Genomic DNA, 72,089 nt, shown 5'->3' with positions numbered 1-72,089 from the left:
TTAACGTTATATATTAATGATCTGGATGAAGGGACTGGTGGCATTCAGCGAAGTTTGCCGATGATACGAAGATAGGTGGACAGGCAGGTAATACTGAGGAAGTGGAAAGGCTGCAGAAGGATCTAGACAGTTTGGGAGAGTGGTCCAGGAAATGGCTAATGAAGTTCAATGTGAGCAAATGCAAGGTCTTGCACTTTGGAAAAAATATTACAAGTATGGACTACTTTCTAAGCGGTGAGAAAATTCATAAAGCCAAAGTACAAAGGGATCTGGGAGTGCTAGTTGAGGATTCTCTAAAGGTAAACATGTAGGTTGAATCCATGATTAAGAAAGCGAATGCAATGTTGTCATTTATCTCAAGTGGGTTGGAATATAAAAGCAGCGATGTGCTACTGAGACTTTATAAAGTTCTGGTTAGGCCCCATTTGGAGTACTGTGTCCAGTTTTGGGCCCCACACCTCAGGAGGGACATACTGGCACTGGAGCGTGTCCAGCAGAGATTCACATGGATGATCCCTGGAATGGTAGGTCTAACATATGAGGAATGGTTGAGGATCCTGGGATTGTATTCATTGGAGTTTAGAAGGTTAAGGGGAGATCTAATAGAAACTTACAAGATAATACATGGCTTGGAAAGGGTGCATGCTAAGAAATTGTTTCCGTTAGGCGGGGAGACTAGGACCCTTGGGCACAGCCTTAAAATTAGAGGGGGGCAATTCAGAACTGAAATGCGGAGACATTTCTTCAGCCAGAGAGTGGTGGGCCTGTGGAATTCATTGCCGTGGAGTGCAGTGGAGGCCGGGACACTAAGTGTCTTCAAGGCAGAGATTGATAAATTCTTGATGTCACAAGGAATTAAGGGCTACGGGGAGAATGTGGGTAAGTGGAGTTGAAATGCCCATCAGCCATGATTAAATGATGGAGTGGACTCGATGGGCCGAATGGCCTTCCTTCCGCTCCTATGTCTTATGGTCTTATGGTCTTATCACAAACCCCATGTTGGGTCAGCCAATATTAAGGTGTGGTTGGCAGCTAGCCATAAAACTTACATTAACTTCCTTGCATATGTCACGGAGGGGTCAATACCCTGCTTCTGAACCCAAACCAGAATTCTGACAATGCTGGATAGAACGATCTGATTGTCTTAAGTATACTGAGTGGCAGCTACCAGAAAAATTAAAGTTTAAATTTAAGCTCTTTTTACCATCAAACACTGTTGTGGACAACTGATGGTTTATACTCACACCTCCTCATCTCCTTGCCACTGCTTTTAGGTATACCTAAAAATTACTGCTGGTAAGATTGTAGCTGCCCTGAATTGCCTACAATCTACTGCTGTTTTGCAAGGGCTAATTTTGTTGAGACTCTGACATCTCAATTTTTGTGCATACTTTCAGCAAGATGACTATTCCTATCCAATCTGAAAATAATTAACAGGCCATTCACTGTTGATTTATGAGTTTGTGAGAACAGTTACTGAATATCAGCAATGAATGGTTTGTATATTGTCTGATGGTCTATTGAGTTTGTTGAGAAGCAGTGATTTAGATGTGATACATTTGTTAATTCGATCAAGAAAGTATACAACTTTGGCAATTGGGGATGGTTCCCCAATACAAGAGGACAAACAGGCTCTTGGCACGGTATGCTTCGGTCTTGTTAAAGTGTTTGGAGCAGGATCCTGCTCTCTACCTGAGGTGTTAAGGAACTCTTCCCTGGGTCTTCCTCCTTTTCTGGTCTATCTTTCATCTGCCTGATGAAGACTGCTCAACAAAGACTATTCTCTGGGGACTACCTGATGGGATTTGCTACCTATGGGATCTACTTGAAGACAACTGATAGAACTCCCTTCTGCTTCTGGCACTTGTTGTTATCTCCTATTTCTATGAGCAGATTATTTTCTGTGTCAATCAATTATCTAAAACCTTTTGGCCAATGGCCAAGGGTCAACTACTCATGACATTGGATGACCATTGTCCCTGGCCCACCTTCGTCTGGGGGTTTGTTTGCCATTCTTTCCAGGATTAAATACTTCTTATTTTCAAAAACCACACACTGATAATACACACTGCATTTGGTATCAAACAAATGGCTGAAACTTGTTCAATGGGCTTTGAGACTTCTGCATTTTTCGTAATTCTTTCCTTTGTTTTCACATTCGAATTTTGGAAAGTTAAGTGCTGCTGTAATAGCTGTTAAATAAAGTCTCATAATACACAGTAAATACCAGGGAAATTCAAAATTTAAGGGACCCCAATATCCAATAATCTGATTCCTGATCTAAATGTGTATCTGAACTTGGCTGCTTGAGTTCAACCCTCCTGATCATTATCTATGCAGGAGGCTGAAATCTAACAGATACCAAGCTATGAAGCTGTCATCTGCTGGTGTGTCGTGAAACTACAGACACAAGTAAATTTCATTTTTCATGTGTTTCGACTGTTGATGAGTGGAGGGAAAGTAGGACTCTAAATTTGCCAGATTTTCATTGTTTTCGCATTTTGTCAGTCATAAACACTTCCAATTTCCATGCTGCAGTCCCTTTAATTATTTTAAAGCATTCTTGCCATTTTGCTCCACTGTAACAGAAGGTTAAACAATAGCATCAAATGCTAGAATTTGTTTTGTGTGTTAAAAGACAGGTCACCACCACAAGTGTTTCTATCTTGCACCTCAGGGTAGCTGAGGGAAAGTAGATTTTTGCACTTTATTATGATAGCCACAACCATAGCCTATTAGGATATCTTAATGACAATTGCAATTAATTTCACAAGATGGCTAGAGAAGAAAATAAATCAACCTGAATTTGTATAATGCCTTTCATGATTTTGGGATGGCCTGACGCATTTTACATTAATTTTAATTTACTAATTGAAGTGTAATTAACGTATTGCAGGAAACAGAGGAGCCAGTTTATACACAGGAAGATCACACAAACAGCCATGCATTTAAGACGAGATAATTGGTTTTTGGTGTTCACTGAATATCGACCAAAATGATAAGGATATTATGGAATCCTTTCAGTTTACACGAGAGACCAGACAGGAGCCTCCATTTCACATCTCATTGAAAGAGGGGATCTCTGCCTAAGCAGCACACCCTCAATACTGCACTGTTAATTTAGATTAAGTCTCTGGTCTGACATTTGAACTGATGACCTTTTGATCCAGAAGCAAGAATGCTGACTACAAGTCATGTTCACTTTTGTCACTCAGGCGATGCTGTAATCCTGATTATTCTCCCTTCCCATCAATAGCTCCACCTTGAATGTATTTAAGCTTGTCAAAACTGCTTCATGCCCAGATATAAGAACATAAGAAGCAGCAGGACAGGAATGAAAGCAAATTGAACCTTCATATTTAGTCACCTTCTGTCTGTAAGCAGAGATATTTTGATTTTTTTCCCCTCTCTCTCTTTTCAAACAAACAAAGATATTTGACCTGTTTGGTCTCCTTACTTAAGAAAGGTCGCAATTATGTTAGAAACATTTCATAGGAGGTTCTTCCAACTGAATAATGAGAGGTGATCTTATTCAAACATATAAGGTCCAGAGGGAGTTGACAATGTGTTGCTGAAAAGGTGTTTCCCCTTGTGGGAAAACCTAGAAAATAGGGGGTACCGGTTAAAAATTAAGGGTCACCCATTTAATTGGAAATGAGAATTTGTTTTTATTGTCAGAGTATTATGAGTCTATGGAACTCTTTTCTCCAAAGGCTGGTGGAGACATTATCAATGAATATGTTTAAAGCAGAGGTAGGTAGGCTCTTGACTAACAAGGGGTCAAAGTATATTGACAGTAAGCAAAAAGGTGGAGCTTGAGGCCACAGTCAGATCAGCCATTCTCTTATCATAATCTTAGCATGCTCAAGGGGCTGAATGGCCTATTCTTGTTCCTAATCTCCATTTTTGTTACCTTGTGTCTTTGCCCAATCTCCATATCCTCTCTTTAGAGTCCAAAAATCCATTAATCTCAGATTTGAATGTACACAACACCTGGAAATACTGAAAGCTGTGTTGCAGACCACTCCAAGTGATAAGTAGTCTGCGTGACAATATTTCAGATTGATCTTCCACCAGTTATCCTTTTTGATGCCTTGTTTTGGTGTATGAATTGGTGCTTCAATGTACAGTCTCAGTTTCATGGAGCAACTAATGAATATTTAGAAAAAAAGTCTGTTGCTTTCCCTTTTCTGGGTTATTGATTTCTCAATCCAAATTCCTGATTATGACTGTTGTGGCCATAGTACAATAATTGGATCATGGATACCAGAAACATGCCTTCAGATTTATTTTCCCTCTCTTGTATCTAATGTTGCCTTGTCAAACTTCTAATGGGCCACATACATCATTGGGCAAAATATACTGATTGGCTCAGTTAACCACTATTTGTTTTGTTAAGTATGTTAATTCCCTCAATGGCAGGAAAATGAACCAATAAAGAAGAAGAAATCAGTCACAAAATGATGGACTTAAATTGCATGCAAATTATTTTTCCAAGATTGATTTCCAAGTTTGCTTTTACATTCACAAATGTCTTCAAAAATCTTACCCCATGTCTCACTGATTCTACCATCGACAAAAACAGTCTTCAGCTAATTTTGGTATTGAACCTCTGTTGCTACTTTAACTCATCATCCAGCATTGTGCCCTGCTTCTATTCCCAACTTGGAGCCAACTCTCCTCATTTCCCAGCTTCTGAATCCTAAATTAATTGTGTTGCCATTTGATTTTAGTGTCATGGGGTTTCAGGACTTAATGTTATGGGCCAAATTTAAAATTGTTCAATAGGTAGAGTATGACAGTGGAGTGTCTCGAGTTGTGTCAAATATTTTTCTCTGCATGACAGAAGAGTGCAGATTGGTTGCCAAGTGGACTCTGACTGTGAGAGGCATTACCACAGAGAATGAACCATAGAGACAACCTAGACCCATCATCATTGCATGAATCAGCATTCCTTGAATTTATTAACTCAGCAACTCATGCAGTTGAGTTGAATTTCAATGAAAACATGAATATCCAAATAAATTGTGTTGCTATGGGGTTCCTACTAGGCCAAGATCTTTGTTGGATTCCTTGTGAAATATATCTTTGATTGAATGATGCCTAACCTTGCATACTTCTGGGTAGTAGATGATACATTTGTAATGTTTGAAACTGCAGCTGCACTTAAGACTTTCTTCACATGTCTTAATGGACTCTATCCTGTACTCAAATTGATGTTTGAAATTGATCAATAACATGTGCTCCCTTTCCTCATTGTCTGCGTGGAGAAATAAGCCTGAGGGTTCTCTCCTTCTGTCCACTGCAAGCCTATCTTCAGTTTAAATAAATAATGTGGTCTACGAAATTCACTGTTGGCGTGATGCCAGACATATAGACCATACATGCCAAAGACTGCGGATTGTATGAAACTGCATATCCCCTTGACTATGCTAAACATGTAAGGTATTGACGTATCCAACCCACCCACATTTGCAAAACTCAACACTGTGTCCAACATTTGATGAAATTGGACAGCATTTCTGAATGTGCAAAGCATTACACTGACATTTAATTTAGTGTCAAAAACATTAATTGTTGGAAAAGCTCAGCAGATCTGGCAGCATCTATGGAGAGAAATCAGAGTTAACGTTTCAGGTCTAGTGACCCTTCCTCAGAATTAGTTTAGCTTTCTCAGTTAGCTTCTAGTGTGGCTCACTTGTATGTCATGGAAGCTATATACAGGGCCCTGTTAATTTGCAAAAAGAAAAACATGTACCTGCACCTGTTCAACTCAATAAAGTAGACGTCTGATCCATTTCTCAGGGAATTACCTTGAACAATCAGTCATTCTGCCTGACTTAAAATTTAAACAAAGCCTGGTAGTCAACTGTCAATGAAGTGGCTCCATGGTAAATTCACTACCAATCAAAGTCTACTCGCTAACTAGTCAGCACTCTCCTCTAATATACTACAAACGTTGAGTTTTCCTTTGAATTGATATCCTTGAGAGTTGTCCCGATGAGTGCAAGATGAAAAACTTTGGAAAAATGTATATTTTCTATCGCAATACTCAAGTTCTGTACTACCAAGGTGACCATTCTCAACATCTCTGGAATCATATTATCCAAGCTCATTGCTGATTTTACAATGACTCCCATGTGCTTGGTAGCCATGAGTCCCTTCGCTGTTACTTCTCGCATTGGCATTATTAATCCTTGCTGAGTTGATCTACATGCTAGACATTACGTTCACTCAAATATCACCAAGTTATTTTTACATTAAGTAATGTGAAACATTTGCTACTTGTACTGGAAGTTAAAAATAAGAAAACAAATTATCAATGATTTAAATATTCTGCCACGTTGACCAAAAACTGACACCAGTGGAGTTCAATAAATCTTTCCTGTCTCTAAGGAACATCGAAACAAGAGTGGGTGATTCAACCCATCAAACCTGCTCTGTCATTCAGTTGGATCATGGCTGTACCTCATATTCCTACACTATCTCCATATTCCTTGATGTAATTTCTCTCCAGAAATCAATTGATTTCTATTTTGGACATACTCAATATTTAAGCTTCCACAGCCCTCTGGTGTAGGAAATTTTAAATATTTGCCACTCTCTATGCATATAAATTCCTCCTTATTTCAGTCTTAAATGGCCAAAACGCTGTGCCTGCAGCAGTGTTAGAGGGATAATTAATATGTTTGTCAGATCATTAAAGGCAGAAACAATCATCAATAAAAGATAATGAACAGTAGCGGAGCTGTTTAAATTATCTACTCTATCCTCTGAATGACAAATCAAATACACCGGAGATTCAAACCAATTCATAAAGCTCCATATTATAATTCAGTCATAAAAAGCATGTTTAGTAAGTCACATTTTGAAGAGCTCTACATGTTAGTACATATGGGAACAATGGTTCTTTCTTTATGTGATTGACTGGATACTTGAGAAGATCATTAGTCTAACCTTTATAGCACAGAAACATAAGAACATAAGAAATAGGAGCAGGAGTAAACTATATAACCCACCCATACGGCTCTGCCATTCAATATAATCACAGAGGATATTGGGTTTCAATCATTTGTCTTACCTCTCACCTTTGCACAAATATATGATTTTTCCTTTAGTTTGAAGCTTTCTCTAAATTCTCAAGCTACTCACAGATAATGAGTCCTCTCTTTAAAATAATGGGCTCAAACCTATTTAATGGCAAATCATTATTTGAATGTAGATGTGACCCAGGATCTAGTACTAAGAAAATCTAGAATAAGTTTATTTTTCATGCTATATAAAGATGATCATTAGTGTGACACTTGTCACTGCACATTATTGGTCATTTGGATTCAGATTTGGATCTCTGGTATATTTGATTTGTCATTCAGAGGGTAATATGGATAATTTAAACAGCTCCTCTACTGTTTGTTATCTTTCACTGACGTTTTGTTTCTGCCTTTAATGCTCTGACAAACATGTTAATTATCCCACCAACACTGCTGAAGGCACAGCGTTTTGAATTCATAATATCTCGCATCTAAACTTCAAGTCAAACTCCAGAGACTTGAGTACACTTTCCAGGTGGAGATTGTTGTATGGAACTGAGGAAATGTTGCACTGTTGAAGGTGCCATGTTTTGGATGAGACCTTGAACTTGGCTGACATCTGTCTTCTCATTTGGGACTAAATGTTCTGAGAATCTGAGGAGTCATGAATAGTACTGAACACTGGAGATCACCATCAGACATCCCATTTTTGACTTTATGATAGATAGAGTCCATTGATGAAGCAGCTGAAGACGGTCTGACCTCGGGCACTACCCAAGAAATTCCTGCAGTGATGTCTTGGAGTCGAAATCATTGGCCTGCAACAACAACTTTGTGCTTAGCATGATTCACACCAGATAGGTTTTTCCTCTGATTTCTGCTGCTTCCAGTTTTGCTAATGCTCCTTGATCCCACACTTGGTCAAATCCTGCCTTGTTGTCAAGGCAATCAGCTTCACCTCACTTCAGGAATTCATCTCTTTTGTATATGTTTAAATCAAGACTGTAATGAAGTCTGAAGCTGAGTGGCCCTGGTAGAAATTAAACTGGGCATCACTGGGTGCACTGTTGGTGAATAAATACCATTGATAGCGTTGTCAAAGATACATTCTATCACTTTGCTGACAATTGACAGAGATTGATGGAGTGGAAATTGGCTGGTTTGGATTTGTCCTGCTGTTTGTGGACAAGACATGCCGAGCAATTTTTCACATTTCCAGATGGATGCCACTGTAGTAGTCCTATTGGAATCACTTGGTCATGGGCTTATTCTGGAGCACAAATCTTCATTGTTGTGCATGAGATGCTGTCAGGGCCCATACACTTTATTATTTATAGTGGATTCAGTCATTTCTTGATATTGCATGGAGTACATCAAATCATCTGAAGCCTAGCATTGGTGATGATGGAGACCTCAGGAGGAAGGTGAAATGGGTCATACACTTGACTCGTCTGGCTGAAATTGATGGAAGATGCAATGGTCTAATGCAGTCATATGATATATGGATGGCACTGTCTTTGAATCCTACCTCTGGCTGATATTTATTTAATTGTCCATCATTACTCAGGTTACCATGTCGCTGAGTTCTCACTGGACCCAAAGATGCAAGATGCAGGAAATACTCAACAGCTTTTGGAACTATTAATATTAAGTTTCTCAGCCTCTAAATGATGTGGATGTTTTTGAGTTCAATTGGAAAAATTGCGAGTTCAGAAAAATGAGTAAGGAAAGTCCAATCCTGCAGCTTTGAATGATGAAATGAGATCTTGTTAGTGAGCAGCAAGAAGCCTATTTACATGCATTTATGTGTCATTAGTATTAAAGCTCACATAATTGAAATGCAGTTTCCTATTCTCCCATACATGGCTATAAAATAGACATTGGCAATTCTCAACATAAATGTCAGAGCGGGCATCTGGTAGCTCCAGATGACCACTGCTCCTCCAGGTCTCCATCCTGAACATAAGTTCTTAACATCTCAGGGTACTCTTCATTGGCAGTGACTGCCTGCATCCCCCATCCGTGAAGGTTAGTATTAGATATGTACCAGCATTACCATTCCCTCATGGTGTGTCTTGATCCACTTAGACTACAATTTGCTCCTTCAATGCTGGACCATGGAGCACATTGGAATCTCTCATTGTAATGCTGCTGTCAGAATCATTTGTGTGCAGGGACAAGCATTTATACACTCATAGAGTATAGAGATGTACAGCAAGGAAACAGATACTTCAGTCCAACTCATCCATACTGACCTTATATAAATTTAGTCCCTTTTAGCCTATATCCCTCTTAACCCTTCTATTCATGTACCCATCCAAATGACTTTTAAATGTAATTGTACCAGTCCACACCACTTCCTCTGGAAGCTCATTCCATATACGCATCATCCTTTGCCTGAAAATGTGTCCCTGAGGTCCCTTTAAATCTTGCCCCTCTCACCTTAAACCTATGCCCTCTAGTTTTGGATTCCATGACTCTGGGGAAAAGGCCTTGGCTGCTCACCCTATTCATGCTCCTCATGATGTTGTAAACCTCTTTAGTGTTACCCATCAGCCTCTGACACACCAGGGAAAATAGCCTCAGCCTATTCAACATCTCCGTATAGTTCAAACCCTCCAATACTGGCAATATCTTTGTAAATCTTTCTGAATGTTTTCAAGTTTAATATCATCTTTCCTATAGCGGGGAGACCAGAATTAAATGCAGTATTCAAAAAGTGGCCGAATCAATATCCTGTCAACTGTAACATGATCTCCTAACTCCTATACTTAATCCACTAATCAATAAAGGCAAGCATATCAAACACCTTCTTCGCTATCCTGTCTACCTGTGACTCCACTTTCAAGGAAACTGCACCCAAAGTCTCTTTGTTGAGCAACTAACCCCAGAACCTGACCATTAAGTGATTATGTCCAGCCCTGATTTGCCTTACCAACATGGAACACCTCACATTTATTGAAATTAAACGCCATCTGCCACCCCTTGGCCCACCTGCTCATCTGATCAAGGTCCCATTGAAATCTGAGGTAACCTTCTTGGCTGTTCACTACACCACAAAATATGCTTCAGGCGACTGACTGTGTGGAGTTTGCACGTTCTCCCCGTGTCTGCGTGGGTTTCCTCCGGGTGCTCCGGTTTCCTCCCACACTCCAAAGATGTGCATGTCAGGTGAATTGGCCATGCTAAATTGCCCGTAGTGTTAGGTAAGGGGTAGATGTAGGGGTATGGGTGGGTATGCTTCGGCGGAGCGGTGTGGACTTGTTGGGCCGAAGGGCCTGTTTCCACACTGTAAGTAATCTAATCTAATCTAATCAAAGTAGCCATGTCTGCAAGTCTAAGAGGAATACTCCTCTGTCAAATCAAGGGGACTGATTTCAGTGAGATTGTCCTGCCACAGTCAGCCAAGAGCTAATCTTAGTCCATGGGCTTGGACTCAGCAAAGGGAATTCCATATAAGTGTTGTCCAAGGAGAGGGTCAAACATGCCCCAATGATACACATCTGAGGAGTTGCACAAAGATCAGTCAGAGGCTCAGTTGCCCATCAGTTGAGTCTGTATGTCCAAATTAGTAAAGGAGGTAGGCCCCAGTAAGTCCTGGAGTTCAGCTTAATGAAACTTTTGGTGGGGGTGGGTTTAAGGAACATTGATGTTGTAGTGAAAGTAGAAAGTCAATTGTGGACATTGGAGGCACTATGCTGAGATACTGAGAGGATGATAACTTTGAAGAGCAGCAACTGAACATATAAGTGGTGAGAGAATAGTGCATTGGAGTACATAGGTTACAGAGGGAAGGAGATGCCATTGACAGTCACAACCATCCTGGTTATGACAGGGGAAACGATGCAGCATGATGATTGGCAAGCCGAAGCTGTAGACTGGGAGTCAGAGTTATTGTTGGGAGTTGAAGACATAAATAAAAGGGCTGGCTGAGAATATGTGGAAGCTCAGTCCTGCCAGGGTTGACAGTGCTTGCAAGGTGGAGGTCAGGAGGTTTATCTGATTACCAGAATGAACCTATGATGCACTTTGCCAAGCAAAATATACAAATCATAAATGTGCAATGGGAATGGAAAGTGCCTGCAACCAAACCCAAAGTGGGCGGAGTAAGGGCTTCTTTTCTGTCTGAGCATGATGGCTCGACTTATAAATGATTTGGGGCCCTTCAATTACATTTGTATGAATTAGGCACTATGCAGCACAGATTGCTAACATCAGTTATCATAGTGCCCCGCATGTGAAGTGTATGCAGTGTCCATCTGTGTGAGATAAAGACTCTGGCCACAAGCAAACTTGACCATGTCATTAGTTATTGCGGATTAACGATAATCATCCCAGTCAAGCAGAAGTAATACAGGCAACTTTAAAAGTGGCATCAGATGCATATAGCATTCTGCTTCTGCTATTTGGTACTACTGTGCTATTTGGATGCTGCCTGAACTGCTGTGCTCTTCCAGCACCACTAATCCAGAAACTACTGTGCTATTGCTTCATTGGTTTAGCACCTCCTTATCATGTAGGCCTGATGCTGCTTCAGCATGTTGTCCTAAACTCTTCAAAATCACCCCCTATACAAGTTGGGAAAGTATGGCTCATCTCTCTCTCGCTGACCATTTTGTCAAATTTATTGAAATCTTCATTCTAAAGTTGGCAATGATTAATATGATGAAGCATTCAGACTATCAACTGTGTGACAGTAAAAATGGATTATCCATGGTACATTGTCTTCTGGATCTCCTCAATCAATTGTATCTTAACACTGATAAACAGAAAACACTATCAATCAAGGTGTCAACTGATTTTAAGTAAATACTTGATTGTGTAGACCATAACTGTGCAATCAACAATGTCTTTCAATTATGAATAAGATATTCATGTTTAAACTAAATCTCAGACATTCGCAACAGTCAATAACAATGTATTTAACAGGAGTTGAGTGTTTCCCGTTGGATAATGCTACATGCGAGGATCCCATAAGGATCCAAATTATTTTTAGTCATCACATATATTGCCTGTATTGATTTCGCCACACTTACTCATTGCTACAAATATGGGGGTGACATGATCTTCTTAGAAAATCATAATCAAGGCAATGCAATTCACATGGAAGGGTTGATCACTTTGTTAGATGAACAGGCAAAGGTGAATTGTGAGACTAAACCCCCAAATATGAAACAATACTGTATTGTGTTCCATGTACTACTCTCCTGATTTCTCTGTCATTAACTTAGGTGACACTTACGTTGCACAACAAATACTCGCTAAACTATTAATAATCAACATTCAACATGACTTGGGATTATCAAGTGCATGAAATGCTGAAAGGAACAAATGAAAGATTTCACACACCATGACTTTTCAACTGGCATCAAACACTGACATATTCACTGTGTTTAATAGTTACATAAGTCCTTTGTTGAATGTGCAGCACTGTTTTGGAATGCTGGACTTATGAGAAAGCAATTGAACCAGTTCAAAAGCATTCCAAAATGAGCATTGAAAATAATCCTAGGTAATGTGTACCAAAGCTATGCTGACACAAAAAAATAAATGAATGTGTGTTCTCATGCAGAAAGACAAATGAAAAGCTTGGTCTGGACTTTGCTAGAAAACTCCTGCCATCATCTCTTGCCAGAACCACACAAACGTATACGTGTGATAGAATTAAGAAGTATGGATACAATTCTGCAAATAAGGTACAGACTGAATAGATCACAAGACAGACCAATCTCCTACTTGATAAAACTATTCAATAGATGTAAATAGTTGAGAATTTAATGACACCAACCTGATGAAACATGATCAGTGAACAAAGAACAAAGAATAAAGAAAATTTACAGCCCAGGAACATGCCCTTCGGCCCTCCAAGCCTGAACCAATCCAAATCTACTGTTTAAACCTGTCGCCCAGTTCCTAAGCATCTGTATCCCTCTGCTCCCCACCTACTCATGCATTGGTTCAGACGCATCTTAAATGAATCTACCATGCCTGCCTCTGCTACCTCTGCTGGCAACGTATTCCAGGCACCGACCACCCACTGTGCAAAGTACTTGCCGCGTGTATCCCCCTTAAGCTTTTCACCTCTCACCTTGAAAGCGTGACCTCTCATTATTGAATCCTTCACCCTGGAAAAAATGGTTACCGCTATCTTATCTGTCTATACTCTTCATGATTTCGTAGACCTCAATCAGGTCCCCCCTCAATCTCCTTTTTTCAAATGAGAACAAAAACCAAAATGCAGGTTATAGGAGACCTATTAATTTTACACTGTAAATTAATGAGATCTGCATTTTATGATGAATATGTTGTACAATTCTTTTATTATTTCATACTTAAGTTTAATTTTAATGGTAGTTGATAGCTATGTCAGTCACTGATGTCACTAAATTACAAGTACTTGTTTTATTCATATGGCCATCACAATTTGACACATGCTCTCACGATAATATTTATATAAAACAATTATCTATTTATCTAAGTTGAATTGATTCTCCAGCTTGATGACAATGTGAGAGTGAGAAATATGCTTGGTCAAGAGGTTGCAGCTTATTATCGAATAGATTTTGGCAACTATTGCCTGCCTGCTGTGTCACTTTGCAGTTTGGTGATAATACTGAAATCAACATCTTGCCTGCCACATAACTTGGACCGATTCACTATCACTTGTTAGCTTCCAGGGCGGATTATTTGAAGGGGGAGATATAAGACTGACATCTAAATATAATTTCATAATTTGATTGCGAAACTAAACTTGATTAGATGAATTGATGAGTTGCTTTGAAAGGATCAAGCAGTGGAAATTATCAGAGATGTAAGTGGGCAATCAGATTTTACTTTTGAAACAGTCCAGTCTTAATTGATTTCTGTCCAACAGCACATATTATAAAAGAAAACTTTTTCTGGAGTATAAAGTTGAAGAAATGTTGTCAGCCTGACATTATCTGTCCATTTTGTACTTATTTCCAGTGTCAAAGCAGGAAAGCCGTTGTAACATCACTCATTTTGCAAAGTGAGTTGTTCTGTAAAGTTGGGAGAATTTGAAATGATAGAACAGATGTTTCCTGACTCGCAAAATTCAACCCTGGAAAATGTGGCTCATTGGCTTGAGTACCTGATGGACCAAAAAGAGTTATGGAAATTTGACATATCCATTATTCCAGTGTGATGTTGTACATGTAGTGGGAAAGAGGACAATGTTCTGAGGGCAGTATATCTGTCTCTGACAATGGTGCCAACAATGATTTGTCCAGGATTGCGGAGAAAGTGGCATGCTGTGTTAGAAGAAGGTAAGTGATAAGCCTGTACGTTGCCATCAGAAGCTCAGTCATCCCCATGTTATCACTGGCACTGAGACCAGTGGTGATGATCCTGAACTTAATGTGGTGTGCCTGGAGCTTATGAGTCACATCTACAGAGCATTCAATTTCTTTCAAGACAATGCAGCCTCATTTCAGCAAAGTGTAAGTGGATTCCAATTGAATGTACCTCAGTCAATCTGAATCCTACGTGAACAATTGAAGCATAGCTAGAACATCAAGATCAACTTCTGATTCAGAAACTAGAACAGAACTTTGAACTTCAGAGGCAGGAACTGCAGCTTGGTCAGCAATAGAATCTGACTGGGATTGCAGAGCTTGGACCTTCTGACCAGGAGCTGCCCCTTGCAGTGACCACCTGAAGCCCACTGCTGCCTGGCTTGAATCCAGGACTGAGGAGGTCCCATCACAGAGAGGGAGAAACATACAAGGAAATTTTCTTACCCCCTTATAACCTTTTGGTCCCCTATTCATTTATCATGGCAGGGCAAATATTTTCTCTGTATTCCTTCACCTTGACGTGCTTGTCTCACATTTGACTGCACATTTTGTTCTGTAATTTTTAACTTATGGTTCACTTTCTTGAAGACACTATTTATTAATAAATGCTTTCATGATTTTACTTGCTTTGTTGTACCTTGTTTTGTTAGTTGTTAAAATTATCGGTCATTCATTCAAATGTAATCACTGTTCTAATGTTAATGACGCACACTTGCATTCGTTTCTTTCGTACAAAGATTAATTTTATCCCACATAAATAATGCCAAAGAAGTATAAAAACAATAGTATACAGGAAATAACACTGTTCTTTTACAGGTGAAGGTTGACATATAAATTAGCTATCTCTGAAATTGTTTCTTTTTCTAAATAAATTTATTTTGTTTATATCTTTAACAACAGTTTCCTTATTATTCAGGAGGAAGAGAGAGACAACAGTCACTAAGTTTTGATGGGTAAAAGTTGGATCAGTCAGGTGATCTGATGGTGGTTCGTGCTTAGCTACTTCACCTTCTTTAGAAGCATATCCAGCTGCTGTTAATGTTGATCCATTTCATCCACTTATGCTGCTAGTTCATCTCCAGGATTAAGGGTCAGTCCTTCTTGGATAACATGTTGTCCAGTGCACAACATGGCATGACAATTTTGAACAATATTGAGTGTTAACTGCGATGTTTCTCCTAACATATTCAAGCAATGTAATCATGATTTGAATACTCCACTTGCCCCCTCCATCACCTGATCACTGCTTTGTGTGCAATGTTAGATTTTTTGTAAACCGCAGTGAGGTTCAGTCAAATGGTGTCATAGTATTTTTAATGGATACTCTTTATCACCCATAGAATATCGACTGTAGAATTCAAGATTGTTACATCTATGTGTTTGCCAGGATGAATGAATCATGCACACTCCCTCTGTTATTGCATTCATATTTAAAATTTTCACATCTGCAATCATGATATTTAAAGAATGGAACCCCTTCCTGTAGATAAAGGAATAGTTGCCTATAATGGTGCCTTCAATGTAATATGTGTTCTATCAATAGGCTGATCACTTTCAAGTAGCCAGAAATCCTGTACAATGCAAAAGACCTCTCCTTCATCTTCACGTGAGACATGTCAAAGTTACTGGGTTCTGAACCCCTCCAACAGTTGACTCAAACACTTGCAGCAAACTATGAATTATGAGTATCCTATCACATTCCTAACTTGTGCCTTGTAGAAAGTCATCTGGCTTTGCAGAGACAGGAGTGAGCTGCTTGCTGCAGGATTCCAAGTCTCTGACCTGATCTTGTAGCCACTGTATACAGAGGTCTACTACAGTTTAGTTTTTCGTCAATGTTAACTACAGGATTTTGGTAATGGGTAATTCAGTGATGCTAATGCCATTGAATGTTGAGGGGTGGTGGTTAGATTCTCTCTTGTTGGAGATGTTCATTGCCTGGCACATGTGTGATGCAAATGTTACTTGCTGCTTTTCAGTTGAAGCTTAGATACTGTCCAGGTTTATTGCATTTGCACATGGATCGCTTCAGTATTTGAGGAGTCATGTATGGTGGTGAATGTTATATAATCACCAGCAAATATTTCCATTTTTGAAGTTTTTTTTGCAGCAGAGAGCAGCGGGAGCTGGGAGGAAGTGAAGTTGGAGCGCAAAGACAGTCGGGAAGGTAAGTGATTGTTATTTGAGTGGGTGTGTTCTAGACCCCAGGTCCTACAAAGTAGGGCCTCCCTCCCACTCTCCTCCTCTAACCTACCTTTAAAGAGAGTCCAGGGAAGTTCCTGTTGAGAGAAGAGAGAGTCTTTAGCTCAGGAATCTTCGACAAGGAGGTTGAGTGAAGTGATTAGGCCACCGTTGAACAGGTGCCCAGCTGGTTCAGTGTGCTACTTGCATGATGTGGGAGGTCAACAACTCTGGTGTATCTGGCTCGTATATCTGTGGAAAGTGTGTACATGTTCAGCTACTGACAGAGCATATTGCAGTGCTGATGAAAGATCTCGAGGACCTTAGGCTCATCCAAGAGAACGAGATCTTTCTGGACAGGACCTTCAGCGAGGTTACTACACCGACCATACCAAAAGAGAGCAGATGATGAGGAAGGCAGAGAGGAGACAGGTGCAAGAGACCACGGGGGAAGTACCTGTCAGGAACAAGTTGAATCTTTTGGAAACAGTAGAGACAGATGACACTGCCAGTCCGCGAGGCGGCCAGGTCTGTCAATCAAAAGTTGGCATGGAGGCAGAGCCGAGGAGTCAGGCATTGCACAGAGCCGTGGTGATAGGGGACTCCATAGTGAGAGGAACTGAACGGGGTTTCTGTGGCAACAGGCGGGATTTAAGGAAGGTGTGTTGCCTTCCTGGTGCCAGGATTAAGGACATCGCAGTCAGAGTGCAAGAAATCCTCAAGGGCGAAGGTGAAGAGCCAGAGGTGGTGGTACATGTCGGCACAAATGATGTCGGGAAGAAGAGGAGGAACATACTACAGCGGGACTTCGGAGAACTAGGAAGATGGCTGAAAAGCAGGACATCCAGGGTGGTTATCTCCGGTTTGCTTCCAGTTCCTCGGGCTGGAGAGGCCAGGAACAGGGAGATAATGGACTTGAATGTGTGACTGGGGAACTGGTGCAGGAAGCAAGGATTTAAATTCTTGGATCACTGGCGTATGTTTTGTGGTAAGCATAAATTATACAAAAGAGACGGTTTGCACCTTAATAGGTTGGGGACCAGCATTCTGGCAGGCAGGTTTGCTACTGCAACACAGCTGCGTTTAAACGAAATAGCAGGGGGGGAGAGGGGACAAACTGGAAGTTTAAGAAGGAAATTGAAGGGAAAGTTAGAACAAGGCAAGTCAAGAAAAACAACGGTATCAATGAAGCAGAAAACTCAAAAAGGGATCATGCCATAAGGTTGAGTGAAATAGGGGTTGATAGGAAGGGTGAGGGCAGTAAAAAATTAAAAATACTATATATGAATGCACAAAGTATTAGAAATAAGATGGATGAGCTTGAGGCTCTTTTGGAAATTGGCAGCTACAATATTGTGAGGATAACTGAGACGTGGCTTTAAGTGGACAGGGCCTGGGAAATGAATATTCAAGGCTATATGTGCTATCGTAAGGACAGACTGATGGACAGAGGGGGTGGGGTGGCCCTGTTGGTAAGGGATGATATTCAGTCCGTTGCGCGGGGGGACCTAGAATCAAGGGATGTAGAGTCAGTGGATAGAGCTGAGAAATACTAAGGGTAGAATGACCCTCTTGGGAGTTATCTACAGGCCCCAAAACAGTAGCATGGATGTAGGGTGTAAGTTGAATAAGGAGCTGAAATTGGCCTGTCGCAAAGATATTACTACAGTTGTTATGGAGGATTTCAACATGCAGGTAGACTGGGAGAATCAGGATGGTTTTGGACCTCAAGAAAGAGACTTTGTGGACTGCCTAGGAGATGGATTCTTAGAACAGCTGGTGCTGGAGCATACCAGGGAGAAGGCAATTCTGGATCTGGTATTGTGCAACGAAACAGAATTGATCAGGGACCTCGAAGTGAAGGAGCCATTAGGAGGTAGTGACCATAATACAATAAGCTTTAATCTGCAATTTGAAATGGAGAGGGTACAATCGGTAGTGACAATATTTCTGTTGAATAAAGGGAACTATGGAGCTATGAGGGAGGAGCTGGCCAAAGTTCAATGGTGCAATACCTTAGCAGGGATGACCGTGGAGGAACAATGGCAGATATTTCTGGGTATAATGCAGAAGATGCAGGATCAGTTCATTCCAAAAAGGAAGAAAGATCCTATGAGGAGGCAGGGGTGGCCGTGGCTGATGAGGGAAGTTAAGAAACATATAAAGTCAAAAGAGAAAAAGTATAACATAGCAAAGATGAGTGGGAAAATGGAGGACTGGGAAGCTTTTAAAGAACAACAGAGGATTACTAAGAAGGAAATAAGCAGAGAAAAAATTAGGTACAAAGGCAAACTGGCCAAAAATATAAAGGTGGATAGTAAAAGATTTTTTAGGTATGTGAAAGGGAAAAAAATGGTTAAGACTAAAATTGGGCCCTTGAAGACAGAAACAGGGGAATATATTACGGGGAGCAAAGAAATGGCAGAAGGGTTAAATTGATACTTCAGATCTGTGTTCACTGGGGAAGACACAAGCAATCTCCCAGAGGTAACAATGGCTGAAGGACCTGAACTGGAGGGAATTTATATTTGCCAGGAATTGGTGTTGGAGAGACTGTTAGGTCTGAAGGCTGATAAGTCCCTGGGGCCTGATGGTCTACATCCCAGGGTACTGAAGGAGGTCGGTCTAGAAATCGTGGATGCGTTGGTGATTATTTTCCAGAGTTCAATAGATTCAGGATCAGTTCCTGCAGATTGGAGGGTGGCTAATGTTGTACCCCTTTTTAAGAAAGGAGCGAGAGAGAAAGCAGGAAATTATAGACCAGTTAGTCTGACCTCAGTGGTGGGAAAGATGCCGGAGTCAATTATAAAGGATGAAATTACGACACATCTGGATAGCAGTAACAGGATAGGTCAGAGTCAGCATGGATTTATGAAGGGAAAATCATCTGGAATTTTTTGAATATGTAACTCTGAAGATGGACAAGGGAGATCCAGTGGATGTAGTATACATGGACTTGCAGAAAGCCTTTGAAAAAGTCCCACATAGGAGGTTAGTGAGCAAAATTAGGACGCATGGTATTGGGGGCAAAGTACTAACTTGGATTGAAAATTGGTTGACTGATAGGAAACAAAGAGTAGTGATAAACAGCTCCCTTTCAGAATGGCAGGCGGTGACCAGTGGGGTACCGCAGGGATCAGTGCTGGGACCGCAGCTTTTTACAATGTATATTAATGATATAGAAGATGGTATTAATAGTAACATTAGCAAATTTGTTGATGATACAAAGCTGGGTGGCAGGGTGAAATGTGAGGAGGATGTTAGGAGATTACAGGGTGACCTGGACAGGTTAGGTGAGTGGACAGATGCATGGCAGATATAGTTTAATGTGGATAAATGTATGGTTATCCACTTTGGTGGCAAGAACAGAAAGGCAGATTACTACCTAAATGGAGCCAACTTAGGTAAAGGGGCAGTACAAAGATCTGGGTGTTCTTGTACACCAGTCAATGAAGGCAAGCATGCAGGTACAGCAGGTAGTGAAGAAAGCTAATAGCATGCTGGCCTTCATAACAAGAGGGATTGAGTATAGAAGCAAAGAGGTTCTTCTGCAGCTATAAACCCTGGTGAGACTGCACCTGGAATATTGTATACAGTTCTGGTCTCCAAATTTGAGGAAAGACATTCTGGCTATTGAGGGAGTGCAGCGTAGGTTCACGAGGTCAATTCCTGGAATAGCGGGACTATCTTATGTTGAAAAATTGGAGCGACTGGGCTTGTATACCCTTGAGTTTAAAGGAGAAAGTGAGGACTGCAGATGCTGGAGATCAGAGCTGAAAATGTGTTGCTGGAAAAGCGCAGCAGGTCAGGCAGCATCCAAGGAACAGGAGAATCGATGTTTCGAGCATAGGCCCTTCTTCCTGAAGAAGGGCTTATGCCCGAAACACCGATTCTCCTGTTCCTTGGATGCTGTCTGACGTGCTGTACTTTTCCAGCAACACATTTTCTACCCTTGAGTTTAGAAAACTGAGAGGGGATCTGATTGAGACGTATAAGATTATTAAAGGATTGGACACTCTGGAGGCAGGAAACATGTTTCCGCTGATGGGTGAGTCCTGAACCAGAGGACACAGCTTAAAAATAAGGGGTAGGCCATTTAGGACAGAAATGAGGAGAAACTTCTTCACCCAGAGAGTGGTGGCTGTGTGGAATGCTCTGCCCCAGAAGGCAGTGGAGGCCCAGTCTCTGGATTCATTTAAGAAAGAGTTGGATAGAGCTCTCAAGGATAGTGGAATCAAGGGTTATAGAAATAAGGCAGGAACAGGATACTGATTGAGGATGATCAGCCATGATCATATTGAATGGTCGTGCAGGCTTGAAGGGCAGAATGGCCTACTCCTGCACCTATTGTCTATTGTCTATTGAAGATCATTGCAGAAAAGTCCTAGAGCAGAGATGCCTTACCAACAACCACAACCAACAGAGTTTTTGTATTGATTTCCATTGGCTCCAGTTTTACAAGGGATCCTTGAATTCTCTCTAATTCAAATGTGGCCTTGATGTCAAAGTCAAATACTCTCACCTTGTTTTTGGAGTTAAGTATTTTTCTTCATATTTGAACCTAAGCTGGAATGAGGTCAAAAGTTCAGCAGCCCTCATGGAACCCAAACTGGACATCAGTAAGCAATTATTGCTAAGCAATAGCTACTTGATAACACTTTTGATGGCCATTTCCACTGCTTTAGTGATGATCAAGAGGAGACTGATAGATGGTTATTGAACAGTTTGGGTTTATCTTGCTCTTTGTATTTAGGACGTACACAATTGCTATGGGCAATTTTCCATGTGATTGGATAAGGGCCATTGTTATAATTCTGTTAAGTCTTACTCATAGATTTTAATTTATTTATCAATTTAATTGAATTGAAAAGCCAATCTTTTTTAAAAGCCAGTTCTGGAAATACTTCCTTTCTATTTTAGTCTTTCCTGGTAATGACAAAACTAAAGCAATACATTGCTTCCTTTTTGTGTAATGAGGTGACCTGATTTCACATTTCCACCTAATTTTTCCAGTGGTCCCACGGAATGGACTCTGGAAATATTAAAAGGTAATCAAGTCTCAAGAATTTGGATCAAGACTCAACCATTTCAGACTTATGACTACCAGGAGCAGTATTTCAGTTAGAAGAGAAAAAAAATCCTTATTCAGCTGACAACCTGCACACACTAATATCTTTTCTCTGCCAACTTGTTAATCTGGTAAATCTACATCTGCGAAACAAAGAACCAAGAGTCAGTCATTCTATCTTCCACATAGATTTATTCGCAACACCCAATACATGATAAGTGTGGAGTATTTTTCCCTCCTACAAACCAAACTTCTTCCCGTGTGGAAGCTATCTACTCTATAAAGGAATGAGGGTGGAATTGGATGGAATAAAACAGGGAAGGGTTTTTGGAAGAAGAGATTTATAAACAAAGGCACACATTTAAGAAAATAGCTCATGACTGTAAATAGAGATTTCTTCCTCCAGGTAGGAAACAAAAACAAACACACAATGTGGCAAAAGATTAGCGGTAAGACAGAGGATTGGGAAAGTTTCAAAAGCCAACAAAAGATGTCCAAAAATATCAATGAGAGAGAAAATAAACCTTAAGGGTAAATGGTGAGACAATAGAAGCTTCATGAGATGTATAAAAAAAAGAGAAATGCCAATATGAATATAACGCCCTCAAAGAAAAAGGCTGGGAAATATAACGAGGAACCAAGAAATGGCAGAGGAGCTTAATAAATACTTTGATTCAGTCTGCACAATAGAAGACACAAATAAGTTTCCAAAAACATTAAGTAAATACTGTAAATGGCAAAAGTTTGGAAGGAAATTAATACAAATCTATCATTGGAGTAATAAATTACTAGAGCAGCAAGAGAGCTAAAAGCCTACATTTGATGGGTTGCATCCCAGAATTTTAAAGAAGTAGTTACAAAAATAATGATAATGGATTGACTAGTCATAATCTTTTAAGAATCCACAGATTCTGGAAAAAGCCCCAGAGTATTGGAAAATTGCCAATGTAAAACCCTATTCAAAATACTGGAAGACAAAAACACAGACTATTTAGCTTAACATCTGTCATTGGGAAAATGTTACACTCTATTGTAAAGGATATAACAGCACATCATTAGAAATGAATAATACAAGCAAGCAGAGCCATCATGAAGGGAAAAAAAATTAAGTTTATTTGAGGAAGTAACAAGCAGGGTAGTTAAATAAAAAGCAATAGATGTAATATGTTTTGACTTCCAGAAGGTTTTTGATGAGGTACCATAAAATAGACTACTTAATAAGGTAAGACTCCATGGTGTTGTGGGTAGTATATTCATATGGTTAGCAAGTTGACCAGAAGACAGAGTACGGGGGTCAGTGGGTATTTTGAGGATTTGGGTATTTGAGCGTTCGCTGCTCGTTGGATGCTGCCTGAACTGCTGTGCTCTTCCAGCTCCACTAATCCAGTATTTGGTTTCCAGCATCTGCAGTTATTGTTTTTACCTCGGTATTTTGAGGATGGCAACCTTGAACAAGTGGTGTGACAACAATACGAGGTACAGAGAAAAATGTACCAAGTCACTATTCATCTTAGCTGCAAAGGTACTTAGGTAAAAAGTATAAAGTGGAAAAATACAGAATTAAAGTCAAAAGATAAACATTACAATCTTTCTTAAATTCATTGCTATGGGCCTGGATCTGGGCTCACCCACCCCAACACTGAGACCACCACCAGCATAAAGGAGTTGGCCAGCCTCGAATCCCATTGCCGCGCTGCCACTGCAGAACCACATTGCCATTCTTTGGTGCCATCTTGTCTTGACTAATGCTGCCGCCACCTTGAGACTGCACTGGATCATTTGCAGCAATGCAGCTGCTTCTGAAACTTCCAGATCCCACACCAGATACTGGGCTCAAACTCACTTCCCTCTGCCATCACCTGGAGCACATACGCACCTCCGTCTGCTGCTGCAGCCACCAGGAAATAAACCTTGCCCCCGACCCACTGGTCACCTTGATACCATCTGAGCTCTCCACGGAAGGTTAATAAGGTTAAAGTAAAATAAAAAGCAGGGAAAGAAAAAAATGGAGGAATATAAAACGGGATATTTTGCTGAAACAATACAAGTCACGATTTCAACCATTATGAACAGATTTGGTGCCTTGAGCTACAGAAAGATGCTTTAGCACTGGATGCAGTCCAGACCAGAGGGCACAGAGGGATCAATAAGAGGTTGAGTAGTTTGGGCCCGTACTCACTGGAGTTTAGAAGAATGAGAGGCAACCTTTTGAAAATTGCAAGAGGCATAACATGGTAGATGAAATGGATGATGTGATCCTGGTACATGGACTATTATGTTGCAGGCACATTAATGTTAATGCCAACTGCTATTTTATATGATTGTTGTATGTAGACAGCATAGACAGCATTACCTGTCCTGTCCATTAACTGCATTCATCAGCAGAGGGCTTTAGAACAGTAATTATTTCCCCATGTGGCAGAGTCCAGGGCCAGAGGGTATGGGCTCAGAGTAAGGAGTTTCCCACCACAGATGGCTATAGAGCCCGGGTTGTTATGTATGAGATTGACAGATGAGATATTTAATCAGTAAAGGGAATCTAGAGTAAAGGGGCAAAGGCAGGAAAATGGAGTTGAGGGTTATCAGATCAGCCACAATCTGACTGAATGGTGGAACAGATTTGATGGGCCAAATGGCCTACTTCTCCTTCCATGGCCTGTGCTGACAATCTTCATGCTGCAAACAATCCTTCTGCAATTGCAGAGTGTGAAACGACTATGGTTATCATAATTTTAGCAGGAGTTATTTGGTTTAGAACTCAATTGATTTTAATAAGGAAAAGCCTGGTATCATGGTCCAAGATTACAAATGCACCAAAACATTTCACTGAGGCTTATCATATTCTCTTTGTCTATTGAAGCCCCATTTGAGAATTAGAAAAAATGTAGACAACGAGTGGAACCCAAACAATGAAATGCTGCAAGAATGTGATAACAGTTAACTGGAAACCTGATCAGTTGTCAGCAGGCTCATGTATAGAGTTCATAAGAATCATCATACAATAGAGATATTCAGGTGTACAAGACAACATTTGCTGTCCATACTGCATTCATCTGGACTTCTGACTTTATAGGCCTCTGCTAAATTTCACAAAGAGTATTTTAAACCACAAGGGTATGTTTGAATATGATATTTTACATTTCTTCAATACATTATGCCATATCAGGCCCAGCTGAAGATGAAGTGGGTCCATTCCCGGGATTCCAATGGCCCAGGTTTTCCTTGCGGCTTCTGCAATGTCTTCTCAGCTGTATGGCTGGTTTGGTCCAATCTAGGTTGCTTTGGTGGCTTTTTTGTTGACGTCAATCTGGGTCTCCTTGCGGTGGCTTCAGTCAGTCTATAATTCCACGTGATGCTTTCTTCGGCATCATGGTGGGTCCAGTCTGGAGTTTCAGTGGGGGTGGGGGTGGTTTCAGGCCCTCAAGCCTGGATTAAGTGGACATTGTCCTAAATTCTCTTTTATAATTTTTTTTTGTTTTCCATTATTATATTATTGTGAAAAGACTCTTATTCTGAATTTTTTATTGCATTCTTTTTCTAATTCATGCTATGATTCTGTACTTTTGAAGGGCTGTAATGTGTACCCAAGAGTCTGTACCTAGGTACCTTTGTACCTAAGAGAGCGTCGTAAGAGGCAACTTTTAAACTTTTCACAGTCCTCATGTGACAATAAAGCTAATTCTAATTGTTCATTATCTGAATCTGTTTGATTTCTATTTGGGTTTTCTACTTACTATTCCAAAAAATATAGCCTTTATGATGGGGCGAATTGTGGAATCCATGCACTATTATTCCTTCAATGTCACATAGCTCTGGAAGATGGGGTGCTTGCTTACTCCCTGGATTCGCCATGAACAGCTTCCTTAGCTTGGCTGTACTATCAAATTGAGGTACAGAGACCAAGAGCATTAAATTGGATAACCCTGAAATGCATGATGTGATCCCATTACAAAGTTAATTGTGTTGCAGGCACATTAACATTAATGTTATCTGCTATTTTATGTGGTTCTTGCATGCAGATGGCATTATCTGTCCTGTTCATCGGCTGCATCCATCAGCAGGGAGCTTGAGAAAAGTGATTTTCAACTGGTGTGTGGTGAAATTTCCAGAAAACAGTGCCACATTATCTGGAGGAGTACAGAAGCTCAGAGTCCCAGTGTCTATTATTGAAGGCAGTATCTGCTGGGAGGCACCCCTATTGACTCCTCATGTGCAAGCCTCCAGAGCTGTACATGTGACAACTTCTGAAAACAACGTCGCCAGAGTTAGTTAACATCATCAGTCTTAGAGAAAACTGTGAAAATTATGAATTATATAAAATCACGTCCATTGAAGTGAGGTTTATTCACTATTTTAGGATGGGGACCAAATGTCAGAGGTTGCTGTTACACACCGCGGTGTAATGGTTATCACCAGGGAAGAGTTCACTACTGTGTTCATGAGCTCTGGATAGAACTGGCAGAATGCTTTAACCACCTTGAGAGGAGTTACTATCTGATAATTCCTGGTGGATGAAACTGACTTATCTCTCAGACATTTTCAACCATCTGAATACTAAATGAAGGGGATGAACAAGATGATCCTGAACATTGTAGACAAATTTCAAGGTTTCTGGAAAAAACTGGGCCTTTGGCAGGAGATAGTGGCAGAGGGTTCACTTGAAACATTTCCATGAACATCATCAGCAGTAGATATAGCTGTCAAGATCACAGCCTTGTACTCAAACATCTCAGGTAGACAGGGTGATGAAGAAGGCATTTGGCAAACTTGCCTTCATTGGTCATAATATCGGGATGTCATATTATAGCTGTGCAGGACATTAATGAGGCAACCTTTGAAATAATGCACACAATTCTGGTTGCGCTTCGATAGCAATCCTGCCAGACAGCTTACTTACAGTGTCAAGGAGCAAGGAGGGGTCTAGCACCAATATGGTACAGAGTACTGTCCAGAACACGGAGCTTATCTTCTTCAATATGAAATGAACATTTCAAACAGCTCACTGGTAGGACCTCAAAGTGTCCAGTGACTGAAGCCAGTAACTCCATTCCAGAACAAACAATTCTGACGCAGGAATACAGCAGTGAAAGTTCAGATTGATGCCATACCGATCTGGATATCATAGACTGAAGGGACAACAGAGTATCACAGATATCCATCAATCCCTTCTCCAACAGATTATGTGGATACCAGCACACCACCTTTGGGAATTTCTCTATTTGAATAGGAACTTGCTGGTCTTCTCTCAGGATGAAAATATTCTTGTTCCCACTATTAGTATTCTGTCAGCCAGACAGTCATAGAGTCATAGAGAAATACAGCACAGGAACAGACCCTTCAGTCCAACTCGTCCATGCCGACCAGCTATCTGAACCTAATCTAGTTCCATTTGCAAGCACTTGGCCCAAATCCCTCTACACTTCCTATTCATATGCCCATCCAGATGTCTTTAAATGTTGCAACTGTACTAGCCTCTACCTCTTCCTCTGGCACCTCATTCTATACACATACCACCCTCTGTGTGAAAAAGTTGCCCCTTAGGTCTCTTTTATATCTTTCCCCTCTCACCCTAAACCTATGCCCTCTAGTTCTGGACTTTCCACCCCAGGGAAAATATCTTGTCTATTTATGCAATCCATGCCCCTGATAATTTTCTAAACCTCTATGAGATCACACCTCAGCCTCTGACATTCCAGGGAAAACAGCCCCAGCCTGTTCAGCCTCTCCTGATAGCTCAAATTCTCCAACCATAGTAACATCCTTGTAAATAATTTCTGAACCCTTTCAAGTTTTACAGGATTCTTCCAATAGGAAGGAAACCAGAATTGCATGCAATATTCCAAGTGGCCTAACCAATGTCCTGTATAACATGACCTCCCAACTCCTACACTCAATACTCTGACCAATAAAGGAAAGCATACCAAATGCCTTCTTCACTATCCTATCTATCTGCGACTCTATTTTCAAGGAACTATGAACCTGCACTCCAAGGTTTCTTTGTTCAACAACATTCCCCAGGACCTTACCATTACGCATATAAGTCCTGCTCTGATTTGCATTTCCAAAACGCAGCACCTTACATTCATCTAAATTAAACTCCATCTGCCACTCCCCAGCCCATTACTCCATCTGATCAAGATCCCATTGTAATCTAAGGTAATTTTCTTCGCTATCCACTACATCTTCAATTTTAGTGTCATCTGCAAACTTACTAACTATACCTCCTAAGTTCACATCTAAATCATTTATAGTGAACTCAGCACCGATCCTTGTGGCACTCCACTGGTCACAGGCCTCTAGTCTGAAAAGCAACCCTCTACCATCACCCTCTGTCTTCTACCTTCGAGCCAGTTCTGTACCCAAATGGCAAGTTCTCCTGTATTCCATGAGATTTAACCTTGCTAATCAACCTTTCATGGGGAATCTTGTTGCATGCCTTACTGAAGTCCACATAGATCACATCTATCACTCTGCCCTCATCAATCCTTTTTGTTACTTCTTCAAAAAAACTCAATCAAGTTCATGAGACATGATTTCCCACGCACAAAGCCATGTTGACAATTCCTAATCAGTCCTTGCCTTTCCAAATACATGTAAATCCTATCTCTCAGGATTCTCTCCAACAACTTGCCCACCACCATCATGCTCACCGGTCTACAGTTCTCTGGCATTTCCTTACCACTTAAAATTGCTGCAGCCCACAAGAAGATGGTTCAGTCTGCAACCAGACTTTTTTAGGGCCAGAGCTATTCAAGGTCATTCTGTATCACCATCATCAGACTCCTCTTGAAATCAGCAGCCTACCATCAGATATCCTATACCACAGTGATAGGTAAAGTACACGATAGACAAGTGGATTGGAAAAGATTAATTTCATGATTGAATTGTTAAAATTGGATTTGATTTTCTGGTGATCTGAGCAAAGAATCAATAAGTTATCAGAAAGAGGACGTGATATTTAGTAAGAGACCAAAGTTGAAAGGTGTCGGAGGACTTTTAGCAAATGGAGTGGTACAGTTCAAGTAATTGGGATCACTCATTAATAACCTAATCATGTTAAAGCCTGGCAGAACCGAAGAGTCTGCTTTGTAACCAGCCTTCCTATATACTTCTCCAAAACTGTTGATCTCTAGTCAGATGCTGACAATGTCTGTTTCCACATATTGGGCAGGTTGTGTAGCATTCAGTATATCACCATAAATCATGATGCTTGCTCAACGTGACTCCTCCATAGTGGTCCAGGCAGCAGACACCTTTCTTGAAGACACTGATGGGGTGCTTTATAATGTTACTTTGTGGAGCATATTGCACATTACAGAAAACATAGCAGGTGGAGGCAGTGATGGAGCATAAACCTACTGAGTGATATCAAGCTCATGTCCTTCCTCAGTCATAACACTTTAAGTGGGTATACATTTTAAAATAAGCAAGCTTTTCCAGCTCCACATTTTGTTGACTCTGCCTTCCAGTATCTGCAGTCCTTACTATCTGCAAGCTGTCTGATCATTGTTGTTTTCCCTCATCATTACAGGGTGAAGCAAGAATGTTAGAACGCTGGAATTAATCAACAACCCTAATTAAATTCTGAGTTTTTGACAGTTAATTTATGTCTAAATATCAAAACAAACAAGCTACATATCTGCTATAAATGAATTCACCTCAAACGCTCATGTACAAAGTAAAGGGATTCATAATATGCGGAAATTTCACCTAATGACTAGTTCCATCTCAAAGGGGCCACCTAATGCAAACGTTCCAGTATATGAAGTCCTCAGGCCAATGGGAATCTCTAGAATGAATGCTCTTGAGACTCATAGTACAATTCCAAGAGATAAAAGTAAAATGTTGTGGATGCTGGAAATCTGAAACAAACACAGAAAATTATGGAGAAACTCGGCAGGTCTGGCAGCATCTGGGCAGACAGAAACAGGGTTAACATTTCAAGTCTGAAATGACTCTTTTTAATTTTCTGTCTTTGTTTCACAACTTAAGGAATTGTATTGTCTGGTTGCAAAATGCTGTGTGATTGTATGGAGAAAGCTACTGTACAAGATTTTTTGCTCATACTGATATTTAGAAGTCTGCTCTAATTCAGATCTATAAGTGTTTTGAGAATGTGCAATTGCAGGATGTTATAGGCATGAATAAGGCTGATACTTGTCTAAGATTTATAGACTTCCATCACTAGTGTAATTCTTTACATTGTCCCTAAGTCTAAAAATGTCAAAGAACCTCAAATTAAGAAAAATAAGCACAATCCTTTGCCAAGTAAAATGCTGGAGTTAATCAACAACTTTAATAAAACTAACAGCTAAAACCCAGAACTGCTGTCAAATGTTAAAACTAGCAAACTTCAAAATCTGCTATAAATGAATTCACCTCAACCTCTCATATAAAATGAAAAGGGATTTATAATACGAGAAAATTTCACCTATGATTTCAGCCAGAAAATATGCAAGTGTCCAAAACATACCAGAAAATAACAGGAAACTGGATGATAAAAAGAGACACATCAAAAGTTGAATTAAAATCTAAATGAGACAGGCCAGTAATCCTATCTGAGTAACAAGCTCTAATGCTGCTAATGAGGAATCAAAAATGAGGGTAGCTACTAACTAAAAGGGAAATAAAGGAGTATGAAGCAGTTACATTAAGTACACAACTTTCAAAAAACAGGAATGTACTCACAAAAGTCATTCAAAGGACATAGTACACTGTATCTTGTATCCTTAGTTGGAAGTTCAACATTTTCTTTGGTCAGAAAGATTAAAGAAATTAAAGAAGCCTTTCAGCATTTTGTTGTTGACCACTGTTCAGCACTGACAAGCACAGCACACAGCCTTGAAGCGACAGCCTTCCCATAATGTTTTCATCTGCTATCAAGTCTATTACAGTTAGTAATGATTGCCTTTTACTGAAGCTGCTGAAATAGAGGCAGCAGCTTAAATACTAACAGTGAAATCAAATGTCAGAAACCCTAAACGAACAGCTTAACATGGTTATAAATTTATGAATGTCACTGACTACAAGACTCTTTTAAATGTCGGATCATTAATTGATATAAAATGGTGCAAGTAGTTTTGTGAAACTTCTCCACTCCTGGTTAGCACTGCTGCCTCACAGCGCCAGAGACCCGGGTTCAATTCCCGCCTCAGGCAACTGACTGTGTGGAGTTTGCACGTTCTCCCCGTGTCTGCGTGGGTTTCCTCCGGGTGCTCCGGTTTCCTCCCACAGTCCAAAGATGTGCAGGTCAGGTGAATTGGCCATGCTAAATTGCCCATAGTGTTAGGGAAGGGGTAGATGTAGATGTAGGGGTATGGGTGGGTTATGCTTCGGCGGGGCGGTGTGGACTTGTTGGGCCGAAGGGCCTGTTTCCACACTGTAAGTAATCTAATCTAATCTAATCCTCAGCACAGGTGAATAGTACAAAAATAAAAGGATTTTTGTTTATTTAGCATCTTTTTGTGATTTTGACTGTTCTGTCATTGTACAATGTTCATCATCAACAACATTGTTAGCTGTACCTTGATTTAAACTTGACTTTGCCTCAGGGTTACAAATTTCCAAGCTGGGATCTGAACCTTAGCCTTTGATGTACCTTATCCCACTTGACTTGCTCCCTCCCAGGTCCTTGGCTTCTTGTACTTTCAAGTATCTGATAGAACCACAGAATCATTCAGCAAGGAAACCGATCCTTTAGTCCAACCTGCCTGCACTGACCAGATATCCTAAATTAATCTAGTCCCATTTGCCAGCATTTGGCCCATATCCCTCTAAACCCTTCCTATTCATATAGATGCCTTTTAATTGTTGTAATTTTACCATCATCCACCACTTCCTCTGGCAACTCCAACCACACATGCAACTCTGTGTGAAAAAGTTGCCCGTCATGTTTCTTTTCAATCTTTCCCCTCCCACCATAAACCTGTACCCTCTAGTTTGGACTCCTCTGCCCCAGGGAAAAGACTTTGTCTATTTACTCTGTCCATGCCCCTCATGATTTTATAAACCTCTATAAGGTGACCTTTCAGCCTTTGATGTTCCAGGGAAGAAAACCTATTCAGCTTCTTCCTACAGTTCAAACTCTCTGATCCTGGCAAAATCCTTGTAAATCTTTTCCAATAAGGGAAGTAAATTTAAGATATGGCAGTGCAGCTGGGCTGAATAAAATGTGTGGCCTCCAATAAATGGGAAGTCATGAATGCTACCGATGTCCGAGATGATCAGACATGCAGGAAGTGCTGTCAGTTGCAGAAACTTGGGTTCTGGGTTTCAGAACTTGAATAGTGTTGGAGTCACATCCATGAGGCTGAGAGCTACATAGATAGCTCAGATAGGTGGTCTGGAGGCAGAAAGGGAATGGCTGACCGCCAAGCAATCCAAAAGGAGCAGACAGGTAGTGCAGGAATCCCATGGGTTCCTGCTCACAAATTGGTTTCCTGTTTCAGAAACTGGTGAGAAAGCTAGTTCCTCAGGGAAATGCAGTCAGAGCTAAGTTTGTGGCACCTTGGAAGTTCAGGAAGGAAAGACAAAGATAGGAGTGGGTGGTGGTTGGTTAAGGAGAGCATTGTAAAGCTGGAGGAAGAGGATGTTTGGAAGGTTCAAAGAGTCAACTTGGCCATAGGTAAGGAATAAAAAAAAATTACATTTGTCAGTGTGATCTGTAGCTAGTCAGAAAGATGTTGAGGAACAAATCTGCATGGAAGTTATAGACAGATGCCAATATGATAGAATAGTTATGATAATGGACTTAACTATCCAAATATAGACTATGACAGTGGTTGCATAAAGGACAGAGAGAGGCAAAAGCGCCTATGTTCAGGAAAAGTTCCTATGACAAAATGAGTCCAGTCCACCAAGAAATGGTGTAATGTTGGAACAGGATGTAGAGTTGGATGTACCAGTTCTTGGAAATAACTTGGCTCAAGAGGATCAAGTGTCAGATTGCAAAAACATAGCTAGAAACACCATTAGTTGTGAAGGTAGCAACATCTATGCCTTAAAATGGTTAGCTGCAACATCATAAGCTCCCTAAGCCTGTTCATTTCAAGACTACCAGGACAGAAAACTGTCCCCCTAATAATAAAACTACAGAATTCACTCTGTGACCTTTGAAAAATCCACCTCCTGAAGGGAATCTGCAAAAACTTTACGATACAACTTTGGTTATTGAATTCAACTAACCACATTTCAATTGTAGAAAAGAACCATTACCTCATTAGCACAAGTCAACTATGTGACTTATGAACTGTTAATTTTGTAACATGCAGAAGAGCGCAATGCTGTTTAACTATATTTTCTTTTAGTGTGTGTCTGTCATGGGAGAGAGACTTGGCATTAGATTTTTAGGCTGAGTATATGAACTCATAGGAGAAAGTGAGGACTGCAGATGCTGGAGATCAGAGCTGAAAATGTGTTGCTGGAAAAGCGCAGCAGGTCAGGCAGCATCCAAGGAACAGGAGAATGGACGTTTCGGGCATCAGCCCTTCTTCAGGAATGAAGAAGGGCTGATGCCCGAAACGTCGATTCTCCTGTTCCTTGGATGCTGCCTGACCTGCTGCGCTTTTCCAGCAACACATTTTCAGTATATGAACTCATAGTCCTTTTTATTGAAATCCATGTAAATCTTGTTGTTGGTTAAATTGATGATAGACACAGAGGTTTAGAAATACATACATCTTACTTTTCAAAAACACATTGATTATAAACAGTGAAGAAAGAGAAAAAGGAGTTTTAGTTCTCTTTCATTCTTGTCCAAAGTTGAATACCACATGAGAAAGGACACAATCATTGTCAAGTCAATTCTGTTGATTGAGGCATTGTCACATTTTTGAGGTTCTGTGTCATAATGCCTTGACCAATTGTAGCCAACTTTCCAACTAATCATCATCCTTTCTTCATGTAATATAAATTGTAGCTCCTTTTGAAATTTGGCATTGTTCCTATCCTGACGAGTACAAGATGAAAAATGTTTTTCATACATTAGTTCTGCACCACCAAGTGAATATATGTCCTTTATCTTGATTTTTATTTCCTTCATAGAATCCCTACAGTGTGGAAACAGGCCAACCGACCCAACAAGTCCACACCAACTCCCTGAAGAGTAACCCACCCAGGCCCATTCCCCTACCCTATATTTACCCCTGACCAATGCACCTAACCTGCGCATCCCTGAACACTATGGGCAATTTAGCATGGCCAATTCATCTAACCTGCACATCTTTGGATAGTGGGAAGAAACCGGAGCATCTGAAGGAAACTCACAGACACAGGGAGAATGTGCAAACTCCACACAGACAGTGATCCAAGGCTAGAATTGAACCTGGGTCTCTGGCACTGTGAGGCAGTAGTACTAATCAGTGAGCCTAATTTTATATCTTGCATTTTTTTGTGCGAGCATCCTTGACTCATTGATGTTCCAGTTTTGAATTAATTGCTCTTTCTTACACAATCAAAGAATTGCAACTCTCATCAGTGATTTTGTTGTACACATTTTGGAATGCTTCTATAAATTAGGTTAATTTTGTCATTTTCTCAATGCTTCTTAAAACTGCAGAGTTCTTTTTGTGTAGTTCATGACATTTGTAATGGAAATAAACAGTAACTCGAATTCAATTGTTCTGTTCGGAAACTTTGTGGTTCAATTTTTGGCATGGAGAAGCATTTCAAGCTATGCAGTTAATTTGAACAAGAATGTTAAACACCTCAGCCTGGAAGTTACTCACCATAGCGTGACGTTTCCCATTAAGATCAAGCTCTATAACAGAAACTGGGCTATGATCAACTGACTGCTCACAATTAATATAGTCTATGTTTTGTTCTGTAAAATGATGATAATGGTTATTAATTTTGCAGACTAAATTCTACTGCTCATTAAAGCAAAATGAAAGGAGATTTACCAATCTATTATTTCTTTCTTTCAAACTTGATTTCTTTCTTTGATGATGTAAAGGCAAACAGTAATTACTGCCTTTCACTATGACTGTCCATTCAGTTGATTAGTGGCAAATGCAAATGCTACTAGATCATTTTAAATTGGTGGAATTGCTGGACCTCAAGTTAGAAACATTAGCTTTCCTTTTGTCTACATTGTATGACTGTCAAAACTGTAGACTGATACATTTGTACAGAATCATCCAAATGACCTCTGAATTTTCATAATCAGTGATTAAGTTGATAGTGTTGGGAATACATATTTATGTTTGATGATTACATGAAAAAGTGAAAGATATTGAACAGTGGCCATTTTCTGGTTGAAAAGTATTTGCCATGTAGTTTTAATAAGGAAAGAAGTCAACAGTTTAATATATGCTTCAAGATCTCTGCTGTTTACCATTTTGTGTTGGTTCAGCGTCTGTGTTAGGGGTTATGGGCACATAGTTTTACTTTGGATCATATCTTAGATGCTAAATTGTGTTTGCCACATCTTTAAGTAATAAGTTTTGTTTCTCATAAATGGATTATTTTGAGTTCTTGAGAGAAGCCTACTAAAAATATTACTCAGGATAGTCAATTGCACAGTCATAGAGTTTTACAACAGCATTAAAAAAGGCTTTTAGCTCACTGTGTCCATACTGGTCTTCATGCACTTATCTACTCTAATCCCAATTTCTAGACCATAGTCTTTCATGCTACGGCATTTCAAGTGATCATCTAAATACTTCTTAAATATTGTGAGCGTTACCACCATTTCAATCAATGAGTTCCAGATACTACCCACCCTTAATTTAAGAATTTTCCTCAAGTACTCCCCTGCCCCACACCTTACACCTATGGGGAAGAGTTTCTTCTTACATACCTTATCGATGTCCCCATCGGCCACCTCAATCAGATTCCCTGCTTAGCCTTCTCTGATCTAAGAAAAATGCCAGCTTATCTAGCCATAGTGTAAATGCACCAGCCCAGGCAACATCCTTGTGAATCTCCTCTGCACCCTCTCTAGTGCAATCACATCCTTCCTATTCTACAGCAAACAAAACTGCACACAGATCTCCATCTGTGGCCTAACTGACTTTTTGCACAGCTCCATCATAACCTCCCTCCTCTGTATTCAATTCCTGGAGTAATAAAGGAAAATATCTAATTTGCCTTCATAACTACTTTATCTACCTGTTGTGTTGCTTTCAAGAATCTATACACATGCACATTGGAGGTCTCTCTGATCCTCTGCACTTCCTAGGGTATTACTATTCATTGCATTCACTAGTGCCATGTTCATCCTCTCAAAATGCATCACCCAACGCTTGTCATAATCAAAATCCATTTGCCATTGCTTAACCCATTTGACCAGCCTGTCCATATCATCCTGCAATCTAAGGTTTTCTTTCTCATTATATAGCACACTTCCAATGTTCATACCATCTGTGAATTTAATGTTCATATCTCCTACATTTATGTCTAGATCATTAACATACACACCAAGCAGCAAAGGACCCAACTCCGAATCCACAGTACGCCAGTAGGAACAGGCTTCTAGTCACAAAAAAACCATTCTCAACCATCACCCTCTGCCTCCTGCTACTAAATCAACTTTGGATCAAGTTGTCGTAGATCCTGGAGCCTCTTGCCTTCGCCCATCAACTCACATCCACTAAGTCACTCAGATTCTCCCAATCCTTTTCATTGCTGTACACACACACACACACACACACCCTACAACTTTACCTACCTATGCTTTTCTTCCTCAACCTGTCTTCTATTCTTTGTCCCAAATTGGATTTCTCCACATTGCCCAGTGGGGAAGATATGGAGCAGAGAGAAGTGGCTGTCAGTTTTGTAAAAGAAGAAATTTCATGACTGGCTTCTTTAAAAATAAAACTTGCTTGATCAATTGCACTGAAATAGCACTGAATTTACTGAATCTGACATCTGGGGCCATTTCATAGATTTCTGGCCAGTCAGATTGAAAGCACTTGGAACTGTTGAGGAACCAAACTAACTGTCTCACCAAAAGTTCTGTTTCTTTCAAACTGTCTGGCTGGAAAACCATGAAGCTGTCTGAAGCCCTGTAGCAGCTTACCAAAGTGACCATCAGTGAAATTGACAGTTTAGTCATTTCAAGTGGGGAGTTTCAGAAGTTTCCATCGTCAAAATCAAATACTGTTACAAAAGTTACCTGTAATCAACTTGAAGTAGAAACATTATCATGGCTTGTGACAAAAAATTCAACCATGAATCTTCCAAAAGCATCTCCACAAAGAGAGGTTTGCTTATGCATGGGTTATAAATTGTAAGCCATTGGTGTATAGCCTCATTTTGGGGCTTTGCTACGTGCTGCCAGGGCCTCTATAAAAGAAGAGGGAATTGGATTTGTAGGTGGGATCATGGCTTATGCAGGTTAAAAATGATTTTAGCACTCATGTTAATGGGAGAGAAATGCAGCACAGAAAAATGAACCTTGGATATCCATTGAGGTTTCTGTGTACTCCGATGAATGGGTGTTCTCAGCTTCAGCCAAGTTGAATATCTCCTCCTGTAATGACGTGAGAAGTCTCATGTCTGTCTACAAGCAGCATGAATATCACAAAATCCTGACAGCGGCGAATGCTTCTGCCTTCACAATTCCACAAAATGGATGCCAAAGAGGCCAGCTGCGTAAGTAATGAAGAGCAGAAAGTTGTGTGAAAACAATTGACATGTGCCATGGTGGACTGGCCATCATGAATCTCAGGGAGGAAACTGAGGAATGCATCAACAATCAACACCAGATGTTACAAAGATAATGATAAATCTAAATGCTGCATATCTGAATAGATGGAACAAAGTAAACAAACTGATAGCACACATTGAAGCACATAAATACAATCTGATAGCAATTATGGAGACATGTCTTCAGGCTGACACAAATTAAGTCCTGAATACGAAGTTTGCAGAGACAGTTAAGAAAAGCAGGAAGCTCAGCAAAGGTGGTGGGGACACTGTTAATCAAGATGACATTTGTTCAATAGTTATGGAGGACCTTGATCCAAGAGGTCCAGATGCAGAATTGTTTGGGTGGATATGAGCAAGGTAGGAGAAAGAAGTCACTTGAGGCAGTGATCTACAGGTTCCTGAACTGTAACCATAAAGAGAGACAAAGTGATGAAGGAAATGACAATAATCATGGGTGACTTTAATTCACATATAAGCTAGTCAAGTGATTGGATGAAGGTTCATAGAATCCTTCCAAGATAGTTTCTTAGAGCAGCACATTCTGAATCCAAGCAGAGAGCTGGTTATATTAAACTCAGTATTGTGGAATGCAGCAGGATTAATCAATGACCCTCAGAGTTAAGACACTTACTGGTAGCAGTGATATCGCTGTGATAGCACTGGTACAGCATGTGATCAAGGAGTTTAACGGGATGTTATCCATTATTACGAGAGGGATTGAACATAACAGTAAGGATGTTATGCTTCATGGGTAATTGGAGAGATTGTATCCCAAATGTGCATGCAGTTTTGGTCTCCTCATTTCAGGAAGATGTAAATGCATTGAAAGCTGTTCAGATGAGATTTATGAGCTTGATACTTGGATGAGTGCGTTTGCTTATGAGGACAAGCTGGGCTTGTTATCACTGGAGTTTAGAGGAATGAGGCTTGACATTATTGAAGTGTATATGATTCCGAATGGCTTAATAATACTGAAGAGTGTTATAAGGTGAATATGAAAAGGATGTCTCCTCTTGTGGCTCAGTGCAGAACTTGGGGGGAGTGGGGGATGGTGGGAGTCACTGAATTAAAATTGGAGGTTACACTTTCAGAGCAGAGATAAGGAGAAACATTTTCTTGCAGATGGTTATGACACTTTGGAACAGTGTGCCTCAGAAAGTAGTGGATGCAGGGTCAATTAATATTTACAGGCTGGATAGATTCTTGGATGGAGACAAAAGAACTGCAGATGCTGGAATTCAGAGTAGACAAACAGGGGGCTGGAAGAACACAACAAGCCAGACGGCAATAGGAGGAGGAGAAGTCAGGTCCTGACGAAGGATTAATAACCAAAATGTTGACATCTCTTCCTCCTGATGCTGCCTGGCTTGCTGTGTTCTTCTAGCCTCTTGCTTGTCTACTCTGGATAGATTCTTGCTGGACAGGGGAATTAAGGGATATTGGGGGCAGATAGGAAAGTGAATTTGAAACACAAACAGATTAGCCATGGTCTGATTGAATGGTAGGAGCAAACTGGCCTAATTTGAATGTTTGCAAACAAACATTGTCAATGAATAGGAAAATTCATCCTGTAGTTCAATTTCAAATGAAGTTTATTTATTCCACACCGGTTTTACAAATTTCCACAGTCACACATACATACAGACATGTGAGTGAGAAGATAGAGTAGGCTGCCCGGCCTTTTGAGATTGCTCCATCATTTAATAAGATCACTGCTGAGCCAATTGTAACCTCAACTCTACATTCCTTCCTATTCCCCTGACCATCTGTACCTTAAAAATATTCAAAGCCTCTGCTACCAATGTCTTTTGAAGCAAAGAGTTCCAAAGACCAAATGTTTCTCCGCCCCTCTGGCTTAAATGGGTGCCACATTATTTTTAAATTTTAGATTCTCCCAGATTAATCATCCTTTTCAGATCTATCCAGTCAAGATCTTATATATTTCAATCAAGCCACTTCTCAGTCTTCAAAATCCAGTGAACCTAGTCCAGCCTCTCCAAACTTACAGGTATTCAGCTACTAAAACTTCCCTGAACTGCTAGTGGTATAGTGGTATTATCACTGGACTAGAATTTAGAACCTCAGTCTAATGTTCAGGCATGTGGTCAGTACATTGAGTAAAGGAGTTGAGCAGTCAAGTTGTGGAGGTCAATGTAAGTTCTGCCCACTGTTGGAATATTGTGTGCAGTTCTGGTCTCCCTCCTATCGGAAAGATGTTGTGAAACTTGAAAGGGTTCAGAAAAGATTTACAAGGATATTGCCAGGGTTGGAGGATTTAAGCTATAGGGAGAGGCTGAATGGGCTGGGGTTGTTTTCCCTGGAGCATCGGAGGCTGAGGGGTGACCCTGTAGAGGTTTATAAAATCATGAGGGGCATGGATAGGGTAAATAAATGAGGTCTTTTCTCTGAGGTGGGGGAATTCAGAACTAGAGGTCATAGGTTTAGGGTGAGAGGGGTAAAATTTAAAAGGTACCTCAGGGGCAACTTTTTCACACAGAGGGAGATGTATGCATGGAATGTGTTGCCAGAGGAAGTGGTGGAGGTTGCTACAATTACAACATTTAAAAGACATCTGGCTGGCTATATGAATAGGAAGGGTTGAGAGGGATATGAGCCAAATACTGGCAAATAGGATTAGGTTAGTTTAGGATCTGGTTGGCATGGATGAGTTGGACTGAAGGGTCTGTTTCCGTGCTGTACATCTCTATGGCTCTATGTATTCAAATCCCATCATGACAGTTTGGTGACTTTTGAACTCAAGAGAAAGAGAGGACTGCAGATACTGGAGATCAGAGTCAAAAAGTGTGGTGCTGGAAAGGCACAGCATGTCCTTGGTGGAGTGGGAAGGGGAGGGGGAGTTGAAGTGGTCAGCCACAGGGTGGTGGGGTTGTTTGGAGCGTGTGTCCCAGAGATGTTCCATGAGTTGGCATCCGGTCTTCCCAATGCTCTCCACATCGAGAGCAATATACACAGTAGATGAGGTGTTTGGATGTGCAGGAAAATATTTGCTAGGTGTGGAAGCATCCTTTGAGGCCTTGGACAAAGGTGAGGAGGGAGGTGTGGGTGCAGGCTTTATACCTCTTGCGGTAGCAAGGGAAGATGCCAGGAGTGGAGAGTGGATTGTCGTGGTTGTGGATCTAACAAGGGAGTCACGGAAGGAATCTCTGTGGAATGCTGATAGGGGTGGGGAAGGAATGTATCTCTGGTGGTGGGGTTTGATTGTAGGTGGTGGAAATGGCAGAGGATAGTGCACTGTTTCCGGAGATTAGTGGGGTGGTAAGGACCAGAAGGGTTCTATTCGTGTTGTGGTTGGAGGGCTGGGGTTGTGGGCAGAGATGCGGAAAGTGGAGGAGATGTGCTGGAGGGCATTGTTGACCATGTGGGAGGTGAAATTGCGATTCTTGAAATAGGAAGCCATTCTGGGATGTACTGGAGTGGAATTGCTCCTCCTGGGAGCAGATACAGCAGAGTTAGAGGACATGGACGCCCTGGGCCTTCTCAACTGCCAAATCCAAACCACCCGATGCCTGGAGGAAGAACACCTCATCTCCCACCTTGGGATCCTTTAACTACATGGTATCAATGTTGATTTCACCAGTTTCCTCATCTCCCCTCAGCCCACCTCATCCCAGATCCAACCCTCCAACTTGGCACTTCCCTGTTGACTTGTCCTACCTGTCCATCTTCCTTCCCATCTATCTGCTCCATCCTATCACCATCATACCTCAGCAGCATCTACCTAATGCCTTCCTAGCCACCTTTCCCCTAGCCCCATACCTACCCTCCTATTTATCTCTCAGCCCACACCCCCCATCCCTGAAATGTAGATTCTCCTGCTCTTTGGATACTGCCAGACCTGCTATGCTTTTCCAGTGCCACACTATTCAAAATTTGAACTCAGTAAAAATCTGAAATTGAGAGCTAGCCCACTGTAAAAACAAAAACCTAGCTCATTTATGTTATTTAGGGAAGGAAATCTGCTGGCCTACATGTGAATCCAGACCCACAGCAATGTGACTGACTCTTAACTCTGTTCTCTGGGCAATTGGAGATGGGAAGTACAGTCAGTTCTGCTATAATGTGATATTTCCATTCTCGTCCAATCCTGTGTCATAAGAACATCATGTAATACCATCCCCATTTAAACAAATGGGGCTGGATTTGTATTATAAACATACATGCTTTAAAAGCTCGCGCTAAAGGAAGTGCCCCCAATTCGTTAATCGCATTATAGCAAATTCGCATTAACAAAACACCTGCTTTAGCGGAATAACCTGTAAGTATTAGTTTAGATGGCGATGTACACATTGCCTGACTGACTTTTTACAAAAAATCAAATGCCTTTTTGAGATTTAAGTACAAAGCACCCAATGGTTCCCCTTTTTTCACTGCACACTATTTCTATAAAGATCTCCAATGATCTATGTGTTTGTTTATAGCGTTGTGGTTGGAGTGCCAGACCTCTAGGAATTCTCTGGCATGTCTTTGCTTAGCCTGTCCCAGGATAGATGTGTTGTCCCAGTCGAAACACATCTATTCTGGGACAGGCTAAGCAAAGGCATGCCAGAGAATTCCTAGAGGCCTGGCACTCCAACCACAATGCTATAAACAAACACATAGACCTAGATGCCATCTATCAACCCCTCAGAAAATGAACAGGAAATGATATCACCACAAACCCCAGGAACTCCATCCAGGAGAAAGATATAAATAGAAAGCAGGAGACAACAGCTTCGCTTCACTTGGAGGTCACCACTGATGATGTTACCTAGCCAGGTAATGAAACATCTGGATATCAAACCTACAGCTCAGCGAGCAAACCTACACCCTAAACCTCAACCTGAGCTACAAACCTTCACAAACCTTGCAATCTCTAATGAATTGCTCCAACACAACCATGTTGACTCTGCCTGATTACATTGAGTTTATCCAGGTGATCAGCTGTAATATCTTTCGTAACTTCTTTCATTTCCTCCCTGACAGATGTTAAGCATACAATTTTGTAATTTCCTGCTGTATGTCTCCTTGCAGTCAACGTCTTCCAATCAAATGGTACCTTACTGAAATCTAGAGAATGGTGGAAAATTTGAATCATGGCATCAGCTATCTGAATAGCTACCTCTTTTCAGACCCACGGACTTATAGAGTCATAGAGTTGTATAGCATGGAAACAGACCCTTCGGTCCAACCCGTCCATGCCGACCAGATTATCCCAACCCAATCCAGTCCCACCTGCCAGCACCCAGCCCATATCCCTCCAAACACTTCCTATTCATATACCCATCCAAATTCCTCTGAAATGTTGCAATTGTACCAGCCTCCACTACTTCCTCTGGCAGCTCATTCCATACACGTACCACCCTCTGTGTGAAAAAGTTTCCCCTTAGGTCTCTTTTATATCTTTCCCCTCTCACCCTAAATCTATGCCCTCTAGTTCTGGACTCCCGAACCCCAGGGAAAGACTTTGTCTATTTACCCTATCCATGTCCCTCATAATTTTGTAAACCTCTATAAGATCACCCCTCAGTCTCCGACGCTCTAGGGAAAACAGCTCCAGCCTGTTCAGCCTCTCCCTATAGCTCAAATCCTCCAACCCTGGCAACATCCTTGTAAATATTTTCTGAACCCTTTCAAGTTTCACAACATCTTTCCTATAGGAAGGAGAACAGAATTGCACACAATATTCCAACAGTGGCCTAACCAATTTCCTATACAGCTGCAACATAACCTCCCAACTCCTGTACTCAATACTCTGACCAATAAAGGAAATCATACCAAACACCTTCTTCACCATCCTATCTACCTGCGACTCCACTTTCAAGGAGCTATGAACCTGGACTCCAGGTCTCTTTGCTCAGCAACACTCCCTCAGACCTTACCATTAAGTGTATAAGTCCTGCTGATTTGCTTTCCCAAAATGTAGCACCTCACATTTATCTGAATTAAACTCCACCTGCCACCTCTCAGCCCATTGGCCCATCTGGTCAAGATCCTGTTGTAACCCTTTTCACTGTCCACTACACCTCCAATTTTGTTGCATGTCGGTTCAACAATTTGTTCACTAAGACTTCCCTAAAGGTTGTAATGGTCTTAATTGTTCTCACACTTTGATTTCCTTTTTTCAGCTATCTCTGGGAACTGACTTCTATCCTCTGCACTGAAGAACAATCCAAAAAACTGTTTAATTGAACTGCATCTCCTTACTTCCCATCATTTATTCCCCAGACTCATTTTCCCAATGACCAATATCGACTTAGTTAATTCTTTTTCCTTCTAAGTATCTGGAGAAACTCTAACTATGTATTTTATACTTTCTTCACATACGTTATAGTTTTTCCTCCTGATTAATCTTTTAGTCATACTTTGCTTTGTTTTGTTTAATATTCTGTCTAATTATCTGATCTTCCACCCACCTTTGTGCATTTATAAGCTTTATATTCTGAATTATTCTCTTAATTGTCTGCCATTGCACCTCTTTTGACCTTACTTGGCAGTTCACTTTAGCTAGCTCTGCTTTTATGACCACATAATTGCTCTTATTTGACCCTCTCCTCTTTCCCCTAAACTGAATACAAAATGTCATCAAATTATAATCTGCATTGCTGTTGGATGCCTGCTTAACGACATAAATAACTAATCTCACTGCTGTGCTCTTCCAGCACCACTAATCCAGTATTTGATTTTCAGCATCTGCAGTCATTGTTTTTACACTATATCAGGCCTAGTATAACCTCGGTTCCAGAATCTGCTGCTGAGGTGTTATCCTGAAAACATTATATAAACTTCTCTTCCAGGTTTCTTTTGCTCATCCAATTATCCCACCCATATTTAGATTAAAATCCTCCTAATATACACCTAACTTTCTGGTGAGCTCTCATTATTCTTTTATTTATTACTGCATCCTAACTAGTAGTTAACTTAGCACCTATATGCCACACTATTAGTGATTTCTTAATTTTATAATTTCTCATATCAAACCAAACCACTTCTATATCCTAGTTCCCGAAACCTAGGAAATCCTTTCTATTGTGCTAATATGATCATTAATTAGTAATGCAATGCCTTCTCCTTTTCCTAGTTTCCTGCTCTTCCTAAGTGTCCTGTACCATACACTGTTCAGGTCCCACAATTAACGTCATCACACAGCCATATCTCTGTATTAGGTAGACAAGGAAGCTAGAAGAACACAGCAAGTCAGGCAGCATCAGAACGTGCAGAAGTTGACATTTTGGGTGTAACCCTTCTTCAGGACTAGGGGTGGGTGTAGGCGGAGCTGCAGATAAAGGGGTGGGGGTGCAAGGTGGTGAATTGCGGATAGATGAAGACAGGTACAGGGGACAACCTGGTTGGTCAACGGAAGGAAAGAATCCGGTAGATGGCTGAGAGGAGTGGAAGGGAGGGGGAGGGGCTGGGAAGGGAGTCAGGGAATGGAAAGCGAGGTTATTTGAAATTGGACGACTCTGTGTTGAGTCCTCTGGGCTGTAGGCTGTCCAGGTAGAAGATGAGGTGTTGATCCTCCAATTTGTGGTCTGATTTGCGTGGCAATGGAGGGGCAGAGGATGGTCATGTCAGAAAGGGAGTCAGAAGGGGAATTAAAATGGGTGGTGACTGGGAAGTCTGGTCAGCCCCTGTGGGCTCAGCTGAGATGCTTGGCGAAATGTTCCCTAAGTTTATGTTCGGTCTCCCTGACGTAGAGAAGACCACATTGGGAGCATCTGATGCAGTAAAATAAGTTGGAGGGGAGGCAGCCTATGCTCCCATCCAGGAATAAAAAGCTTTTTATTCCTGATAAAGGGCTTTTGCCCGAAACGTCGATTTTACTGCTCCTTGGATGCTGCCTGAACTGCTGTGCTCTTTCAGCACCACTAATCCAGAAATCTGGTTTCCAGCATCTGCAGTCATTGTTTTTACCTATGCTCCCATCCAAACAAGCGAAAGGTACCTCAGACTTGCTGGACAATTACAATGGATGAGAATTTTGCACTGCTGCCTTTTGGGGTTGGTTAGGCCACTTTTGAAATCCTGCATGTAATTCTGGTCTATCTGCTATAGGAAGAATGTCATGAAACTTGAAACATTTCAGAAAATGTTTTCAAGTATGTTTCCAGGGTTGGAGGGTTTGAGCTGTAGCGGGAGGCTGAATAGTCGAGGGCTGTTTTCCCTGGAGCATGGAGGCTGAGGGATGACTCTATAGAAGTTTATGAAATCATGAGGGCATAGATAGGATGAATAGCCAAGGTATTTTCCCCAGAATAGTGGAGACCAATACTAGAGGGTATAGGTTTAGGGTAAGAGGGGAAAGATTTAAAAAGGATTTTTCACGCAGAGGGTGGTGTGTGTATGGAATTAGCTGCCAGAGGAAGTGGTGGAGGCTGATACAATTACAACATTTAAAAAGCATTTACATGAATAGGAAGGGTTGAGAGGCATTTGGGTCAAATGCTGGCAAATGGGACTGGACTGATTTAGGATATCTGGTCGGCATGGACAAATTGGACCGAAGGGTCTGTTTCCGTGCACTACACCTCTATGACTATATGACGCCAAGTCCTGCCTCACTTGCAATCATTCTCACTTGTTCTTGACCAAATTAGAAGACACTACCGAAAGAAGTGTGACTGCCTCCTGGTACAAAACATCTGGGTACTTTTCTATCAATCGCAGTGCTTGCACTTTAGTCCCCAGATTATAAACTCTGAGCCAAAGTTCCTCCAGAAATCATTACTTATCTCAGACCTAGATCTTAGATGCATTAAAATGAGCTCCCACATGCTGAAGTTGTGACACGGTATCTGTCCTGCCACCCTTGATGTGTTTTGAGGAACTATTTAGTTACTTTCTTCAATTATTTAGTTGTCATTTTATAATTTTCATACTGGTACCTATACCATTTAAACCTTAGGGACGTGACACTTGCAGTTACTCACCAAGTATTTAGCTTCTTCCTTTGTAGTACAGTAGGGAAGAAGATATTAGAAAAAGCACAAGGAATGGAGTATCTCCTTCCCCTTCCTACCAAACTGCCATCATTCTGTTCAAAGCCATACTCTAATGTTAAGTCAAACTAAGATGCTTGACTCAATAGATTTCGAAATCAAAAGAGCTAGGTGACACCTGTTACAGAAAAAAAAAGGCTTCAGCTGCTTCCCTTCAAATGCTCTTTCAGTGGAAACCTTGTAAAACCCTGCTGAAGGCTGGAATATTTAGAATCTAAGTAGATTTCAGCTAAATATTAAGCATAAATAAATTAAACATTTTTGATGTAAGAATCTCTTACTCATCAACTAGCAGCATCGAGTTGTGGTCAGGTGATCACGACAGCCCAACATGTTTATTCCCCCAACATATATTTTAGTCCATGAAGATATCGGGTATCTAGATCAAATGATGGCCATTAAGAATCGATAATATATACGTTGCCACTAATGCAATACAAAATAAGATAAATATCATGAGTCAGGGATTTGGTTTCATCTTTATGCCTGCATATTAGTTATTGTTTGATAAAGATAGAGAGAAATATTAGATAGGGAAAATAACATGCCTATACTAAAGCCTAGCTCAGTTCCTTCCCAATTAATTTTGTCAGAAATCAACCTAAGGAAGTTTTCTCTATTTTGCATCCAACAAATATAGACATTTAGACCGTTATGCATAGGTTAAACTAACAGTTGAAGATAATTATGCAGAAGCGTAAATAAGAAATAACAAATGGTACCAATATTTAGCAAAAGCATAATGATTGAATTTATTTACAGAAGATCAAAATATATTCTGCGCATAAATTTTGGAGAGCTATTTCTTAGATATTTTTCCTGAGGTGAAATTTGTATGCAGACAATGTGATTCCCAATTCATATCATACAATCAATATGTGACTTTCATAAACTGAAAAAGAATGTACCTAAACAATTTCAGGAGATGTGTGCAGTATATGCACCAAAGCAAAAATCTTTGTCAATCAATTTAGTTTGAAAATTCAATAGTACTCTCTGTGCTTGGAATAATTTAACGATCAGTGATTCATATCAACCAATACTACTTTAATCAGGCTTAAACTATGAGCAGTATTGAAGTATCTTCAGCAGCTTCATCAATGACCTTCATCAGATTAGAAGTGGGGAGGTTTGCTGAAGATTGCACAATGTTCAGAATCATTTGTCTATCACCTCAGATAATGCTCATTTTCAAATGCAACAAGATCAGGACAATATCCAGGCTTACGCTGACAAATGGCAAGTAACATTCATCCCACATAAATGATAGGTCTAACCATCTCCAGTAAAGGACAATCTAATCACCGTCCCTTGATATTTAATGGTGTTACCATCGCTGAATCTCCTATAAATCAACATCCTGGGGATTACCACTGACCAAAAATTCAACTGGACTCACAACATAAACACAGTGACTACAAGAGCAGGTCAGAGGCTCAGAATACTGTGGCGAGTAAATTACCTACTGACTCCCGAAAGTCTGTTCACCATCTACAAGGCACAGTCAGGAGTATGATGGAATACTTCCCACTTGTTTGGATGGGAAGATGAAAAAGCTTGATACCATCCAGGACAAAGCAACCCACTTGATTGGCCACACATCCACTCCTTCCACCACCAATGCTCAGTACCAGCAATATGTACTAACTACAAAATGCAGTGCAGAAATTCACCAAAGATCCCCAGATTATATCTTCCAAGACCATAAACACTTCCATCTTGAAGGATGAGGGCAGCAGACACATGGGTACGCCAGCACCTGTAAGTTCCCCTCTAAGTCACTCTCCATCCTGACTTGGAAATATATTGCTATTCTTTCACTGTCACTTGGTCAAAATCCTGGAATTCTCCCCCTAAAGGCATTGTGAGTAAACCTACAGCACATGGATTGGAACAGTTCAAGAGGGCAGCTCACCACCATCTTCTCAAGAGCAACTAGGGATGAGCACTAAATGCTGGCCAGCCAGTGATGTCCATTTTTTATGAGTGAAAACAAAAATATATTTGTAACTTGAAAAAAAGTTTCTGCATCCTGGCTCATCTAAAGTGAAAACAATCTGCCTGCATTCTCACAGATAGTTTGGCTCTGGGCCCTATCTTGGAGGTTAATAAGGGAAAATACAAGTTACCTTGGCTTTAATTATTCTAAAGCACAAATGCCACATGTAGCTATAATCATAAATCAAAATGATACAACACTGGCATTATCCTTATACAATGCAGGATGAAATTCAGCATTTGTCCTAATAGCCAAACATACTGTTCTCAGCTGGACAGTATCTAGTGTTCAATGGTTCATTTTTAATAATCTTATAATATTTTATTAGCATTTAAAGGGCAACATCAAACTCTAATCATGTCAGAGAGGGGAATGAGTATTTAATTTCATCCCCCTTCCTAATTCTTCTCAATCACCTTTGCAATTCAACCCTCGAGCATAAAATTAAAACAAAGCACAATTTTATTTTATTTAACAAAGCCATTGGAACTGAACATTCTTGAGTACTATAATGTAAGATGTCCCCATTCCCTACTCATGCCCCAGACTCGGAAAAATGGAATACTGTGATTGGGCTAACCCTGACATTCTTGATTAAATTTATCTGTTCAGGCCCACATGGTCACAAGTTGGTCACATTGTTCGGTTCAATAGTAGGTTTGGCCATAACTCAGTCATGGCATGTGCGTTCTGCTTTTGAGGTTCGTAACAAAGCAAGTAAGTGGGATGGCATGTTGAATTTGTTTAACGACAAATTTCTTAAAGGGAATCAGAATGACTGACCTGTATGTTGATTCCTGAGGCTTCAACAAACACAGGAATGGAAAGCCAATCTAGGAAGGCTGCTGTTGCCATCATCAGATCTCTACCCAATCATCTCACACACCATTCCTCTCTCCTGCAACCACCAACACCCAGTCTCCACAATGAATTCACAGATTCTTACTACTGTGGGATCTGAAGAAATGAGCTGAGGTGACATTTGCCAAAAAAGAAAGCAAGTGTAGCTGGTGGTGGACAGGAAATTGAGCAAAAGGGATCCCTCCAACATGGAGGCAGCGCCCTCTGAGGTTAGAGGTCATTGGGAGCGAAGGCGAGTTTCCCACTTGTCTCAAACTTCTCCACTCTGGTTTAAGCCAGAAGTTCCTAATTCAGTATCAATTACTGGGGTTTTAACATTCTAACCTCAACCCTATTCAAACCTGCTCCCCTTGGCAGTTAAAATTCTGCCCCCTGCATTTTTCAGGTAGATTTCAGTTGTCGTTACCTGTATCTTAACCAATTAAATTAATCTATGAAAAACTCTGTGGATCATAATGGGAATACGAGATCAACTTATTTAATTTCCCCTTTCATCCTCAGGGATGTTTAAAACCCAGGTGGGGTATACATAATTTTGATTCATCTATTGTTGAGAAAAAAAGCTATTCTTAAAAATACACTGGATTTTGACATCTCCTCTGCACCCAGATCTGATGATCTGAGTCCCAAGGATTCCACGAATCATAGCTAAATACTACAGCTTTTAATGCAGTCAATTCTACCAGGGACTAATCATTCAGCCGAATGCCTAACATGGTGGATGAAGAAACTGTGGCTGTGAAAAATGTTTCTTTTAAAAGAATGGTCATTTGCTTTACGACTGGGTTTATGCCAAATTGATGTATAATTCTGGTGAGAGTTCCTTCAGATGATCAAGTGTGTGGTTACTGGGAAGTTGGTAAGCAAAGCTTAATGGCATGAGAGGAATAATGAACCATAACCCAGAGCCATTACTTACATAAAACATGCTGTTAAAACACTAAAAGTAGGCACCAACAAATAAACAATTAACATGAAGCAGGTCTCGGAATTTGCCAAGTATCTGAACTTTTTAAAAAGATTTCAAGGTCAATTGGCTCCAGTTAGTTTTATTCAATCTAAATTCCTAATTTTAGCTTTCTTCAAAGCATTGTTCTTTTGCAGGACACTCACTTGAGTGGGGTGGAGCAGGGGATTGTGGTGGTTCAAAATCATTCAAAGTATGGGACAGTGTCGTTTTATAAGATCCAATAGCTGATGTAAATTATAAAACAAATAAATGCAGATGAGACACTGTTACTAAAAATTTCTGCTTAACTTCATTTAAATCATTTCAGTTCAAATCAGATATTATTGAGATTTAATGTACTTTATATCATATTTCACTAGAAGACTACCTTTGTATCAAAAGTTAAGAAAAATGCATTTTAGTACCAAATGGTCAGATCAAAAAAGAAAGATTTTATTATTAAAACTCTTCTTCAGAAAGAGATCTGTAGTTAAGAAGGATAGCTTGTGTATGCTGCTAAGTTGACTGAAGATATCACCATAATTAAACATTCTGGTGAACTTAGGAACTGTCGAGATAGATGATGGATGTCATAGAGCAGTTGCAGATGAGTAGATGTGTGAACATGGAGCAGTACAGAGAGTGCTAACATTTATTTCCTGGTCCTCTATGAGAATTGCCTGAACTCATGAGAGATGATCAAGACCATTTTATGTTCTTCTGTGGGCTTGGCGAGACCTCCATGTTCTTGGAATGAAGTAAGGCTTGTTGTCAAGTGCAGTGCAGCTACCCCATTAATAGCACAGTGAATATATAGTGAAGATGCTCAAGTGTCCACCCTTACAAAGAACATAAAACATAGAACAGTACAGCACAGGAACAGACCCTTTTGTCCATAATGCTGTGCCGAACATAACACCAAATTAAACTAATCTCTTCTGTCTATAACCTTTCATTCCTTGCATATTTACTTGCTTATCTAAAAGCCCCTTAAACACCCTGTTGTATCTGTCTTCACCACCACCCAGGCAGCACATTCCAGACACCTACCACTCTGTGTGAAAAAAACTTGTCTCTCACCTTAAATGCATGTCCCCTAACATTAGACATTTCAATGCTGGGAAAAAGATTTTGACTGTCAATGCTATCCATGCATCTCATAATTTTATAGACTTCTATCATCTCCCCCTCAGCCTCTGCCACTTCAGAGAAAACAACCTGAGTTTTTCTAGCCTCTCCATATAGCTTAAACCTTCTAATCCAGGATGCATTCTGGTAAAAAAATCTTCTGCACTCTCTCCACAGCCTCCACATCCTTCCTATAATGTGGCTGAAACAAAGTCTCATAAAGCTACAACATGACATCCTGACTCTTGTCAATGCTTTGACTAATAAAGACAAGCATGCCATATGTTTACTTTACAACTCTATCTACTTGTGTGCCCACTTTCAGGAAGCTATGGACTTGAACCCCAAGATCCCTTTGTACATCAATATTATTCACTGTCCTGTCATTAACTGTACACTTCTCCTTCACATTTGATCTCCCAAAATGCAGCACCTCACATAGGCCTAGATTCAACTCCATCTGCCATCTCTCCGTTTTTATCTGCAACTGATCTATATCTATATTGACAACCTTCTATACTATCCATGACTCCACTGATCTTTGTGTTGTGTTATCTTGAAACTTACTAAGTCACCCATCTACATTTTCATCTAAGTCATTTAAAGATATCACAAACAGCAGAGGTCCTAGAACAGACCCCTGTGGAACACCACTATTCATAGACCTCCAGCCAGAAAAACCTTGCATCGTTACCCTCTGTCTTCGATGGGCAAGCCAATTCTGAATCCAAGTGGTCAAGTCCCATAGATCCCAGCATCTTAAACTTCTGGATGTGTCTACCATATAGGGACCTTGTCGAAAGCCTTACTAAAATCCATGTAGACAGCTTCCACTGCTGTCCCTCATCGATCACTTTTGTCACCTCCTCAAAAAATTCAATTAAGTTAATAAGACATGACCTGCCCCGCACAAAGCCATGCCAACTGAGCTTAAATAGGCTCACTTTCCCGAATGCACACAATTCCTATCCCTAAGAAATGTCTGCAAAGCTTCCCAATCACTGATGTGAGATTCACAGGTCTATAATTTCCTGGATTATCCCGATTTCCCTTTTTGAACAGAGGAACATTAGCTACTCACCAGCTCCTCACATGTCAAATGTGGACTTACCTGACAACAGCTGCTCCTAATTAACATTCCTTAGCTCCTACTTAATATTATTATTTGCCCCTCCTCAATTTAGTACCTTCCCGCAAGGTCCTGACTTATCCCTATTCATAGCTACTTTAAAGCCTAAGAAGTTGTGATCGCTGTTTCGAAAATGCTGTCCCACTGAAAGGTCAGTTACCTGGCCAGGCTCATTAGCCAATACTGTGGAACATATTCCTGTTCTTGTTTTTTGCAGGCAGTATTGGCATCCACAAGGCCTTCATTTGCAAGAGGCCAATCCCACAGGTCTTCATTCCTCCCCTATCTCTGAGGAAGAGGACCAGGTCCCCAGAGGATGCACTGGCAAGGCTTTCTCCTACACTCTCCATGAACTCAGATACTGCCATTTTGGTGAGAACTTGAGCTAGCTTATAGTCAGAAGCATATTCTAGTGCACACATCACTGGCACATGGCAGCTGGTCAAGGAAGAAATGTTCCAGCTTGTTGGCACTTAGAGAACTACAGGAGATGAGCTCAGCCCCAGGCAAAAGATTACCGCATGTTGTCAGGTATTAACAACTTCATGAAAAAGCAGACCTAGGAGCAGTAGGCCGGTTAGTTAGGTGAACTGCATTGAAGGGTTGGAGGAGTCCACCAACATTCTCAGTATTGCATGGGTCTGGCTGTCTCCATGACCAGATTGGAGGCTGTCATGGAGAATTAGGTCCAATAGAATGCTCCATGGCTCTCAGAAATGCACGCAGACTTGCACACTAAAGTTTTAGTCATTGGTTTGACAACCCCATCAGGTTTGAGCCTCGCTATGTTCCCACTCAACCTTTTATTTAACCTGTTCATCTCCCCAAATAGTCCCCAGAGACCCAGGCCTACCCCACCCACATTGTAATGATATACCTCCATTGAAACGCATGTGCTGGTGACCATCATTGATTTCTCTCCCAAATTACTCTGTGTCCTTCTGTGTGATTTCAAATTCTTGAGTTGTCCCCTTTCTGTTTTTATATCAGTTCTCCAAATCTTCAGGGTCTTGCATTTACTATATCAATGGCTACAAAGTGGATTTCTTTCCTTCATGCATCAACATTTTTGCTAACATTAACAAATGGAGGAAGATAGCAATTACGCATGACTATCAATCAAACAAAAGCACAGGGAGTTCAAGATCAGCAGGTAGAAATTTCAAGTATTGTGACAAATGTATCTTTTACTTAAGGAATACACACTATTGTTTTTTCAGAGGTATTAAGTGAATAAATACTCTGTCGTCAAAGGCAGGTGAGGAATAATGTACAGTCTATGATTGTGTTAACATAAAACACAGTCTTATAAATAAACACCCAGACAGTCAAAACTTTACAGAAGGTCTCATCCCAGAATATTTGAGAGTAAAAATGAAAGATAAACAACAGGTTAATCTTATTTGTTGGTTCACAAGTTGCATACCTGAAATAATAAATGATATTACGCATTGTAGACTATTTTATCTGCAATTTTTAAATGTAGTTTTCTATTGTAATTAACCACTTAATTCAGTGAGCAAACACCTAATGTGATATGTCTACAGTTCACTAGCACATAGGCCCAAGGGAAACTTCTCGTGTCACAGAAATGTTTGCTCTTACTGCTCTTGGAGAACAAGTGAACAGATAAATGACCTATTTGATTAACCATTACAACATTAACTGACTAACACCATTACAAGTGGTGGACTAACAATTGTCACATCAGCAACGTTGCACTCAGACAAACCAGCAGCATGGAAACTTTCTGGAGTCATCAATTTCACTGTGATGAGTACTATGGACCAAACTAAAGCCCTCTCAAAACATGGAGAAAGTGAGGCTTGCAGACTACACTCTCGACCCTCTCAAAACATGTCAAGGAAATAGCTTAGACCCTAATATTTTCTTATTTTAAATGAAAGTGACAGGCATTGCACTCGGATGCAATTCAATTTGTCAAACTATGAGGATTGAAGCAAAATACACTTTACGCATACACTGTAATTAAAATATAGACAGAATAAAAACAAAAAAAAATTGGCTTAACAGTAACTATCAAAATACTTAATAAACTAATAAACTACTCATTAACTGGTCCAATTTGGTAACATCCCATAAGCACACCTTTGGAAAAGGCAAATTCAGTAGTCATTCTAGTAGCAGGAAGCCAACTCAAGATTTTAGCTGTGGCAAACACAGAGAGAGATGTAGCAGCTTTCACAACCCCAACAGCTACTGAAAACTAAAAACTTTCGAATTAGTCCCTACACATGTGTGAAGTTCAGCACATAAAAGCAATTTACTTTTATCCAGTGCCTTTAATGAAATAAACTATTTCAAAGCACTATATAGGACCTGTTCAAAAGTAACCATGTTAACTCTGATGATTTAAGCAAATTTTGTCACTGTTTTTTATTCTGAGGAGACCACCTCAGCATCTCCAACGTGTACATTGAAATCTGTTTATATTTGAAATTTTCATTTCTGAACAATTATGTCATAATAACATCATGACATGCTGCAATTTAATTGTGTAAAAGCTTCGTATTCAGAATCATATCCGGATTTCCTATATCCTCTCTAAATTACATGATTAACTTTCTTCCCTATCTGTACCAAATGAACTATTCAGAAGCACTGTTCTTAACTGTTTGCTGAAGGGAAAGGGGCATTACAGCCTAAACCTGAAAGGACTAAAATTTAGCATCTGCTATTCCCACTCTGACCATGACCACTGCAATTTTGAATGGGGGCTTACATAGGAAGAGGAACCTTACTGAACTATTGATCTCTGATTTCAATTTTAAGCTGGAAAAGCATCGGATCCTTCCATTTACAGCCATCTTGATTGATTTGGTCATCCTTTAAATGGTTTCTGGAGATCACTCAAAAAATGGCCTAGGAAAATCCCATTTTTTCTTTTGGTATTGCTTCCTCTGTGCCAAGAAGTAATTGTGGGACACTATAGTTCTAATAGGTCATCCTGAATTTACACTCCACCTTCCTCTCTAGCTTTCACTGTCAATCAATTCAAATATGGTTTCTGACTGATAAGATCACTCCACTTGACTAACCATCATTAACAGTTGAAGTGGCGACTGAGGCAAGAGAACAAGGAGTCTTTGCTCTTGCACGGATTCATGCAACAAGTTCTGATACCATTTAATAAGTTTACCAGAGAAACATGACAAGCAAAACCAAAAACTAGAAATACGAATACAATGTAAAAATTAACATTTTCACCCAAAAGTGATTTGCAATATATGGTTTTGTGTAATTTATTAACTCAGTTCTAATATTTATATACTTTTTTCAAATGTACCTTGCTTAAGGATTTGAACTTTACTATTATCTTTGGAGACAGTCAAAATTCACTCCATGCTGTGCCAAACAAATGAACACAGGAGCCATTTCACTTTTGTAACACATTAGCTAAGCTTCCTCCATACCACAAGGGGGTGCTGCAAACTAACTTTACACCACAGCAGACGCTGACTTGGCTCAGACCAAGTTATGCAACTGCATCCTTTCATTATTTGGTGTTAAATTACCCTGCAGGAAAGGTAAACCAATGATTTGCCTCACCGACCAGTTAAAAATTAACCTAGTTTAAGACATCTGTTTTTTTATATATCTGTTTGGATTTTTCATTGATTGTTAGCCTGGTTGTTATATACTGGAGAACAACAATAAGCAGACTGTTTAATATGTTGATGCTGCAGCTACCAATCTCCCAGGCAATACTTCATTTATACTGCTCCTGCATGTTTCGGTGTTTATAAGTCCCTGTGCAGGGGTTCTCAATTATTAAACTTTAAATGTTTAGAGAGTGTAGGCAGCACTGTCCAAACATATAATTAAGCGCAAGTAGATAACAAAAGGATCTCGGAGGTCATGAAACATAAGACCTGTTTAAATGTCAGATCCAGGCACTATTAGACTGTACTTAAAAGAATTCTTACACCACTGTTTCTAAGTGAGTTTGGGATTTGAATTTATACTCGTATTACACCTTTAGTGCTGTTGCAATTTGAAAATAATTTTGCAGTGATGCTTAAATGTCATATGAAATACACTCTAAGTGACAATCTCAAATGTGTGGGGTCTCTGCACACTGAGTTTCCAGCATCATTTATGCTGTGAATGGCAGGCAGAGCAAATGGAGGACATTTTTCTCTACAAATGGAGGAAAAATAAATCAGGGAGTAATTTGTTGTGTTTCACGTCTTGGTTAGCTGGTGAACAGCATTGGTGTGACCAAGCACGAGTAACTAGGAAACAATATGAGATGCGAGGTGGGAGGACAAAGAGCTGAATCGGGAGTGCTGATTGTTGAAGGTATGGGCAGGATTTTTTTCCTATTTGGTTGAGTCTCAACATCAGGGTCAAATGAAGGTCATGACCCTGCACTGTGTTGTGAACAGTCACCTGGTAGTGAGTTTCTCTCAATTGGCCAAACTGCGACAAGAGGGTTGTCTTACTGCCTTTATAAAGGGTCTTAAATTTGGGAGGATGACAGCAGACCTTCCAACAAAGAAGAAGCAACAGCCTATAGTTTGAATAGAGGTGGGCCAAGGCCTTCCCAGCTTCTTAAATTTGCAGCAGTCAAGCCACTACTGTGGAGGGAAATGCTGTGGCTGCAACTCTAGCCATGTAGTCAGGTGGGCTTCAAATCCTGCAAGGTAACTACACTCATCCTTACCATCAAGAGGCCAACTTCAGGTCATCAGTCTAGTACTCAAACACTCCGACAATACGTCGATTTTGCTGCTCCTCAGATGCTGCCTGAACTGCTGTGCTCTTCCAGCACCACTAATCCAAAATCTGGTTTCCAGCATCTGCAGTCATTGTTTTTACCTAGTTGATTTTAACCCTACTGCGAATCCTCTTGCAAGGATGCCTGCCTTGATGAAGTTTTCCTCCTCTCTCTACAAGAATCTCAGGGAGTCCCTCTCCCACTGCAACTCCCAGGTCATTTCCTCTGCCCTGAAGCTCTTCACCCATGTCCTTAATACACACAGTTCCGGCCCTAAAGCCCACATCCTGTCTGAAGGACCGTGACCCAGTCCAGTGGTGTCATGAAGTTTTGCACCTGCCCAACTCTGCTCTCATCCCCAAAGGGCCTAAAAGTCACATGTCCCATCTTGTGGATAAAATTTTGATCTTTGGCCTTGGCTATGACAGTCTTACATTTTTAAAACGTGCTCCTTTACTAAACCAAACAAACCTAGACATCTAAACAAGGTTGAGCAGGATGATATTCCCTTGTCCTACCAGGATGGAGTAAATCTGATCAGAAAAGGAATAAGTTAAAACTGAAAGTAAAGGATCAAAGTTCTTTTTCTCAACTGTGGTAATTCTGTTCCATTTCTTTTATCACACAATTGCACTGGCAATGCAGTCATAGAGTCATAGAAATACACTGCCTTTTAAATGTTCCTTAGCTTTACTTGTCATTTTTAAATATCATTCCTTTAAACGATTGTTGAAAATTTGCAATTACTCAGGAATAGCAGCCAACTTAGACTTCAAAAGCATGGCAATTCTAGCTTAGACAGCAATCTAAATTTTTCAACTCAACTGGAGCGTAACAAATAAATTTAGGGAAAGTGTGTTTATAAAATCTAACTGAGCCTGTATATTCACATCTCATTCTCATGCATTGAGTTTGCACAGAAAAGTTTGAATTTGGCTGTTGGAGGAAGGCCATGAGGATCACTAACAAAACACTGAAGCTCTTGGTCTAGCTACTGAAGAACAAGTCAAAGGGAGTGAAGCTTTTTTTTGTCATATGTTCAGGGAAAGTCTGACTACTCTGTCAGTTATGATAGAGGCAGTGAGGGAGGAGGAATATAGATAGAAAAGGAATTGTAGTCCATGTAAATTCGGGAAAGCAGATGCTAAAGCAAGTGTTAAGAACAAACCAAAGCAAAATTCCACAATCATTGGAGAGAAATTACTGTCACAAAGAAATATCTTAATTTAACACCAAAAATTAACATCTGCCTTTTTAGTAGCAACTAGTAACTAAGAACAATTGTTTAAAAACTGGATGTTATTACAATTGAGTACAAATGTGATACAGATAATGGAAATTGAAATGGAATGGAAAATAGATACAATGAAGGCCAGAATCTAGGATAAGTATCTCTACCTCTTTGTCTGAGTATTGGCCAAATATCAAACAGCATCATTTACAAATTTCAAGCTCATATGTACACAGATTGTTGTAGTATTTCAAACTTCCAACAATACCATTCTCTGTACTCTGCCACAAAGTTGCTATCCTCAACACCAAAGTATTTATATCTTTGAAAACTTGGATTAGATTCCCTACAGTATGGAAACAGGCCCTTTGCCCCAACAAGTCCACACCGACGCTCCAAAGAATAACCCACCCAGATGCATTCCTCCACCCTATATTCACCCCTGACTAATGCACCTGACACTACGGGCAAGTTAGCATGGCCAATTCACCTGGCCTGCACATCTTTGGACTGTGGGAGGAAACTGGAGCACCTGGAGCAAACCCACGCAGACACAGGGGGAATGTGCAAACTCCACACAGACAGTCACCCGAGGCTGGGATTGAACCAAGGTCTGTGGTGCTATGAGGCAGCAGTGCTAACCACTGAGCCACTGTGCTGCCCCGGTGTTATAATAAAACTAACTTTTAGAAATTACAACACATAAGATTACTGCTGTGAGTTACACTAAAACTAAACATCGTTTTTAATCATAGTTATTTTATTAAAGTTCAATTTCTCTGTTCTGTCTGTTTAAACTAAAGCAAACAAAAATCAAATCTAATGAGGTATAATTTATATATTATGGAGTTAACCTGTGAGTCTACTGAAGATGTGAGTTATAGTGAAGGTCAAAAAATAAGTCACATTATTACACAAACTGTTTGACTCACATGCAAATTAAACTTGTCAAAAAAAGCAAACTTATATAATAGGCTGTTAATGTACAAATGGGACTTGGACAAACAATCTTACCCAGCTCCAGTTCTACTGGAGACCATGCACAGGCACAAAAAAGGACACTTTTTATCTGTGTTGGCTTTGTCATAGATCCTCAGCTGGAGTATCAGATGGAAGAAAGCATGTTAGCACATGACAAATGAATAATTAGACTCTTTCAGTTTCCTGCTTTGACCTGTGCTCACTTCCGTTCAATTTTGCAACTGAATTGTTTGTTGTAGAGAAATCCATTAGTCAAATTAGCTTGATGTTTAAACTGCAGCACAATAAGCAGAATGCCCAGGATTGGGAGGATTGGTGGGTGCTAGGGAAAGTCACTGGGTATGGGTTTTAGAGAAATAGGGAAGGCATCACTGTAACAGGGGAACTGTTTTGTGAAAAAGAGACATTGAAAAGCCAAAAGTGGAGAGATCGAAGGCTAAATAACTTAACTTATTTTAATATTCAATACTTCTTGCAAAACTCTAGGGAGAGTCTTGGAGGGTGGTGCAGGCTAGGATTCCTGTGTTAGACTAAATGTTTCCACCTAATACTGCCACCAGCAGCTGTTAGTTACAGAAGCTTATTATAGTTGGCCACGTGATGTGGTGGATTCAAGCAGAATCAATTCTCTCTTGAATGTTGAATAGATGCTGCCCCTCCTGGGATAGAAGAGCTGACTGCTGGACCAGCAAAGAGATGAATCAGTATGCTAATGCAGAGCTCAGACATGAGGAAAATATGATGAATCCTTCAGCTTCATGCAGATTCCTTTCTGTAGACAAAACAAACGCACATTAAACTATTGGGAAGAGAACTCATTTCTTGTATGTTTTTTTAAGCTTTTCAATAGCTTTTCTCAAAACCTTCCATTACCATTTAATCATTCAATCATACCTTGAAAACAATAATTCACAAATTATGTCATTTGCTTTAAAGTAATTTCATCTGTAGAAACAAATTACTGTGAAAAGATTTGCCCGCCTTCCAAGATGAGCTTTATTGAATTGCTCAATCTGTTTACGCTGCACATTTTTTTATTGTCTTATGGATGTCTGCAAAGAAATTGATTGCATTTGATTGACAAGTTCTGGGGCTTATCTCTTGGATATTGACTAGTAATTGTGATCTTCATCCATCTAATTTTTCTCCTCACATTTGCTGCATGTTATTCAGCAAACAAATCAAGCCAGCTGCAGCCATGACACAAAATAGGCTCATGCCTTTTTGTCACAGGAGTACAATCCAACATCACCCCATTCTCAAAACAAGCCTTTAACTTGTATCTGTTTACTGATGAGTGCGAGAGAAAAAAAAACCTTGAACGCCATCCATTGAAAGACCTGCATTAACCTCTATGTAGGGCTTCAGATTTCCATCTTCACACCATATCTGCAAAAATATAAATCATGTTTTTCACACTTCAACTTAGTTCTTCTTCACAAACATGGCTTCAAATGTCAGTGAAATTTTAGCTTAGTTTTGTGAAATTCACTTGGAACAGCTTTCTGTCACACACAGATGAAACACTTTCCTCTCGAATGGCTCTCGCATATCAATAGTGCACAAACAAAGGGAGCACAACGAATATGCTGATTTATTCCCTGAATGTGTCGGAGAATAAGATTGTTTGAAAGTACCTAATCCAACTGACAACATCATTGAGACTCAGACATGCTTTGTTTAACAGGACTTGTAAGTGCAAAGAAAAGAATCCGTGAAAGAAAGTAGTGCCAGGCTTTTACATTTGCACCAATTTTGTTAGAATTTCATGAAAATTAAATGTATCTCATTTTTGCTTACCATGCTGTACAACTAATTGAGCTGTGAAACAGATTATTTTGAAGTTCTAAAAATGTCTATACAGTGTATTAACATTAACATATTTCAATGTTGTTTATTTTGAGTCATTGAAGTAACTAGTCAAAGGTTTGTAAAATGCAATGTTTTTCATCAGGCGAGATGTTAGAGTCACCACCACTCTTAACATTTGTATTCTTTCCACTGTTCCAATGCAAGACTGTGCTGCATTATTAACACAATTGTACAACACAGCAGAGCTCTACACTCTCACAGGCCTGTATCAGATTCCTACAAGATAATGAACCATTCACACATTGAACAAATGGTGTCAGCAAGGTGATGTACTTCTCCGTCATTGAGAAAATCTCACCTTTCCTTCTCTGCCAGTGTCCCTTCCACTTCATTGCTTAATGGAAGAGATTATATTTTAGAATAAGCCTGGCAAGCTTTCGTCCTTAAGGCTGGGATGAACTCTTCAATTTTGCAATACTTTGGCTCTGGGCCTTATGCCATCTGCTTACCTGCTGGTTCAAATCCTTTGTAAACGTTTGTACATGTTGTGTCTAAATTGATTTTCCATACCTGGAGTTTGACAATATGGTGCTAATGTTGAGTGCAGGAAAATTGAGACTGCATGTGCGCAGAAGACTACCCTGACTCAAGTTTATAATTTATGTCTTTCATAATAGGTGAAGGGTGTTTGTCCCTACAAGCTAATCCTCTATTCAGCATGATCATGGCAGATCTGATTGTGACCTATTTGCCCCTGTATAGCCATGAATTTCATTATCAGTTAAAAATCTTTCCAACTCACCAATCAACATATTCAATGGTACAGCCTTCACTTCTCTCTATAGAAGAGAATTCCACAGACTAATGATCTTCGGAGAGAAGAAATACCTCATCTCCAATCTAAATGGAACATTCTCTCTTTTTAAACTGTGGGCCCTTGCTGTAGATTTGCCCATGAGAGAAAATATTAGGCTAAAAGTTCACACCAAGGCAGGTAGCTTGAGTCAGGTTCCTTGCTGATGGATAGGTGCACAAGATTAGCCAACAATTTGCATGTCTTAAATGTGGAAGGTGGGCTTTACTTGCCTAAGAAGGGAAGTTGGCTGCAAGTAACCAACTAAATGAATGGTCTCGATATGACCATTTTTATTGAAAACAAAAAATGCTGGCGATCACAAAGAGCCAGGTAACATCTATGAAGGAAAGCAAGCTAACAGTTTGAGTATAGATAGTATCTTTTCTCCCCAAGTACCAACCACCCCTCCCCCCACCAACTATTTCATAAATGTTGCCTCCTTTACACTTCATGTCATGTCTGATGAAGAGCCATCCAGACTCAAACTGTTAGCTTGCTTTCTTTTATGATGCTGCCTGACCCTTTGTGATCTCCAGCATTTCTCATTTTCAATAGAAATGTTCATACCAAGACTCACCATTGTTCTGCCACATTCAGAGTTCATGTTAACTGATCAGAATATCAGCCATCTTTTCTCCCCCAGTATCCACTACCACCTCTTCCCCCTCAACTATTGCATAAATGTTGCCTCCTGCACACTTCACGTCATCTCTGTTGAAAAGTTCACATTTAGTGATTGGAATGTGAGAATGGCAGAATGATGGTGAATCTAACTGCCAGACTGGAAAGAACAGACAGTCCCACTAGGGTGGGTAGAGAGAAGAGAGGAACATTCCTATAATGAGCAGAAGGTTGGGGTTAAAATGTGAAACTGCACAATGCAACACTAGCTTAGTGCGCACCCACCTGCTGACATTTCCACACTGGCAAATTTTTGTGGCGTGAAAGTATTGCACTGCAAAGAGAAAGGATATTTATTAACTCAGTTAGGAGGCAGGGATGAAATTAACTTCTACTGCATAGCTCCCCGGGGTCACAGTGGTGAAATGGAGGCTCGAGTTGAGAGCTCACACAAATTGAGAGTTTTTCAGAATTTTGGTTGCAGAAGTTCACCTTCAAAGGCACTTTCAGCACCATCCAGTCCCTAGCTCTAGCTTCCCACCTCCTGTATTCCCCTAGTCTCTCAATTGCTGAAGATAACTCCTTTTCTCTTCTGGATCATTGGTTTCCCTCTTCATCCCAAGTGTCAGGAACAGTTCCCAGTTGTATCTGTCTGGCTTCTAGATCTTCACAATACAACTAAGGCACTGCTGTTCGAGGTTTTCTCTGCCCCTGGCTGTCTGGCTGCTTTTAGACTAATGTTTTTCCTCTCCCCAAATATTGGTGTTAACAGCAAAAGATTTCACCTCATTAAAAACTAACTACTGGTCTTGCCTTAGGCTTGAGTTATGTACCCTGTTCTGGGTACTATGTTTTAGGATGAACATGAAGTTATTAGCGAGGGTAGAATAAAGATTCACAAGAATGATTTCAAGAATGAGGAACTTCAGTAATGTAGAGAAATTGTGAAGCCGAATCTGCTCTCCTTAAAGAGAAAGTTGAGAAAAGATTTAACAAAGAAATCACAATCATGAAGACTTTGGACAAAGTTGCAGGGAGAAACTCTGTTGGTAGACGGATTGAGAGCCAGAGGGCATAAAATTAATGTACCTGTAATGGGCAAGAGAAACAATCATGACAAGAGGTGAAACATTGTCATAGTGTAAGTGGTTAAGGACATGGAATGCACTGCCTGAGAGGAGTGGTAGAGGCAAGGTCAATTATGATTTACTAAAGAGAATAGATCATTATCCACAAAGAAAAGAAAGTATGCAGGGTTATGGAGAACAGGCAAAAGAGTGACACCAGTTGAATCGCTCCTTCAGTGGGCCAACACAGGAATGGTGGGCCAAATAGCTTCTGTCTGTGTTGTAAAATTCTGGGATTCTTTGGCAGGAAGTGCAGCAAAGGAATGCAAGTTTTTTTTTCATACCGAAAGGGAACTTGTTTTCAAATTCCAGGTGGAAGCTGAATGGATGCAAGTCGCAATGCAGATGAATATTATCCCACTAAACCTGGGAGCAAACAAGTGACACACTAAGAGTATTTGAACTGTTCTTTCAAGGATGGCATAGAGCTAATGTAAAATGCATCCTTGGGTAGATAACCAACCAAGAGCACCCTGAAAATGTATCCATTTTTGCTATATTGCTATTATATTTTTGAATATAATGATGCATTTGATTGGAATAAAAATATAACAGTTTGCACATCATTAGGAAAATGAAGCAGAACACAAACCAGCATGCAAACTGATGCGCAAAGATTTGACATCGGAAGGGAGGTGAAGATGTCAGGTAAATGTGCTGGGAGTTCAAGTACTCACTAAAATTTTCATTACTATGCCATGTTCACATTAGAAATGAATGAGCTAGGCAGTGGATGACCATGCTACTGGAGAATTGAATGTAAGTTTGCTCACTGAGCTGCAAGGTTCATTTTCAGACATTTTGTCACTATACTAGGTAACATCATCAGTGAGCCTCCAGTGAAGCACTGGTATTATGGCCTGCTTTCTATTTATGTGTTCAGGTTTCCTTGGGCAGGTGATGTCATTACCTGTGGTGATGTCATTTCCTGTGTTGATGGTGTCATGTCCTGTTCTTTTTCTCAGAGATTGATAGATAGGATCCAAATTGATGCATTTGTTGATAGAGTTCCGGTTGGAATGCCATGTTTCTAGGAATTCTTGTGCGTGTCTCTGTTTGGCTTGTCCTAGGATGGATGTATTGTCCCAGTCGAAGAGGTGCACTTCCTCATCTGTATATAAGGAGAATTACTAGATTCAGAGGTTACTCTTTCCTTATTTGGCCTGAATGTTTGTATGGGGCATTTAAGAGGGCAAATTTGGAGACATGGAGCTGAATTAGATTAGATTAGATTAGATTACTTACAGTGTGGAAACAGGCCCTTCGGCCCAACAAGTCCACACCGCCCCGCCAAATCGCAACCCACCCATACCCCTTACCTAACACTACGGGCAATTTAGCATGGCCAATTCACCTGACCTGCACATCTTTGGACTGTGGGAGGAAACCGGAGCACCCGGAGGAAACCCACGCAGACACGGGGAGAATGTGCAAACTCCACACAGTCAGTCGCCTGAGGCGGGAATTGAACCCGGGTCTCTGGTGCTGTGAGGCAGCAGTGCTAACCACTGTGCCACCGTGCCGCCCATCATATTTTGGCAAATGTTATCATTTTCATCATGTTTCAGAAAGGGACTCTTTTCATGGAGGACTAGTGAGTTTTCTCACATGATTGACCCGAACTTGCCTCACTAACTATCAACCACACTCCTATAGTGCCCCTCTTGTCTAATGCTGGTCTGAATTTCCACTTGCCATAGACAAAAGTATTCAATTCTGCCATGACATCCCTGAAGTCAGTGCTGTATTAAAAGGTTGTTGCACAACCAAACAAATGCCAGCATTCTGCAGCTGCCCTGCATGATTGAAAACTGCCTTGCAGATGCAATGACAAATTAAGGGAAATTGCCACCTGATTTTGCACAATCTTGAAGGCTCAGAGGGTGAGACACTATGGAAGAAGGCTGACCTCTTCCCTGAGGACTGCCAGAAGAGGCCAGGGACACTGGTCCAATGTTGTTACCCGGGTCAACAATTCTGTTTACATAGTCTGGAGGAATGGCCAGCAATGTCACAGTAGGTCAATGACCTCCTCCAGGAGAAGTGCCACTACCCTGCTACCTCTGCCAAGGCCTATGCTGTATCATTCTCATTATTGCATGCGACATATTCCTTCACTTGGTCTCTCCCACCTAATCCCTTGACACTACTAAACCTGCATGGCAACAACCTTGTCTATTTATTACCTGGTGAACCTTGCCACTGCTCCCCACCTGTACCAGCAAGGATAGTTGTGCAATCCACTTTCACCTCAAGCAGTCCACTCTGTCTCTCATTACAGGAGAAAACAGCCTACATTAGGGTTGCAAGAGCCAAGATAATGGTGGGGTACCCAGTGTTTGGCTCCTCACTGCACACAAGGAGAGGATCTTGGTTCTTTCTCTGGTGAGAGACAGAGACAACAGTATCTTAACAACCAAGTAAGAAGTATTGTCCATTATTGTGTGGTTCTGCCATACCTGCCCCCTCACTCCATGAATATGTTCTTAACCTGCCATAGCCTCCATTGAAAAACCTTTTGTTCTGTCCATCCCTACTTACTATGATCTGCCTGTATTGCTTGTAAATAAAGCTTTTTACTGTTCCTTGGTACATGTGACAATAAATCAAAAATGACTTCACTCCCTTGGACATGATGCATCCTCTCTTTTGTGTCTTGCAGGTACAAGTGGTATGTCCACTGCTGCTCTGAAAGACATCCCCTCCACCACCTCTGTGGAAGACAGCACTGAGCACTGATGCCTCAGAGGAAGCACCGGCCTCCAGCTCAGATAGTGACACCTCAGGGAGGATTTTATTTGGTTTATAATTGGGAATGCATGCTGTAGAAAACTTCACCACCATGTCTCCGTAATTGGCTGTTGAAGAAATGCCCCAAGTTGTTGGCATTTGTGGGACTGCTGAAGGCCAGATGCCTGCCCGGCCCCTGGTAAAGGAGGACCCTGCCGTGGTGGGTACTTTGCCAAGCAGACCACACGAGCAGCAGACAGGTTTTCCAAGCTGCTATGTGGCCTGACACAAAGGTTGCAGTACTGCAGCAATGTGATCGGGGCCCCATTGTCTCAGGCATGTGAGTGTCAGGCTTCCTCCATAGGCAAGGTGGTGGCTGCAATGGAGAGCCACATCTAGTAGTGTCACAGTCTGCCGGATGTGTGAATACAATTGCATTTCCTCATTCTGGTCCTCAGCACCAATGGTAAGGCAACAGGATGATGAGGGACCTTGACCACACTCCACACAGTCATGAAGGAGCCACTCACAGGCCCCTCCCATGTACCAAGGTGGCCAGGCTGTCCACCTCCACCCTGCCTGCCTTCCCCTGTCCTTGAAAGTTTCAGCTGGAGGAGGATCCACTTGCCTTAGCTTGTCCTCTCAAAGGGGACACATCTCCTTTGCACCACCAAGTTGACCCAGGACCTTTAGCGCCCTGTTGGGAAATCGCAGCGCCATCTTCCCTACTCTGCTTTGTTCAGGTTCAGCTCTGTTGAAGCAGGATGGCTTTGGATGCCAGTGCTCATTTGGATGAACAGTGGAATTCTAAATATGGTGCAGATGGCATGGGTGCCAGGCTTTTGGCTGATATCTGCTGGGTGGCAGATTGTACCAGGAACTGTGCGTGGTAAAATGCAACTGGAATTGGACATGAGCAAGCTACAAGGATGGGATAGGTAATCAATGTGTCGAATCTGTTAAGATGCAGCAACAGAAATTGCTCAACTTCATGGCAAAACACACTCCAAAATGCTCAACCCATTCAGAATTAGCCAAAATAATTTAAGATTAATCCCGACCCGGAAGGCAGTCATTTCAGAATGCGATGTGATTGAAGTGGGAGTTCCAGCAGACACCTGATCAATCACCAGGACGGAATGATGGCAAAAAAAAAAGACAAATGGAAATCCTATTGGAAAGAAGAGCAGAGCTTCTTCAAGTTTAGAATTTCTGGGAGATGATTGACAAAGAATTAAACAATAAAATTACAAGCAAAATTCTGCAGATTCTGGAAATCTGAAATAAACCAAAAAGTGTTGGATACACTTTCAGCAACATTCCCTGTATTGTTTTTGCTGCAGCACAGGCCTCTGTGGTCTGTATGTAGCAGTGGCTTCTGGAAGCTGGAGTTCTTAAAGGACCAGTTCTGATAAAGAGCCAAAATTGACTTGAAATGTTAACTTTGCTTCTCTCTCCACAGAGGCCGCCAAACCTGCTGATTCACAGTAGCCTCAATTGATTTGCAGTCTGCTTTATTCTCTCCTGGTGAGATGGATCCTGTCAGAAGAGCTCACTCTACCAGTCTTATCAAAAATCAAAACGTTTCTCAGTAAGCTGTAGAACCTTGTGATGACCCAATCTTGAAGAAATATTGCATTTTTCTATAAATAATAAAAGCAACAAAGGATTGAGGGGTATAGAGAAAGAATGGGATTCATTCTGGAGTGTGCGAAGGAATGTTCAGTTTTAACAGTGGTCTGAACAGTCTCCTTGTTTTATTAGTACTTTTCATCTGATTCTAAACTTCACCCTTGAGTAAATATCCTAGTCTGGATTAGTTTCTGAGATAGCATTACACAATCAGTGGTGGTGGGAAAACAGATTCACTGTATCTGTTTTCAATAGATTTGCATGTTAAAAAATAAATACCAAATTTGATCACTGTTTACAGTGCGAGTTAATTCATTACGCAAGATAAGCTAAAGGTTGTTTTCATGAGAAGCATGCTAATAAACCATACGCTTGTTTATCCACCAAAAGTAACACTACACTTCAAATTAGGACTGGTGCAGTGTAAATTTGTAAGACCAATGCAAACTGTAATCTGTCTTGTTTGAAAGACTTGTATTTCACCTTTATATATTAAAAGATAATAACTGGAGAAAAAATAAGTAGTTTCTACTATATTGTCGGTTCAATAGTTTAATGAAGGCATCAACCCACTTAAAACAATAGGCTTAACATTTCCATTGAAAGAGGAAACACAGGAACATCACACAAATATAACATCTACAAACATGAGTAATAATAATTTTAAGTTTATAACTATTTTGTACAACTGCTAATTCATGATTTCATGTTTACTTTTGTTTTATTCAAAGCTTTGTCCAGTTTCTTACATATCATCTTGTTAAAATTGAAAATTGGAACAGTTAATAAACAGCTGCAATATGAATGTATTCATAAAGTGAAATTTGTGAGGAAGCAGATGGTACAGATGTGTGTGAGGATGGACAGAACTAATTAAATCCGCAGCTGGCCCTATTAGGTTAAGCCAGGAAATCAAGGAGACCCTCTGAGGAAAGGAACAGAAGGATACAAACATGCCTGTTTTAGGAGTATACTTATCGTAACATTTTAGAGTAACTGTTTTATAGTAACATTTCGAACCAGATCAGTTGAAAGCAGAGAGAAAAATATTTAGTATTGTTAACTGTAATATCTCAAGCTGGATTATGCTTTAAGGTATAACGTAGCATGGTGTGGATTCCTGGACTGACATTTAAAATAGCCCTCCTTGTATTTAAATTCCTCTGCGACCTCATCCCTCTTTATCTTTGTGACCTCTTCCAGCTGCAGAATACTTTGAAAACTCTAGATACCTGATCTTCACCTCACAATTGGCGTCCATGCCTATGTGCTATGGTGGCATATGCTTCCTCAACATCTCACTTCTCTCTTCTCTTTCAAGATGCATTTAAAAGCCTTTTATAAAGCGCTGGTCTCCTCTTCTAATACCTCTTTTGTATTATATTGCAAATTCCAGACCAGTCAGGCCTGTGTCTTTAAGAAAGTTCTTGATATCATGACATGTGATCTTCTAATATAACTGTACATGCAGTCATCCTCTTTGTGTCATGCAATCAGTGTAGTGTCTTTAGTCATTTAGCTATGCGTGTGCAATGTATGTTAAGAACAGACCCAAGACTGTGTGTAAGTCTGTGATATTATAATCTTGTAAATAGTTGGTGTTGCAAAAAAACTTCAAGGTATCTGTCTCACAAGAACTTGATTTTCTGTGGTATACTTTACATGGACTTATATATAGAAAATCTCCAACTGCAGTCCCTCTAAATGTGGTCTGTGTCAAGTTATGATTGATAATGCTCCTTCCACTACTACAGAAGAGGAAGCTGCTGTCATTGAGTGGAATATTGGCTGATGCCCTGACTCTGATACATTTACCTGGCAGCATTTCTGGAAATCAAGCCATAATGCCATAACTGCTGAAGATAGAGTGGTAGTGGAAGGTTTTGAGCGCTATTACGCTGGGAAAGGAAAAACCAGCTCTGAGCATTTGCACCTCTGTTTCTGTTACTCTGGACAATGATGTCACATGGGAAAAGAAACATTTTTATTGGCTTGAGAAATGTGAAACCACACCATGAAGGCATTTGTATTTTAACAAAGATACATGACTCCAGAGGTATTCTATAATTCAAGTATAAGTGCTTAGATTGTGTTAAGAGACATGATAAAGAGTGAAGAGTGGTCTGAAGATCAGGAAAAAAAAACCTGTCCTGCTGAAGATTATCCAAGACTGGAGCTTTCAGCAGCTAAGTCCTGAGGAAGACAGGGGTGAGAGAACCGAAAGGAAATGAAGCCATGACAGGTCTCTCTGCCTCTATGTAAGGTGGACAGTGAAGTGGTGATCAATCTCTGCAGCTGAAATCCCTGTAATTCTCCAGCATTATCTTGCCCAATTTCAGGTCGAGTCACAGTAAGATTCTTGATCTTATTTATTGTTTCTTCATCTCTCATCACTAGGGGATGAACTTCTGTGGGATTCTCGCAATCCCCCACTGTCACTTCAGAAGAAACAACTTTGAAGTTCAGAAAGATCACAGAAGCACTGTCTATGGGATTTCTGCATCAATTCCTCACTACCTGGAATGAGAATTTGACAATCAGAAGATCCCTTGTGAAAGTTTACCACCAGAGCTGTGCTTGGCACACCACTGTAGCAACACAGATAAGAATTGTATCAGTGGGGTTAAACTTGCACCTCTCCATTCCATTTAAATGTATATGTTTGACGACACTTGTTCAGTTATCCACTTAATGTTTATTTTTAAGTAGATGAAATAAAGAAGACAGGTCAAAGAGGAACCATCTTATTCAGTCATCATCACAGATTTAAGTGGAGATTGCCAAATATCTTAATCAAACTGGAAGAACTGTCATGACTTTTAGCCATTTGGTAGTACAGATCTTGAGTATTGTTTGATAAAAGAAATCCATTTTGTTGAAACTTTTTGTCTTGCACTCAGCAAAACGCTCTTCAACTGATGTTATTAAGAATCGACTATTCTGAACATCAGAAAGTAGTTTTAGAGAAATATCTAACTGGTAGAGAACATATGTAGTACTCATTGGAAACATAGCAAATTGTAATAGATATATTTTATTTTGTTTCAACACTGCATGTTGAATCGGTGATGGATTGGACAATGAATCAGAAGAAATTACAGCCAAAGTATCCACTATTCAGAGTTCCCTTGTCAGTACAAGCTGAATTGATTAGCAGCAACCATATTGCAGCTATTGGATCTCTTACCTTATGGTTTAGGGAAGTTATTCCCTCAGTAATGTGATGACTGAGAATTCCCTATTATTGGCAGGGGGTGGGTTCACACCTACAGCATTTTGTGAGGATATAGTTAAACATGTTTTAATCATCTTGGAATTGCCCTACATTCAGTCCAGCAGCAGACTGCAACTTCAGGAAGGAGTGATCAAAAGAATTTAATCATATTTTTGAAAATTTAACTCTAAATAATCAATCAAGCATAGTTAGGGGAGAACACAAATTATTTAATGAGATGATCTCACAGGATTTTAGTTCACCCTCAGTATTTTAAACTGTGTGGTAAAGGAACACTTCTCATGATTAGCTGAGAGAAGAGCATTTTTTGCCAGGCTGAACACTTTAAAAAATCTGTAAAAGGGAAGGAAAACAAACTAGGTTTTTCAAAAATGCACATTAATTTTCACATACTTGTTAGCCACCTGTGGCTTCCATTTGTTCACTATAAAGACCTTAACATTTTCTGAACTTGCAATGCATTAGATAACTCTTAAATCACTATGGTAATTCTTTTCTGCACTTATACCGAAACATCCCACGTGGAAATGACCCACAGTGATATTTAAAATCAACAAGAAGAGGCTGATTAAAAGTCAGGAGGGAGAGTTGCCATTTAGATATCCGTGCTTAAGGACTGAAGTGCATTCCTATCAGCACTTGTTCACCTCCACTCCTCCAGCACTATGGTATTTGAATGTCAACTCTCCATTCCAATTTCTGACACCAGCCCCAGTTCTTATTGCTGATGTTACGATACAATATGGCATCTGAATATTAATTCTTTTACTTAGTTAACTGTCTGTTACACAAATAATTTGATTCTGTGCAACCA

Source organism: Chiloscyllium punctatum, chromosome 4 (genome assembly GCF_047496795.1).
Source record: "Chiloscyllium punctatum isolate Juve2018m chromosome 4, sChiPun1.3, whole genome shotgun sequence".
Lineage (NCBI taxonomy): Eukaryota > Metazoa > Chordata > Chondrichthyes > Orectolobiformes > Hemiscylliidae > Chiloscyllium > Chiloscyllium punctatum.
Note: the sequence above shows the minus strand (reverse complement) of the source record.